The sequence below is a fragment of the Lissotriton helveticus genome, chromosome 4_1 (genome assembly GCF_964261635.1).
Source record: "Lissotriton helveticus chromosome 4_1, aLisHel1.1, whole genome shotgun sequence".
Lineage (NCBI taxonomy): Eukaryota > Metazoa > Chordata > Amphibia > Caudata > Salamandridae > Lissotriton > Lissotriton helveticus.
In genome coordinates this window covers 2,059,721,442-2,059,793,530 of record NC_136063.1, presented here as the reverse complement: position 1 = coordinate 2,059,793,530, position 72,089 = coordinate 2,059,721,442, and positions in this window count along the sequence as shown.

Sequence of the window (72,089 nt, the reverse complement as noted above, 5' to 3'; positions counted from 1 at the left end):
TGGATTTGAGGATTTTTTAATTGGATATTTTACAGTAAGTGGTTGTTGTGTCTGTTTGATTGGTGGCATTGCAGTTGTTGCAACTACAATTTAATTTTGGTAACTATCATTCCCTTTTTTTTAACAAATGTTGTGGGTAGAAGTAGTCAGTAGTAGGCCAGAGCTAGTCATTGCGTCATGAGTGTGTGCATGATGAAGCAACTGTTCCTTTGGTGTTTTTTTAATGTATTTAATTTTCAAGCATGATTTAGGGCCTGTATGGCATTGGATTGAGTTGGGGAATGTGTTTTTTGGGGTGGACTTTCTGTTGTTGGGCCTGGCCTTGTGGCTGGTGGCCATTTTGAAGCCTAGGCCTGCAAGCTTGTCTGGCCGTGTCTGCCAACAGGACTGCTTTCATCCAGTAGGCTCAGAGCTGGTAGCCACAGCTTTATTAATCAACTGTTTCTGTGTTTGGTCTGTTGAATTTAGACATCATTTAGGGCAAAGATGGCACTGGATTGAGGTGGGAAGTGTATTTTTTAGGGTTGGGCTTTCTGATGTTGTTGGGCCTGGCCATGTGGCTGGAGACCATTTTGATTCCTAGGCCTGCAAGCTTGTCTGGCTTTCTCTGCCAACAAGCCTGCTTTCATCCAGTAGGTTCAGAGCAGGTAGCCACAGCTTTATTAATCAAGTGTTTCTGTGTGTGGTCTGTTGAATTTATTTTAGAAATCATTTAGGGCATGGATGGCACTGGATTGAGGTGGGAAGTATGTTATTTGGGGTGGGCTTTCTGATGTTGTTGGGCCTGGCCATGTGGCTGGTGGCCATTTTGAAGCCTAGGCCTGCAAGCTTGTCTGGCCTTGTCTGCCAACAGGCCTGCTTTCATCCAGTAGGCTCAGAGCAGGTAGCCACAGCTTTATTAATCAAGTGTTTCTGTGTGTGGTCTGTTGAATTTATTTTGTTGGGAGTTAGTAGTGTCCTGCTTTTGTCATATAGGCCTGCATGGTTTTCCTATTGGCTTACTGCTTCCATCCATCCACCCCCTTTGCCAGCAGCAGCTCCATGAATGATATGATGCTCTAATAATTTAATGGCAAATAGGGTTCACCCCACTTCCATTACATTTTTAATTTGGTGGTTCTTATTCTCTTTCCTATCCTTCCTGAGAGTGTAGTGTGTGTATACACAGTAGTATAACATAGCCCTTGTTGACAAAGTCTCAGAAATGGCTAGACTATATCTTTTGTACAGTAGTAAGTAACTTAACCACACAACAACAAATGCAACATTTCACTGATGTTCTTCTCCTGGTTATTTGCTTTTAGGTGCGCACAAAGCCAGAAGAGGAGGTGTCATCATCATCACCGGTTGTACTGCCAGCCAGACAGAAGTCCTGCTGCGCATCACGTCCACGTGTGAACACAACTTGTTGCGCATGTGCGTCCTGCCTGACATCTGAAGAAGATGGCCCCAAAGAAAGGTGCCAGGTCCAGTACCAACAAAGTTGCTGATGAGAAGACGGAACTGAAAAAGGAAGTGCTATTAACCACGCCTGGTGTGCCGGCCAATGTTTTTTTTGGGAGCAAAAATGTTACGCCTGCAGCAGCGTTGTCTGGGAACCAAGCTGGGAGCAGCACCTCCGCACCAGCGGTCCAACCCCACCAACCTAGGCCCAAGCCATTGAGTGTTGCAGAGGCAGCCAGTCTACTAACGAGCAGCGATGTTGAAATGTCATCATCGCAAAGTAGTACACAATTAACGCAGGCAACTCAGCAGATAAGTATGCAGCCGCAACAACAACAACAACAACAGCAGCAGCAGCAGAACAACAGCAGCAGCAGCCGCAAAAACAACAGGAGCAGCAGTCACAAGAACAACAGCAGCAGCAGCCGCAAGAAAAACAACAGCAGCAGCCGCAAGAACAACAGCAGCAGCCGCAAGAACAACAACAACAACAGCAGCCGCGAGAACAGCCCACAATAGTAGTTGTTGCTCCTGACGTAGGGGCATTTAGGGAATATCGAACTTCCTGCAGACAAAGTGGAGCAAACCATTGTTTCGGAAGATCTATTGTCTTCCAGACCACCAGCAAGGAAAAGGAGGCTTAGTCCATCATCTTCTTCTTCAAGCCCTGCTTCTGATGACCGTGATGCCACTTGGCAGCCACCAGCTCAGTCTGAGAGTGATGCACTCCACAAGATAATGCTTTTGAAAAGGAAGGGTGATGTTGATGAAGACGACGAGCCAGTCATCACGCACATCACTCCCATCCCGAAGGGGATGGAGACCAACATTTTCACCCTATCCAGAAAGGCTGCTACTGAGCGGGATGTAGCATGGATACCACCAACGCAGGTTACACCAGCATGACCTCCAGCTGCCATATTTTCCAAGGCCCGGCAGGGACCTACATCCAGCTCAACCATCTCAAAAGGTAGTAGTAGTAAAAGTCACAGTGTAACTGCACAGAGCCACATTCCAAGCACACCCTCCAGTTCATCTGGTATTGAAAGTGGCACATCCAGCAGTGCCAGAAAGTTCTCCTCCCCAGTTTGGGACTTCTTTTCTGTTAGCACCAAGGTGGAGAACATTGCAATATGCTCAATTTGTCACTCAGGTGTTCGGCGCGGTAAGCTTGGTACAAACTATGGTACCGGAGGCCAAGCAAGTTATCTCAGAATACACCACACTATTGTGTGGGAGAATCATCTACTTAAGTTAAAAGAAAGTAGAAAAACTCAACCCATTGAAGTTGGTCAGGAAGAATCAGGAGACGATATTATTGTGGTGGAAGGTGGAGCGGAAGGTATTCCTAGCCCTGTCCCCAGTAGTGTAGTGGTACGGACCACATCCTCCTCAGTAACATCTGAGTGGCACCACAGTATGAGCAATACTCACAGTCAGGCTGAGACACCAAGGCGTCCGAGTACCGCAATGAGACAAACTGCGTCGTTGAGCCTGAGTGGGTTAATGAAAACAACAGTACCACAAAGGAAAGTAAACCAGCCTACCATTGAGAGCATGCTTAGGTTGGAGGGGCAGTTCCAACGCAACTACCCAACGGCACTGTTGTACAATGCACAGCTCGCTAAAATGTTAGCCCTGGACCTTCTCCCTTTTTCATTTGTGGAAGGGGTGGGTTTCCTTGAATTTGTGTCAGCCATCTGCCGTAAATGGAAGGTTCCCAACCATTCCTATTTCGCAAGAATTGCTGTTCCGGCACTACATCATGATGTGCTGGAATTGGTTGGATAAGCTTTGCAGCAGAGTGCTGTTCACAATATCCACCTGACTACAGACATGTGGACCAGTTGCCAAGCCACAGATTACGTGTGCATCACTGCACACTGGGTCTCTTTTGTGGGGGTTAGAGATAAGCTATCTGAACGAGGTGATGTTGACACAGCTGAGATTTTTAAAGCTACTTGGAGACATGCAACTATAGCCATGTTCGCCATGGAGAAATTTCATACTGCTGTAAACATTTTGCAAGAGTTTCGCAGCAAGGTTTCTGAATGGCTGCGCCCAAGAGGGCTTACTATTGGTTTTGTTGCCACAGATAATGGCAGTAATGTACTTAATGCCATGGATCTTGGTTCCTATTTCAGGGTTCCGTGTTTGGCGCACTGCATAAACATTATAGTTCAAGACTTTCTTAAAAAAGAACCCATTGTCAGCAACTTAGTGAGCATCTGCCAAAGAATATGCACTCATTTTAGCCATTCTTTTAAAGCTCGGAAGCAGGTGAGGATCATTCAACGTGAATATAGGATGCCAGTCAAAGCACTCATCCAGGAGGTGGCAACACGTTGGAACTCAACGTATTACATGCTTGATCGTCTGTTTGAGCAGTACAGGCCACTCAATGAATATATCATGCAAAGAGGGGATGCTACTTGGAAAAGGCATGCCCTTTCAGATGGAGCAATGGGGCCTAGTTAAATTCCTGACTGAGATGCTTCATCCTTTTGAGGTGTTCACACGTGAAGTCAGCAAGGACGACTGTAAAATAGGCCAAGCTATCCCATTATTGCAAGTGCTAGAGCATCAGCTGAAGCAGGTGTCTGAATCACACAAAGGTGTAGAGGACAAAAATGAAGCCTTTGACTCGGTGGGGAGCTTAGCCCGTCACTTAGCTGAAAATACAAAGATAGAAAATAAAATTTGTCCCAAGAACATTACATTTCTGCCACAATTCTGGATCCATGGACAAAATTGGGACTGAAGACATTCTTTCCTTTTTCAGAGATTCATGTTGCTCGCTACAAAACTTGGATCGCTGAGGCAGCGAGTAAGTTGGAAAATGAACAGCTGTTAATTAAAAGCCCGGAAGATCAACCCACAACAAGTACTGCAGAGGGGCATGCAGCATCAAGTGCAACTTTGGAGGCTGAGGGCAGTGCGTTTGGATCACAACACTCACCATCACTATCGACAACAGCAACAATAACTGGATCATCATTAGGCCCAGTAGAATCGTTAGACGATTGGTATTTAAAATTAGGCATTGATAAGCGCAGTGCTGATGCACAGATTAAAGAGCCCAAAAGGTTAGCAGCAGCACCCCTGAACATTGAGCGGATGGTCCAGGCCTATCTGGACAACCCAACAGAGGTGTACGTTGATCAAAACCCATTGCAGTATTGGTATAGGAAAAGGTCTGAATGGCCACTGCTCAGCAGGCTGGCAATAAGCTATCTGGCTTGCCCAGTCGCAAGTGTCTCTTCCGAACGGGTTTTCAGTGCTGCTGGTTCCATTGTAACAGCAAGAAGGACCAGTCTCTCGCCAAAAAACGTGGAGAGGTTAACAATGATCAAAATGAATCAGCACTTCATACCACCAAATTGCACAATACATGAAGCAAGGGAGGAAGATGAGGAGGACAGCGGAAGTAGTGTGTCACATCATGATTACCTATTACTGGCTGAACCCCCAGAGTTTGAGGACAAGCTATACTTCCCTGACAATTAGACTTGCACTTACTGTCTTCCTCCCTTTTTTTCCTTTGTTTTGTGTGTCTGTTGTTCCAGTTATAAACTTGAGAATCACAACAAATCCATTCCATTACCACCGTCTTCTACTCTACTTATATCAATATACAACTTTCAGGTGTCTGCATTTGACAGTACAGCCCTCTGAAATCAGCTCCTCCGCTCCATCATCATTATGAATCTCCCGCCTAAATCCATTGCCCTTATGATGATTAGATGATGGAAAATAGAAGAAAAAATAAAAACGTTCCTAGTCCCACCAAAAGAAGTGGAACATGATGACTACTAAAGCTATCCTCCTTTCAGAGCCGAGAGAGACTGCCCATGGAAATGAGATGGAACAGGTAATGATGATTGATGCCATGCTTTGGACGCAGAGTCGCAGACTGAGTGATTTTGTTGTTGTTTGTTGTGCATGAAGTTATGTCATTGTGCACTAATCATCTTTTTACAGTACACACTAAACGTAACTCAAGGTGAATTTTCCCCTTCTTGCAAATAAGAAATGTGTACTTCTACTGCATTTTGATACATTGCTTTTGATTGAATACAGGAAGGGGACTCAATCTGCGCACTCAGTATGACAACAGCATCGTCCATGCTGATGATGGCGAAAAAGACGGCCCGTTAACTAGATGAGAAGGAACAGGTAATGAAAATGAATGGCATACATTGGACACCTGACTCTGAGGGATTGGTGTTTTTGTTGTTTGTTTGTTGTGCACGAAGTGAAGTCAAAGTGTACTAGTAGTCTTACTGTACACACTAAAGAGTGACTCAAGTCAATAATAGTTCTACTCTTGTTGTGCAATAACAACATTTTACTTCTACTGCAGGCTGACCTTCACAGTCAGTCAGTACACGTTTCAGAGATGGTTGATGGAATAGTAACAAGCCAGTAGGACGTTTCATGCGTGACATAAAAGCCTAAAGGTAAATGAGCCAACAACAACCACAGCAGACCCAAATGTCTGTGTATAAGTGGAGTCGAGTTTAGCGGGTGGGATGACTGCGGCGCTTTTAATTTAATTACTTAAATTGTAAAATGCTATGTTTGGAATGGATATGTGCTTTGCCTTTGTTCAACTCTTTAAAAAAAAATACTCTAAACGGAGGATGTCCTAAGCAACGTGCCGTCAGGCCTGTCACTGTAGGCCTGCTCTGTCCTGATGTTGTTGAAGGTCAATGCTGGAAACAGACTAGAGTAGAAATGATGCATATATGCCGCCTCAGAAAGTATTCTTGTGTTGCACTATGACGACACCATAACTTGTGCATTTGTTTCAACTTTGTTTATCAATATCCCCTTTGTGTTTCCATCTACAATTACAGGACGGGCCTTGCCCTATACTTGGGAAAACATTACAATGCACACTTACCTTACCAATAAATCTAAAAAAAAATCCAGGCGGGCAGTGGCAACTGGTGAGTGGCGACACCCAAGATTGATGGACGAGTGGACCAATATGAATGCCGAGAAACAAATCCCGTCCACAATTTAGACCAGGATAACACAGTAACAGTATCAACTTTCACCTTCTTTTAAATAATTTGATTAATTTTTTTGTCTACAATGTTTACAACAGTGTGTTCTTCTTGTTGTTGTTATTCATTAGGTTTGCTCTCTGTTTATGATTCATCCCTACCAATATTTAAAAATTCGATTTGCTATCTGTAAAAGTATTAAGCCCGGAACAACTGAACAAGAAGTGTATGTAAACCAGGTCTCCTTATCAATCATCATCATGCATGCATTTCCTTTTTCTCCCTTAACATATTGATATGGATATGGATAGTCTTCAAAGATTGTTGTTTGTTTGTCCATGCGTACTGTTTTTCACTGTCAAACCTTCCCCCAAATTCCCTTCCCGTCCATTTAACAAACCCTAATCCTCTTCCCCCAGGCTGTGTGACTTATTGAGGTGTGACTTAATTAAATGGACACCAATAATTAATCACACGCTTGCTGGGGCGGATGTGGTGAAAGCAACATTTACTTCAATTTCAAGGCAGAGCGATGATCTTCTTCTGCTTGCCCACCCATGAGTAGTATATTTTAGAGGTGATTTTTATTTACCAAAGGAACATATACCTCAGCATTGATTGGATTTGTTGGCATTCCTCATACACAGCACTAACTGTTACACTGGAGGCCCAAACAAGTGACTCGACACAACTATAGTTTTTGAAACTCTGTCTAGTAGGCTATCCCCACCACCATTAGGTTTTGTTGTAAAATATTTAGCATATTATTGTTGCTCGGTAAGTTTTGTACTGTAGTTCATTCTACTACTCCTCGAACAGTCTCTCAAAGGCGACTGACTGTCTCATTTTCTTTTTTTGCAAATGCTGTTGCCCTGCCAGTGTCTACTACTACTACTACCACCACCCCCCCAATCATGGCATGTTAACCCTTTCGATGCTGATGACGGAGCGGTTCCGTCATCAGCATCGGTTGGGCTGTGCTGATGACGGAACCGCTCCGTCATCAGTACAGCCCTGGGGCATCGATCATGGTCATTTTAGCAGGGGTGGCAGCGGAAGACTTTCCGCTGCCACCCCCTGGCCCCCCCACGCTTCCTGGTGATGTCAGCGTGCACAGCGCGCCCCGAAGTCATCAGGAAGCGCTGGACGCGCTGGAATCCATTTCATTCCAGCGCGTCCAGGAGAAAGAGGTGAGTTTGGGCCTCCAGTGGCGCTGGGGGGCCGTTTTTCGGTGCCTTGAGGCATTGGGGGGGAGGAAACTGTGTTTCCTCTCCCCTGATGTCGCAATGCAGGGCATTCCTGGTGCACGATCATGCACAGCGTCGCGATCGTGCACCAGGAATGCCCCACTAGACACCAGGGATTGCGTGCGTGTGTTTGTGTATGTGCTGGAAGCGACCCCTTGGGCAAGGGTCACTTCCATTTTGGGGCCAAATTATTTTTCAGCCTTTTCTGCCCCCCCTGGGGCAGATCGGCCGTTTTTTTGGCCGATCTGCACCCAGGGGGGGCAGAAAAGCCCACTAGACACCAGGGATTTGTTTATAATTGTAAAGGAAGCGACCCCTTGGGGAAGGGTTGCTTCCTAGTGGCCCTTTTTTTATTTTTAGACTTTTCTGCCCCCCCCTGGGGGCAGATCAGCCATTTTTTGGGCCGCATCTGGATCCAGGGGGGCAGAAAAGCCCACTAGACACCAGGGATTGAATTATATTTATAAAGGAAGCGACCCCTTGGGCAAGGGTCGCTTCCTTAGGGGGATACATTATTTTTCAGACTTTTCTGCCCCCCCCCGTGGGGCAGATCGGGCGTTTTTTTGGCCGATCTGCACCCAGGGGGTGGGGGGGGCAGAAAAGCACACTAGACACCAGGGATTTGTTTATAATTTTAAAGGAAGCGACCCCTTGGGGAAGGGTCGCTTCCTAGTGTCCCATAATTTTTTTTAGACTTGTCTGCCCCCCTGAGGGCAGATCAGCCATTTTTTGGGCCACGTCTGGACCCAGGGGGGGGGCAGAAAAGCCCACTAGACACCAGGGATTTGTTTATATTTATAAAGGAAGCGACCCCTTGGGGAAGGGTCGCTTTCTAGTAGCCCATAATTTTTTTTAGACTTGTCTGCCCCCCTGGGGGCAGATCAGCCGTTTTTTGGGCCGCATCTGGACCTAGGGGGGGCAGAAAAGCTCACTAGACACCAGGGATTTTATTATATTTATAAAGGAAGCGACCCCTTGGGCAAGGGTCGCTTCCAGGGGGCATTATAAATATTGTAGACTGTTCTGCCCCCCTTGGGGGCAGATCGGCTGTTTTTTTTACCGTTTCCGGACCCAGGGGGGGATAGAAAGCCCACTAGACTCCAGGTTTTTTTTTTAAAGGGAGCGACCCCTTGGCCAAGGGTTGCTTCCTTGGGCCCATTTGTTTTCAAAAGTATGTTCTGCCGTGTCTTTATTTGGCGTATCTGCCCTCCCGTGGGGTTGCTTCCAAGGGGCCCAGGTTTATAATGATTTATAATCTTCCCCCCTTGGGGACAGACACCCCATTTGTGACATACCCTGTGACATAGCCTGTTGTAATGTGTGTTGTTTTTGTTTCTTCTAATGTGTATTGTTTTTTTTCTCTTTAGATTGTTGCAGTGTGCGGTTCCATTACTCATGGTTCTGTTGTTCTGCTGTTTCTGTAGTTGCATGTGTTTGGTAAGAGACCTCTTTTTTGTTCAATTGTAATGTAATTGTTTATTTTGCAAAGTGTGTAGTAATACGAGTATGTTTCGTTTCTGTTTTTTGTGATTGTAAAACATATTTTGCATTTGTTTTTGATGTGTCCTTCTGTAGATGTAAGTTTTTTTTCTTCTTTCTAGTGGGATATCGTTGCCTATTTGCTGTGTCTTTGCAGAGTAGGTGCTGGTGAGTGTAGTTGTGTCTTGTAAGTGAATTGTATATTTTTTCTAAATATAGATTTTTGTGAAAAAGGCTTACATTTTTTATCTTACTTTGCACAGTGTTGGGGTTGTTGAGTTGTTTGTGCAGACTCCTTTATTTGTAAGGATAATGGCTAGCCGCCGGATTACTGCTCAACAAGTTGATGGAATGCTTTTTGATTCTTCCTCTGACCATGGTCCAGAGACTGACTCTGATTCTGAGCCAGAGGTGGGAGGTGAAGATTCAGGTAGTGAGTTTTCTCTACACATGGCTTCATCTGATGATGAAGACACTCTGAGTGCTGATGAAGGTACTTTTGGTGTGGATGATGTGCCTGTGGTTGCGGAGGACATTGCTGTGCCTGTGGTTGCGGAGGACATTGCTGTGCCAATAGTGCGGCAAGAGTCATCTGGGCTGCAGCCTGGGGCTGCTAGACTTCTAGTTGGTGTAGTGAGACAAGAGGCAGCTGGGCGGCAGCCTGCGGCTGCAAGACTTGACGTTGAAAGTTCTGACCTCTGGGTTGCACCAGGCATGGTGCAGCCGGCATTGCCTGAATTTACTGGTGTTTCAGGGTGTAGGGTGAACACTGAAAACTTTTTGCCTATTGATTTTTTCAAGTTGTTTATGGATGATGTGTTTTTGGCAGAGATTATAGAGCAGCCTAATTTGTATGCTGAACATTTTTTGAGGGTGAACAGTGCCAGCCTTAAGCCCCACGCTAGAGCTACCCGGTGGACTCCCACAAATTTGGATGAGATGAAAAAGTTTTTGGGTTTAACTTTTTTGATGGGCTTGCTTAGGAAACCATCAATGTCTTCATATTGGTCTACTAGTCCCTTGATGGCAAGAGCTATATTTCCGGCAGTCATGAGTCGTGATAGGTATTTGCTTCTGCTTCGGATGATGCATTTTGTTGACAATAGTTCTGCTTTGGCATGAGATCACCCTGATTGTGACCGTCTTTTCAAGATTCGGCCTGTCATTGATCATTTTGTTGATCGATTTCCTGAGATATTTTATCCTGGGAAAGAAAGTGGATGAGTCTTTGCTGTTGTTCAAGGGCCGCTTGGTTTTTCGGCAATACATTCCTAGTAAGAGGGCACTCTATGGAATTAAGCTTTATATGCTGTGTGACAGTGAGACTGGATATGTCTCTAATTTCAGGGTGTACACTGGTAGGGAATCCAGGATTAACCCCCCTGGTTGTCCGTTGACTTTTGGAGTGACTGAGAACTTGGTCGTGGATTTTTTAACAAAGGCCATCATTTTTATGTTGGTAACTTCTACACTGGTGTGCGGTTGTTCAGGTAATTGGCCAAAGTGGACACTGTTGCTTGTGGCACAATCCGCTCAAACCGTAAAGGTTTCCCAAAAGAACTTGTTTGTCGAAAGCTTGCTCGGGGACAGTGCAGTGCATTGCGTTGTGAGGAGCTTCTAGCTGTGAAGTTTTCAGACAGGAGAGATGTTTACATGTTGACTACAATACATGATGAAAGCACTGAACCGGTGACTGTTTGGGGTTAGGTTGCAGAAGTGCGCAAACCTGTGTGCATAATGCACTACAATAAGTACATGGGTGGTGTTGACAGAGTAGATCAGAGGTTGGAACTGTATGCTGCTCTTTGTAAGGCTTACATTTGGTACAAGAAGTTGGCTATCCATCTTTTCCACTTGGCAACCTTTAATGCTTTTGTTGTGTTCCAGAAATCTTGTCCCCAGTCAAAGATGACTTTTGTAAAGTTTCAGGAGTCTGTAATAGGCAGCCTGGTTTTAGTGGAACAGGCAAGTGTTCCTAGAGTTGGAGTGGTGGAGGATGTTGCCAGATTGAAAGATCATCACTTTCCTGATACAATTCCTCCTACAACCTCAAAAGACTTTCCCAGTCGGAGATGTAGAGTCTGTTGGCGAAGAGGTTTGCGGAAGGAGGTTCGTATGTACTGCCCCGACTGCCCTTCAAACCCCGGGCTGTGTGTACCTGCTTGTTTTAGATTGTACCACACGCAAAAGATTTTTGGGGAGTATCAATGAGTGGTAAAGTGAACTGGTTGGTCTTTATTATTTAAAACTTATTGTTCAGTTTCAAAGTTTGCATTTGTGTAGTCTTTTTAGATTTAGTTGTTGAGTTAGTAGATTTGTATCAATTTGCAATTTGTTTTTATTTTTAATTAGTATGATGTTGGTTTGCGTGTAGTGTCCATTGTCTGACGGTGTGCATGGTTTAGCGCTTGGCTGCCGGTGTCTGTGGACTGGTGCTTGTCTGGCGGTGTCTGTGGACTGGTGCTTGGCTGGCAGTGTGTGTGGAGTGGCGCTTGGCTGGTGGTGTGCGTGGAGTGATACTTGGCTGCCTGTGCACGGAGTGGTGCTTGGCTGGCGGTGTGTGTGTGGAGTTGCGCTTGGCTGGTGGTGTGTGTTGAGTGGCGCTTGGCTGGTGGTGTGTGTGGAGTGGTGCTTGGCTGGTGGTGTGCATGGAGTGGTACTTGGCTGTCTGTGCACGGAGTGGTGCTTGGCTGGCGGTGTGCGTGGAGTGGTGCTTGGCTGGTGGTGTGTGTGGAGTGGTACTTGGCTGTCGGTGTGCGCTGAGTGGTGTTTGGTTGGCGGTGTGCATGGTCTGGTGCTTGGATGGTGGTGTGCGTGGAGTGGCGCTTGGCTGGCGGTTAGTGTGGAGTGGCGCTTGGCTTGCGGTGTGCGTGGAGTGGTGCTTGGCTGGTGGTGTGTGTGGAGGGATTGGTGTCACTACAACGCGGTTTTTTACAACGCATTCCGTTACATCGGAATTTTTACAACGCAGGATCCATTACATCGGATGCCATTACAACGCATGGCATTACATAGCAGATGCTATTACAACGCATGGCATTACATCGTAAGTATAGGTAAGTATATCTTTTTAAAAAAAATGTAATTAAGTTAATTTAATTAATTTAATGTAATTAATTTAATTAAAATACATTTTAAAATAGTAATTAATTTAATTTAATAAATTTAAATCTATTTATTTAATTTAATTTTAATAACAATTGTAATTAATTTTAATTAATTAATATAATGAAATTAATTTAATTTAAATATTTTTAAACATTATAATTAAAATAAATTTATAAAAATATTTTATTTAATTTAATTAATTTTATTAAAAAATGTAATTACTATAATATAATTAATTTAATTTAATAAATATATTTTAATTAATGTATAAATGGTAAATATAATTTAATTAGCCCTAAGCACAAACCCAACCCTGAACCCTAAAACACCCCTGTATCCCAAAACCCAAACCCTACCCTGAAACCTAAAAACACCCCTGTACCCCAAAACCCAAACCCTACCCTGAAACCTAAAAACACCCCTGTATCCCAAAACCCAAACCCTACCCTGAAACCTAAAAACACCCCTGTACCCCAAAACCCAAACCCTACCCTGAAACCTAAAAACACCCCTGTATCCCAAAACCCAAACCCTACCCTGAAACCTAAAAACACCCCTGTACCCCAAAACCCAAACCCTACCCTGAAACCTAAAAACACCCCTGTATCCCAAAACCCAAACCCTACCCTGAAACCTAAAAACACCCCTGTACCCCAAAACCCAAACCCTACCCTGAAACCTAAAACACCCCTGTACCCCAAAACCCAAACCCTACCCTGAAACCTAAAAACACCCCTGTACCCCAAAACCCAAACCCTACCCTGAAACCTAAAAACACCCCTGTACCCCAAAACCCAAACCCTACCCTGAAACCTAAAAACACCCCTGTACCCCAAAACCCAAACCCTACCCTGAAACCTAAAAACACGCCTGTATCCCAAAACCCAAACCCTACCCTGAAACCTAAAAACACCCCTGTACACCTGTACTTATTTTAAAAATTACTTTAATTAATATAATAAATAATAAATTAATAATATTAAAAAACATAAATAAATATATTTAATTATAATTAATATTAATAAAATTAAAAAAAATTAAATACTTACCTATACTTACGATGTAATGCCATGCGTTGTAATAGCATCCGCTATATAATGCCATGCGTTGTAATGGCATCCGATGTAATGGATCCTGCGTTGTAAAAGTTCCGTTGTAAAAGCCTCCCGTTGTAAAAGTTGCGATGTAACGGTGCATTACCGTGTGGAGTGGTACTTGGCTGTCGGTGTGCGCTGAGTGGTGTTTGGCTGGCGGTGTGCATGGTCTGGTGCTTGGATGGTGGTGTGTGTGGAGTGGCGCTTGGCTGGTGGTGTGCGTGGAGTGGTACTTGGCTGTCTGTGCACGGAGTGGTGCTTGGCTGGCGGTGTGTGTGGAGTTGCGCTTGGCTGGTGGTGTGGCACTTGGCTGGTGGTGTGTGTGGAGTGGCGCTTGGCTGGCGGTGTGCATGGTCTGGTGCTTGGATGGCGGTGTGGGTGGACTGGCGCTCGGCTGGCGGTGTGTGAGTATTTACTTTCTGTTGGTCAGTACACACACCGCTAGTTGAGTGACACTCCACGCAGTCCATCATTTTGTGTAGTTGCAGTGTCAGAAATGTGGGCGTGTGAAAGTGATGGACCCTTGAATGGCGCTGTCTGCTGGTGTGAGTGTTGTAATGTGATGGGTCCGCGGCTGGCGGTGTGAATGTTTTGTATGTGTGACACGTACGAAAGGTGTATGAATGGCCTGTAAAGAAGTTGGTGCCTTGACGTGGCTTTACAGCTCACGAGCTGTGAGTCAGTGGTTCAGTTTATCATACTTTCAATTACACGCAGTGTATTTCATTTTTGTGAAATTACTTGCGAATACAATTGTATGTACTGAATCATCACTCACCCTCGTGCCAAATCCAACCAGTATGTGTGTGTGTTTGTTGATTAGATGGCTGTGCAGTAATATTTGTCTTTTTTCTCTTTCTGAAATAGGGTGTACCTTGTCCCTTATTGTGAATGTTGTAATGTGTTGCTTTCCTTCCGGATGGTGTCAATTGTCTGGTGTGTATCAGGTATGAAAGGTGCGTGAAGGGCCTGTAAAACGGTTGGTGCCTTGTCGTGGCTTTACAGCTCACAAGTTGCGAGTCACTGGTTCCGTTTTTATGCATTTATTTATTGACAGAGCATTTCATTTTGTTGAAATATCTTGGTAATACATTTTATGTACTGAACCATCACTCGCCCTCGTGCCAAATCCAACCTGTATGTGTGTGTTTTTGAGGAATAGATAGCCGTGCTTGAATGTTTGACTTTTGAGTAACTCTGTTAAGGTGTACATTATAGTTATAAATAACTTACTAAATTTAGATATTATTGTTAAACCTTTGGAGTATATGGTCACGTCTTTCTGGTAAATTCCAATGTTTTTTTTTTATCCACAATTTCCTGCAACCTTGAAATTGTCTGTCACAATTTCCATGCAATATTGTCCCAAGTATCGCACGCTCTCAAATTAAAAACTTAATTCATTCAAAACTTTGGTTTTGCAAGGGGGTTCCCATGAGTTTTTGGCCCGGGACTCGGCAGCCATCTTTGGAAACTACCAAACACAAACAGTTCTGGAAACTAGACACCCGGGGGAGTCCAGGGAGGTATGGCATGCGTGGGACCTCCAATGTTTTCCTACCCAGAAATCCCTGCAAACCTTAAATTTAGGTTAAAAAACCGACTTTTCCATACATTTTTCGGTGGGATCTCCCTGCCGGCACAAATGTCCTACCACCCAGCGTTCCCCTTGTTCTCCCGAGTAAAATGATACCTCACTTGTGTGGGTGGGCCAAAGGCCTGTGACTAAGGTGGGGTGCTTAATATGTCAAACCTAAATACTAAATTTTTTAAAAATTCATTTTTAGCCTGTTCTGCTTTGGGGCACCCACACAAGTGAGGTATCATTCTACTCGGAAGAACAAGAGGAAAGCTGGGTGGTAGGACATTTTTACCGGCATGGAGATCCCACGCAAAAAAGTTTGGAAAAGTGTTTTTTTACCTAATTTTAAAGGTTTGCAAGGAATTCTGGGTTGGAAAACATTGGGGGACCCACGCATGACATACCTCCCTGGACTCCCCCAGGTGTCTTGTTTTCAGAACTGTTTAGGTTTGGTAGTTTCCAAAGATGGCCGCCGATCCCCGGGCCAAAAACTCAGGTGCCCCCGCAAAAATTAAGGTAGTTTTGCTATAGGGTATTTTAAATTCTCCATCGTACGATTTGGACCTTTTCCTGTTGCAGCCACTATGCCTACCCATGCAAGTGAGGTACCATTTTTATCGGAAGACCTGGGGAAACGCTGGGTGGGTGGAAATGTGTTGATCCATGCAGATTCAAGAACTTTCCACCACAGAAATGTGAGGAAAATGTGTTTTTTTTGTCAACTTCTTAGCTTTGCAAGGGATTCTGGGTAACAGAACCTGGTGGTAGGCAGTTGAGTCACCCCATCCTGAATTCCCCTGGGTGTCTAGTTTTCAAAAATGTATAGGTTTGCTAGGTTTCCCTAGGTGCCGGCAGAGCTAGGGTTCAAAAACAAAAGGTAGTCTTTTTGTCCAAAAAGGGCACGATTTCACTGCGAAATTGAGGTGCGACCACGTTGCGTTTTGCGCTGTTTCCTGTCGCAGGCACTAGGCTGACCCAGGCAATTGAGTTGCCATTTTCTTTAGGAGACCCGGGAAAACGCTGGGTGGGTGGAAATTTGTTGATCCACGCAGATTCCAGAACTTTCCACCACAGAAATGTGAGGAAAATGCGTTCTTTTTGTCAATTTCTTAACTTTGCAAGGGATTCTGGGTAACAGAACCTGGTGGTAGGCAGTCGAGCTACCCCATCCTGAATTCCCCTGGGTGTCTAGTTTTTAAAAATGTATAGGTTTGCTAGGTTTCCCTTGGTGCCGCAGAGCTAGGGTTCAAAAACAAAAGGTAGTCTCTTTGCCCAAAAAGGGCACGGTTTCACTGTGAAATTGAGGTGCGACCACGTTGCGTTTTGTGCTGGTTCCTGTTGCAGGCACTAGGCAGACCCAGGCAAGTGAGGTACCATTTTTTTTAGGAGACCCGGGGAAACGCTGGGTGGGTGGAAATTTGTTGATCCACGCACATTCCAGAACTTTCCAGCACAGAAATGTGAGGAAAATGCATTTTTTGTCAATTTCTTAGATTTGCAAGGGATTCTGGGTAACAGAACCTGGTGATAGGCAGTCGAGTCACCCCATCCTGATTTCCCCTCGGTATCTAGTTTTCAAAAATGTATAGGTTTGCTAGGTTTCCCTAGGTGCCAGCAGAGCTAGGGTTCAAAAACAAAAGGTAGTCTCTTTGCCCAAAACGGGTACGATTTCACTGCGAAATTGAGGTGCGAGCATGTTGCGTTTTGCGCTGTTTCCTGTCGCAGGCACTAGGCAGACCCAGGCAAGTGAGGTACAATTTTTTTCGGGAGACCCGGGTGAACGCTGAGTGCATGGAAATTTGTTGATCCACGCAGATTCCAGAACTCTCCACCACAGAAATGTGAGGAAAATGCGTTCTTTTTGTCAATTTCTTAACTTTGAAAGGGATTCTGGGTAACAGAACCTGGTGGTAGGCAGTCTAGTCACCCCATCCTGAATTCCCCTGGGTGTCTAGTGTTCAAAAATGTATAGGTTTTCTAGGTTTCCCTAGATGCCGGTAGAGCTAGGGTACAAAAACTACAGATAGGCACTTTGCCATAAAAGGCTCAATTTTTAACTGCAAAATTGAGGTGTGACTACGTTGCATTTTGCGCCGTTTCCTGTCGCAGGCACAAGGCCGACCCACACAAGTGAGGTACCGTTTTTATCGGGAGACATAGGGTAATTAAGGTTTGTAAATCAACTGTTATTACCAATTGAGTTTTCATGCTTTTCTCCCTTCCAAATGAAAGACATTGTGTAAAAAAAAAATCTTTTTAAAAAATGACCAATAATTCTCATGCTAGTATGAGTATTCCCAATTTTGAAAATGTGCAATTACATACTGTTTCTAAACTCTATAATTTATACCCAATTCAGAAATACATAGGTGTCTTTCATACAGATTTTTACATGTATACATTTTCCAAGAAAAAGTGCTCTATACCCAGTAAATAAAAAAATACCATTGCAAGTTACTGCTCAGTTTTTGCATCTGGGTTCGTCGGGTTCTTGGTGAAACTACAAGTCCTATATATCCCCACAACCAGGAAGGTCTAACAAATGTAACGGTATATTGCTTTCCAAGAGCTGTCAAAATTACAAGAAGTTATAGGTGAAAACGTAGAGACAAAAGGCTGTTTCTTTCAACAAATTTTCAATTATTCCAATATTTAACTGTTACTTTCTATAAAGAAACCTTCATGGATTTAGACAAATGACCCTTTTCTGAATTCAGAATTTTGTCTACTTTTCGAAAATGTATAGATTTCCAGGAACCATTATTGCTTTCAAACTCATTTCTACCATTGACTGGAAGGAGGTGGAAAGCTCTAAAAATAGCAAAAATAGGCTATGTCCCAGAAAAATGCCAAAACTGTGTGAAAAATGTTGGTTCTCTGATAAAAGACTGTCATTCCCTAAAAGCTGAGAAAATGGATATTTCAGCCCCACAAACCCTTTTTTGATAACATTTGCAGGGAAAAACCCAGAGGCTTTCATTTGCAGCCCGTATTTCCCATTTTTCTGAAGTAAACAAAAATGTCACTATATTTTGGTTAATTTCTGGGACCCCTCCAAGGGAATCCACAAACCCTGGGCACCTTTAGAATCCACATAATGTTGTAAGAAAAGGACACAAATTTGGCGTGGATATCTTATGTGGTCAAAAAGTTACAGGGGCCTAAGCGCGCACTACCCCAAATCGCCAAAAAAAGGCTTAGCACAGGAGGGGAAAAGGCCTAGCAGCGAAGGGGTTAAAATAGAAAAAGGAAAACATTTTCACCATGCAGCCATCGCTGTGCCTAAGTTAAACATCTAGCAAAGGTAAGAGAATTTTGGGGGAGGCATAATTAATAATGGACATGTTTTCAATGAATTTACACACCCCTTTGAGTCCAGATAACGAATGCATAGACTAGAAGAGAAAGACAAAGTACTGGTAGGACAACTCAATCAGTGAGGGGTGTCCCATCTATCTGTTTGTGTCTTACACAGTCAGCCAATTATTGAAATCAAACACTGGCTATGGGAGGACCTGCACCATCAAGGAAACAGTGTGATGTAAAAGAGTAACCCCACCTACAAAACATTAGCAACATTGCATATATAGTATAAATATAGATTTAATTTCCCCTAACAAAAATAAACTATGTAAAACAGAAACCCACAAAAGCTGACCCAACCCCCTCCCTAACCTCAACCAATGTCCGTAAGAAAGAAACTGATGTCCAAAAAGTCCAAAAATCCCAAACGCCCAATTCCCACCCACCCAAACAAGAATTAAAAAAGGGGCAAAACTAAGACAGGGACTGGTGGCGGGATTGGAGGACGACACGCATTTGCTCCTCTAAACGATGGACACGGCGCTTGAGGGTGCGGCAGCAGGAGCACCAGAGATGGTGTTGCGGCTAGGGCGGCGGGCGGCGGGCGGCTGCCAGACGGTGGCTCCGTACCGCTGGAGGGTGGTGGCTGGGGCCCAGGGCACTGGAGGAGGCTTCAAGTGTTGCAGCAGTCTCCTCCTCGTTCTCCGCAAAGACCACCAGCCGCCCGTATTCCCGCTGTATTGCCTCCAGTTTCCGGCGCCGTGCCTTGGCGGCCAACTCCTTCCTATCAACCTTGGAAGGAGTAGCTGTATATCAAAAAGGAACAAGACAATTTGTAAAATATACTCTTAGAAAAACAGTAAGACAAGTTATAGATTTACACATAGTGGCATGGTAGCACTATAAAGCACAGTAAGTACATAACATTTATTAAATCTCGCCCGTTCTTCCTTCCACCCGTCATTCACTTTTTAGTTGAACACCAGGTGATCTGATCTTGCTTTTAGTCTTCTCCATAAAATTTTCAAAGCGGAGTTGAAATCACAGATAGATGAGGCCATTGGTTACTCAATACTCCCGCCCCTATGCCAATTAAACTGTGTCTTCTTCACTCTTCAAACGTTCACAACAACTCTTACTTACTTAGGTCATCGGATCATCCTCACGCTAAAAAGGAACCACCTGCCATAAGGGCGGGGGTCCCGTGGGGACAATTAGGATGTGCCCGCCACAGTGGCGGGCGCATCCCATATTTTTAGCATAGTGGTGGGCGGTGCCGAAAGCACCACCTGCCGCAATGCGAAAAATACACGTTGTGCTTTTCTAAGCACAACGTGACAGGACCGAGCGGAGCCTGCCATGTTGTGCTTTGAAAGGTAGTGGGTACCATGTCTCCTCTCTACAATCTCCTCTTTTTCAATGTAAGTCAAAGGGGAAAATCAATACCTCAGTTTTATTTCAAACACTCCCTCTTACCAAGTTCAAAATGTTAGCAAGTATGGTACATCGAATCATGGAAGGCAAGAAGAATTGGGGTAGGGACATGGACTCGGGTAACAGAGGACAGGAGGGACATGGAGAGGTGCACCAAACTGACCCTACATGGCAGGCATCATGGTTTGCAGCTGCAGAATACACCACACAGGTCATGCAGGACAGGAGTGCAGCACAACAATCCATAGAAAGCAATAGGGAGGGGACAAGACCATGCACATGGACAACAGAGAATAGAGGGGAAAGAGGCAGTGGTAGCTAGCTGACCATAATGAACAGACAGGAGAGAAAACTGCAGCATAGCGTACAATAAAGGGTAGGAGGGACGGAGGGACGGATCAGGGGCATTACAATGGAACAGGCAAGCCAGGAGGGTGGGAATAGGGGGAATAGGGTAGGAATAGGGGTCTGCACATGGAAACTGGAAGGGCTGGGGGCAAGGGGGCAGGGCAAGGGCAGCAAGATGACCATGGAGGTCAGGCAGGATGGGCACTAGAAACAAGACACACCATGGAGAGCAACAGTGAGACTATAATGGCAGACACACAGCCAATAGAGGGAAGGTGGGAGGGGGTCAAGGGCAGCTAGCTGACCACACAGGGAAAATTGGAGGGGCCGTGACAGCACAGAAGACCATACATGGCAAGCGGAAGGGTTAGTGGCAGCACAATGGCTATGATGAACAAGAAGGAGGGTGCAGAGGCATACACAAAGGACCATGGAGGATAGAAGGGAGGGTCAGGACCTGGGTACAGACAAGAGAGTTCCGGGGAAGGGGCCTCACAACAGACCACACACAGATATCAGAGGGCAGGGGGAAGGAGAATAGGGGCAGCAAGCTAAGCACAGAGGCTAAGCAGGAGGTCAATGATGGGGCATAGAATTGGGCAATGGAGGGCAGCAGGAGTGGACTGGTACATCATGCTAAATGGAGGGCAGTGGCAGCACATCAGACCATGCATGGCAGGAGGAAGGAGGCTATTCTATGGATTCAGACAACAGAGGATAGGGAGGAGGTGGACGGGGCCACAAGCTAACTGTTCAGAGAAGGCCGGAAGGCCAGTGGCAGAACAACGGCCACACAGGGCTGTAATAAGGGAGCAGGGACATGGACTTGGACTATGGATGGCTAGGAAGAGGAAAAAAACAAGAAGGGTTTGGCTAAAGCGCAGTAAGATCGCGCCACAATATCAATAAACAAAACAGGTTGCCAGTACTGCACAATTATTTCCACTTCAATTCAAGGAACAATGAACAAAACTATTGACCTTGCAAAACCACTTTTTCCGTTCTTGAACTTTTTCAAATTTATTCAATATTCACTTTTTCAATTTTAGTGACTTTATGATAGAAATCTTCAACATTACAAATTGAAATATACAAAATCACTGTCAATTTTTTTTATTATTGGAGCTCCATTTAGAATTGAACTGCTCATTCACTCTCTAAAATCTGAACTACATTCACAACATACATACTGTGACAGAATCATACATTTGTTACGCTAGTCCATACATCCATCAATACAACGAAACCACATACATACAGAAGTGCCCACCCTGGGGTAACCTAAAAAACCTTTTTTCTGGTGAAAACACTTTTTAATTCAATATTATATACACAGCAAAACCGAATTTATAAGGCAAGGCCATCAACCAAATCAAGCATAATCCTTAATTTAACAACTGACTACAATCAGATTGGCCTAAGCTCAACAAAGGAGGGAAGGCAGAAGCAGCAAGCTTGGGTGGGGGCAGCACAATGCCAGGCCCTGCTTCAAACTTCCCACCATCCATTGTGATATGCATCTTACTGAACGTTAAAATAAACCTAGAAATTTGCTGAAAAAAGCAAAGATTACAGGGACGGTATAGTTAGACTCAGATTTCCCTCAGAAACAACCAGTGAAATTCAGCAGTTATAGTTACCTGAGCTAACTATAACTTACCCCCCTGCAATGTACTGCTAATGACCTCAGACATTACATCATTCATGACATGTTCAGTTACATCACTCATGACATCACTCATGACATCTCAAATGAGCTGTGAATGGAATGGAACTATAATCGCTAGAACTTTATTTAGGGATATTGTGTGTATATCAACACCCCTTTTTTTCTTTTCTTTCGTGTAAGAACCATTATAATACACAACATGCCCAGATTATTATGGCCGATAGCCTTTCACTTTAAAGTAAGGTGTAGTCCATTGTTTATGTTGATGTTTGAAATTCTAAGTATGTTTATTATGAATAAGTCATGTTGACGGACATACGGGTATGACGGTCACGGGACAAGATATGCTGGAATGACATTGTGTGCATATTAACACTTGTTTTCTTTTCTTTATTGTATTGTAAATTCCTGAATTTTCACATTGTGACCAGGCCAGTATGGCCACCAGCTTTTTGGATTAAAGTAATATGTTTGTCTTTTGTTAATGTTGGCAACTGGAGGCATTTGTACATTGAAATAAGGATGCTACAATGACGTCTTGTATCGTTATCAAGGTTCGGATGAGCTGAAACGTGTGGATCACGTCCTTTGCAGATTAAATACTTCCAAACTTCAACCTTAGTGTTGATTCCTTCCTTGTGAGAGTGAGAAGAGATTATATACATATATATAAAATTCACTGAAAAAAACACAAGTTTCAGGGACATTAAAGTTAGAAATTAGCATTAACAAAACCTCAGAAATTCACTGAAAAAACCACAGGTTTCATGGACGTCATAGTTAGTTGGACATTTCACTCGTACAAAACAAGCGAAATTCAGCCGTTATAGTTAGTTGTGCAAACTATATCTCGCGCCCTGAAATGCACTGCTGATGACGTCAAATATTACATCACTCATGACATGGTCAGTGACATCACTGATGATATCTCAAATTACATTACTGATGACATCATCCATGTGATCATCTGATGCACCTCGTCACATCCTAAAATACAGACTGCCATTCTTGAAACCTTAGACACACCAATACAAGTACAGCTACAATATTCTGTGCACTATGCATGCAGACCTCTAATCAGCTATATAGCATTGATACAGTCTTTTAAATACTCAGTTGTACCTATGCAGTCTAGGAATCCTTCTGTCTTTCCCATGCACTTGTCCTTTCACCCATCCAGCACTATATACGTATCCTATCATTCGGCCAATACCTAAGAACTTATAAATTTAGCATGCTCTCTCTTTGCAGCACTGAAATTACTCCAGTTATTAGTCATATACTTAAGGAATGGCCTAGCCACTAAATCAAGTACAGGTACAATGCTTTGTACACTTTGCATGCAGATCTCTAACAAGCTACATACTATTAATACGCTCTTCTAAATACCCAGTTAATACAGAGGTAGTGTTGGAATCCTTCTGTCTGTGCCATGTATTTCTCCAATCACCCATCCAGCACTATCTACGTACTCCGCAAATACCGAACCACTTATAAATGCAACATGTACTCTCTTTGCAGCACTGAAATTATTCTAGTTACTAGTCATGTACCTAAGGAATGGCCAAGCCAGAAAAACTAGTACAGCTACAATATTCTGTGCACTATGCATGCAGACCTCTAATCAGCTACATAGCATTGGTACAGTCTTTTAAATACTCAGTTAGTACCTATACAGTCTAGTAGTCCTTCTGTCTGTCCCATACAGATCTCCATTCATCCATCCAGCAATATCTACATATCCTATCACTACACCAATAGCTACGCACTGAAATTACTCCAGTTATTAGTCATATACTTAAATAATTGCCTAACCACTAATACAAGTGCAGGTACAATATTTTGTACACTATGCATGCAGACTTTTAACCAGCTACATACTATTGATGCACTCTTCTAAATACCCAGTTAGTACCTATGCAGTCTAGGAATCCTTCTGTCTGTTCCATGCATTTCTCCATTCACCCATCTAGCACTATCTACGTATCCTATCACTCCACCAGTACCTAAGCACTTATAAATTCACTATACACTAAGTTTGTAAGGCTGTAATTATTCTAGTTACCAGTCATGAACTTATGAAGTGGCCTAGCTACTAACACAAGTAGAGCTATAATATGTTGTGCACTATCCAAGCAGACCTCTAACTAGCTACATACTATTGATACACTCTTCTAAATGCCCAGTTAGTACTCATGCAGTGTAGGAATAGTCCAGTCTGTCCCATGCACTTCTTTAATCACTCATCTACCACTATCTACTTATCCTATCACTCCACCAATACATAAGCACTTATACATTAAGTGTTCACTCTGTTTGCAGCACTGTCACCATTCCAGTTACTAGTGGTATTCTTATAAAATGACCTAGGCACCAACGCAGGTACACATACAATATTATGTGCATAATCCCTACAAATCTCTAAGCAGATACGTACTATTGGTCCACTCCATTAAATACTGAAGTAGTAACGATGCAGCGTAGGATACCTCCTGTCAGTCTCACACAAATCTTCAATCACCCATCCAGCACTATGTTCTTATTGTATCAGTCTGCCAATACCTAAGCACTTATGGTGCAGATTCACAAGCACCCTGCACCACCAGTACGTCACTTTTTGTAACATAGTGATGGCGCCAGGCTCTCCTTCATATTTACAAGGAGAGGAAAAGCCACCAAGCATGGTTTTTCCTCTCCTTGTAAATACAACCCCTTCATACACAGAACTTTGCGTTGAAGAGGTGTTCCATAGGTGTAGCTGTGGGTGTTCCCATGCAACACCCATGGAACATATCACATCTCCAGATTTATGAGAAATGTGTGTGAATGCTGTGCCATCCTAGAGTTGGTGTAGCTATGCGCAACGAGGAGAATTGTTTTCATTTCTCCTAATTTTTTCCTCTTTCAATGCATGCTGCATTCCACAGCATACATTGAAAGAGGAAAATGCCTTTACTGATTGCTTTTGTGCAGGAAGGTGTCCCATGGTGCAAGGATGTCTGTGTCACCGCATGGCTGCAGTTTGTGCAGCATTGCAGAGGGAAGCAAAGAGTTGCAACATATTCATGTGTCACATCCCTTTGCTTCGGAAGTGCCACAGTGCAGTGAAGCTAAAGAGCTTGCAGTGTCACGCTGCAGTACTTCCTCATAAATCTTCACCTATAAATTCACCATACACTACTAATGCATTCTTTCAGTCAATCATGCTGATACATATATTCAACCAAACTTTCACACATTACCTTGCAATTATAGTTCTTTCTTTAACCAGATAAGGTAGTTCTCATAGGAACTTTTTTTTCTTTTGTATTTTTTTTAATGTTCTTTGAACAATTTTGTATTTGTCTTGGTGTTTTTTTAAAAAAGAAGAACGAATAAAACAGGAAACTTTTGGAATTACTTATTATTCCAAAAACTAAAAAAATTAAAATTAACAATGATGGTTGCGTTGTGCAGCACAAACTGCATCCACCGACTGCTCACCGAACCATATAAGTTTCTTACACTTTACGCAGTGTTGCTCGAGAAAGGCGAATTCTGGACTAATGTCCATTGCAGGTGTTCCTGAGGATGCTCCAGACGTACTTGCCACAGCAGGTGAGGGGTTCAAAACAGCTTGCTCATTTCCTCCCAAGCAAGTTTGAGAGGATGTGTGGCCGGAGATGCTAGTACATAGAAGTAGTGCCACAAGAGTATTTTTTTCAGTGCCTCTTGTCAGGACTCGGTCACAAATTTTGCATGTCACCTTTTTCGCATTTACTTTCTTCTCTCCAGGTGAAAAAGTGAAGAATTTCCACATGACAGATTACGACTACTGTTACGTGGTGCCTCCTGCAAGAATTCTTCTTCAGAAGATACTTCCTCCGGCTGCTGCTGCTGTCTAGATGCAATTTGTTTGATATTTTTGAAAAATACCAAATAAAAAAAGCAAAAAGGGTTCTTGTAGGAAAAGACATATCTCTCTAAAGATTGTCCAGCAAGAATGATTAAATGGGTATGGTCCTTCAATAGTTACAGTGGGAAATGTTATGAACCAATGAAATCTTTTTTTTTAGGTCATATGGGATCTGCGCACTCTGCGCTCACGAAGCACGCACCTGACACGACTTCACAAAAATATATTTAAAAATAATATACGTTTATTATAAGTACAGCTATATTACTTTTATGAATATCTTAGATAATATCTTGCCCTTATTTGTATATTAAAGACACATACATATCATTTTAGAACATAACATTTTTTTTGCGGGAGTCGCGCACCCAGCGCGCCCCAGCACATATATGATGTCGCGCAGGACCCGCCACCGCATACCAATCGAGCACATCACATAATATTAAATGTATATGATGTAACTGAAAAACACACAGCCGTCGCACACCGTACGTGGATCCTTCACAACTTTTCTAAAATGGCGGCTAGAATCCGCGCACCCACCGTCATGTGTACGTTTGGGTGCGCGACTCCAAAAAGAATTTGGAAAAAAAAGAAAATAATATAACTATATTAAAATAAAAAAATAAAACAAAAAAATTAAACAATATTTTAGTTTGAATTAAAAAAAAATTGTTTTTGCAATTTTCGAAAAAATATATACTGTTATTTAAAGAAGAAAATATTTATAAATAAATAGTAAAAAACGGTAGACAATTAGTACAAAAAAACAGGTATAACTACTATTACTCTTAAAAATTAGCATTTAAAAAAGCATTGAAATTCACTGAAGAAACCACAGGTTTCAGAGACGTTATAGTTAGAAATTAGCATTTAAAAAAACTTAAAAATTCACAGAAAATACCATAGGTTTCAGGGGTGTTATAGTTAGCTGGACATTTCACTCATACAAAACCATAGAAATTCCTCTGTTATAGTTAGTTGTGCTAACTATAACTCGTGCACCCGCAATGCACTGCTGATGATGTCACACTCTCCACCTCTGATTCTGTTAAATCCCTAGGCATCAGTATCGACCAGAATCTAAATCTCATCCCCCACATTAAAAATGCATCTAAAAGTGCGCTTTTCACCCTTCTCCACCTCAAGAAACTTAAACCATTTATTCCAGCGGACGATTTCAAACTTGTTTTCCAATCGCTTGTCCTTTCCAGAATTGACTATGGCAACGCCACATTGGCTGGCACCCCTAAAATCCATCTTGCATTAATTCTGTCCTCAATCTAGCTGCGAGACTCATCTCTGATTGTAAAAAATTTGATCACATCTCCCCGTCCTCAAAAATCTCAATTGGCTCCCAATAGAAGGAAGATCCACCTACAAGATTGCCTGCATCACTCACAAAGCTCTTCACCAAAACACCCCTTCTTACCTTACAACAAAACTACACAAAGCAGGCTGCTCCAGGTCCCTGAGGAGCACAAACTCCCTTGTCTTGATCCCACCCAGACTCAAATGTCAAAAGACCCAATCCCGTGCTTTCTCTGGTAACGCTCCTAAAATTTGGAACTCTCTCCCTAAGGATCTTCGCTGCAACCCCTCTTACCCTCTCTTCAAAAAGGAACTCAAAGTACTTCTTCTCAACAAGTATTGGGGTATCTAATGTTACGGACTCTGAACATGTTCACTCCTTTCTCTTCCCTTGTCCACTCCTCTTCCCACCCCCTCTCAATCCCTTCATTTTCTCACTCCCCCTCTCATCACCCCCCTCTCTCTCCTAACTTTTGATATTCATTTTCCACTTAATTTCATCTCTCTGTTTATTTGCCCTCTTAGCCCTGTTGAATGCATTATCATACTGTAACTCTTATTCGCTTAATTGTTAATTTTATCTCATTATGTTCACCATCGCTTTGATACTCTTGGGTCCAGTAGCGCTATATAAAACCTTTGAAAATAAAAAAGTAAATAAATAAAAAATAAATAAATATATATGAACAAGGGCTCTCGGGCCTGAAACACGTCATTGCTGAAACTATTTGGGTCTAATAAAACCATCTCGCCAGGTCCCTGTGGTCCATCTCCTTCTTCGCCAGTCCTTGGAGGGAGGTTGGAGTACACGTTCTGTTGAATATATATATAAGTATATATTACGTACTGGCGGTCGCCAGTAGGTAGTTATAGTTAGAACCTATTATCCATAGGGAAATCCGCAACATTCTATTCCCAATAACGATTGACAAATCTTCGTGAAATTTTCAGACCATTTGGCCAGCTCTGGTCTGCTCCTATCCTGAATGTTTCACGATGAGTCATCAAGCGGGGGCCGAGGAAAAGGGGGGCCCCATAACACATTTTCCCCATGCAATTTCCCATAGGATCTATAACTGCAGCTACAGCCCGAACTGCTGAACGGAATTACACCAAATTTGCCAAAGAGGTAGTCCTTGGTTAAGACTCGTGCCTTTTGCTTATTTGATGTAAATCCGTTCAGTAGTCGTTGAGAAAATGACAGTTAAAAGCATTTATATATCAATGGGCGTGGTGGATCCGCATACCCATCCGCCTAGACTAAGCGCAGCCTAAGCGCACCCTGCTGTGCATGAGCTGTATTTTAATTGGCTGTCAACACTCCAAATCAGGAAGTAATGGCAGCCGTCTTGTGCCTCGGTAGAACCGAGGCACAAGAAACCCCCCAAAAATGTCGCAAAACACGAAAAGGGGGCAGGGTAGGCACACCCTGACCCCCTAGGCCTGCTCAGGGGGTCCCACAAGGACCCCCAAGGCCAAAAGAAAATGTTTTTTTTTTTAAATCGTCGGATGCGTGTAGGTTCTGCGCATCCCGCTGCTGAAAAAAGAACCCGAAGAGTGGGCTCCCACACTTTAAAGGTTATTAGCACTGGGGGACCAAATCCTGGGGGCATTTAAAAAAAATTGTGTTGGGGTCCCAATCCCTCTCACACTGCCCCGGGAACCTCCACCTCCGGGGCTTGCAAACATTAATTGGTGGGTACTGAGGCCCCCCAGTCCCGGGGACCGCCACCCCCTGGGGCTCTAATTTAATATATGTGGGGGGCTCACGGGGTCCCCCCGCAGCCCTGGGGACCACCAGCCCCGGGGCTTGTTTAGAATGGGTGGGGGTTCTCAGGCCCACCCAGCCCCAGGGACCGCCACCACCCAGGGCTTCAAAACTGAGGGGGGCTCTGACGCCCCTGAGGACCACCAGCCCGGGGGCCACCACCCTCGGGGCTTCCTCAAAGTGTGGGAGGAGCCGCGCTGCCCCCCTCCTGGAGCCCAAGATGGCCCTGGGGACCGCCACTCCCCAGGGCCAGCTCCTGCAGTGTCCCGGTGTGCCCACCCCCCGGGACACTGCTGCTTGCAATGACAGGGCCGGAGCCTCGCGGCTCCCACCCTGTCACTGCAAACTGCTTTCCTATTTGGAAGAGAGAGCAGGAAACCAAATAGGAAAGCAGATTGCTTTTCCACAGGGGGAGCAGCATGTTAGCTGCTCCCCATGTGGAAAAGCAATGCCGGCTCCTGCAGGACGCGGGGAGCCGGCTGGGACCGTGGGGAGGGACCCCCCCATGGCCCCTAACAAAGAGGGTCAGTCCCGGGGGATGGGGTCCCCGGGGCTAGTAGTGGTCCGGGAGGGGGGCCACACGACCCCCTCCCAAAAAAAACATTTAAAAAAAGAAATGGCCCCGGGGGATCGGGTCCCCGGGGCCAAAACTGCCCATATGAGGGGGGCAAGGCAGCCCCCCTCTAAAATAAGAATTTTTAAAAAAGGGCCATACCCCGGGCAAATTTTGGCCTCGAGAGGGGGGCCACGCAACCCCCTTCCTGATTTCTTTTTTTATTTAAAAATTGGGGGCAGGCCCTGGGGGATGGGGTCCCCAGGGCCAATAAATTAGAAAAAGAAAGGGGGCTATCTTTAAAAATAAAATTTAAAAAAACCAGGATCAGGATGGATGCCATGCACCCTCCTTGCACCACTCTCCAAACACTCCTCCTGGTGCGTTTGCAGAAGGGGAACACATTCCCACCAGGAACCTCCAGTAGGCAGTGGCACCAGGGGTCTGCGTTGCAGAGAGGTGTTCTGAGGCCACACCCCTTTTTATACCTCTATGCAACGCAGCTCCGTGGCACTTACTGGAGGTACCTGTGGCGTGTTTTAAGTTGGGGAATTAATTCTGGCCCACCAGGTATCTCCAGTAAGCGCCACAGAGCTGTGTTGCAGAGTGTTGTAAAAAGGGGCGTGGCCTCTGAATAGCTCTGAGCAACACAGGTCCCTGGCGCATACCAGAGGTACCTGGTGGGCTAGTTGGCCCCCAGGGGACCGCAGGATTGAAGAGGAATTAATTCCGATTTACTCACCTGTTAGCAGGAGAGAACCCAGTGCTGCATCTTTTAGCCCAGCACTGTTTAGCCCAACACTGACCCTGAAAAGTAATTCTAAGCATACTTACCAGTAACGTATATTTCCTTCCATAGGAATCCATTGCGTGGTTTTCATCAGAAAAGTTTCTGTCGATTTTTGAAACGTACAAATATTCCTCTAAAATCAGCCGAACTACGAAGTCTGATTTACTCACCTGTTATCAGGAGAGAATCCAGTGCCGCATCTTTTAGCCCAGCACTGACCCTGAAAAGTAATTCTAAGCGTACTTACCAATAACTTGTATTTCCTTTGATAGGAATTCATTGTGTGGTTTTCAGCAGAAAGTTTCTAAGTGTCGATTTTTTAAACGTACAAATATTCCTCTAAAATCAACCGAACTACGAATTCCGATTTACTCACCTGTATCAGGAGAGAGCCAAGTGCTGCATCTTTTAGCCCAGCACTGTTTAGCCCAGCACTGACCCTGAAAAGTAATTCTAAGCATACTTACCAGTAACTTGCATTTCCTTCCAGAGGAATCGATTGTGTGGTTTTCATCAGAAAAGTTTCTGTCGACTTTTGAAACGTACAAATATTCCTATAAAATCAGCAGAACTACGAATTCCGATTTACTCACTTGTTATCAGGAGGGACCTCAGTGCTGCTTCTTTGAGCCCAGTAATGATCCTGAAAAGTAATTCTAACCGTACTTACCAGTAACTTGTATTTCCTTCCATATGAATCCATTGTGTGGTTTTCACCAGAAAAGTTTCTAAGTGTCTATTTTCACAAACTAAAAATAATCCTTAAAAATTTCCTGTATGACTTAAAAATGCATACTTTTGACTGTTTACAGGAAATGCATCCGTTCTGGATCCAGGATCCACCACTGAGTAAGAAAAGTAACGTTAACACTACTTATCTGATAAGTGAATTACCTCCCATAGGATAACATTGGTGATTCTATGTGAAGTGTCAACTTTTAAAATACAATATTATTCCTTAAAAATCACTACTGCAACTAAAATGTTTTTACTCAACTGTTTACAGGAGATGTCCCAGGACTGAATCTAGGATCCAGACCTGTGGGAAGAAGAGTAATCCACAAAATAACTAATTGCATTTAACTAGAAATTCACATTGATCTCAATGTTGCATTGTGTCTGAAATTGTGTTGCTCATTACAACAGCTGTAACTACTGTACTTAAAAGTCTATTGCCTATTTGCAAAGTATTTCAACTAAAGTAATTAATTTGTAATGTAACGTATATTGTAATTATAATGTAATTTGAAAAATAAAATATCTAAAAATAAATTGTTTAAAAAAATGTAGTAAATCAGTATAAAAAAAATAAAAACAACAATTAATACATTTAAAAATAGCATTTAAAAACCTTTAAAATTCACTGAAAAAACATAGATTTCAGACATGTTGTAGTTAGGAATTTGCATTTAAAAAACCTTTGAAATTCACTGAAAAAAACATAGGTTTCAGACATGTTGTAGTTAGTAATTTGCATTTAAAAAACCTTTGAAATTCACTGAAAAAACCATAGGTTTAAGGGGTGTTATAGTTAGCAGGACATTTCATGCGTACAAAACCATTGAAAATCCTCCGTTATTGTTAGTTCTACTAAATATAACTCGCGTGCCCGCAATCCACTGCTGATGATGTCACATGTTACAACATTCATGACATGGTCAGTGACATCACTGATGACATCATCCACGTGATAATCTGATACAACTCATCATACACTAGTATAACCTTTCAACACTCAATATAATATATGGAGTACCATATTTGAAACCATTGACACACCAATACAAGTTTCTAAAAACCCACTCAGTGATTCCTACATCTACACACACATCTAAACACTTGTGTGACAGGCTCTTAAATCACTCATGGAGGATGATGACATTGTCATTCGTCCTGCGGACAAGGGAGGCAATGTCGTCATTCTCGATGGGAGGAAGCTGAGAGGCAATTAACTGATAGTCTTTATTATGAAAATGTCAACTTTGACTGGTACAACCTCAGCATTATCATTATCTGGGAACTTCTCATAGATTGGCGTGACAGGGGTATTTTAACTTGGGAAGAGTTTTGTTATCTCAAATGTGATTATCCGGTACTCCCGGTGCTTTACCTTCTCCCAAAGGTCCACAAAAATGGCACTAGACCACCAGGCAGACCCATTGTTTCATCGAGGGGCAGTGTGTCAGAACGAGTGTCTAAGTATATTGACCATTTCCTTAGAGATTGTGTCATGACTTTAAACAGCTATGTTAGAGACACCAAAGATTTTTTGACCAAAATAGATACTCTCATATGGGACAAGAGTTTGTTGCTTGTAACTCTGGATGTTCAGAGTTTATACACTATCATAGACCACAAACAGGGCTTGACAGCATGCAACAAATATCTTGCATTCCTCCACATCAGATTTAAAGAACACACCCGCATGCCCATGGCCATGATGGAGAATTGTCTTGACAACAATATCTTTTTATTCAATGGGAAACTATACCGACAGGTGTACGGCTCAGCTATGGGGTCATGTTTTTCTCCCAGCTTCGCCAATCTGTCTATGGGGAGCTGGGAGGAGGACATACGTGCTGATCCCATGTTCCAACAGGATTTTGAGGAAGTTTCGATGTGGCTTCGGTACATCGATGATTTGTTCATTGTGTGGAAGGGGTCAGCAGAAGAGGCTGATCATTTTATCAGAAAACTCAACAACAATGATCGTAATATTGTTCTTAGTGGCACCATGAGCAACTCTGAGATTGAATATCTTGATGTCAAAGTTGAAATAAAGAACAACAGAGTCCAGACATCATTACATCGGAAGGTCACGGGCGGCAACAGCATATTGCATGCCCTCAGTAGCCACCTGGACAACCGCATATGGTCCTTACCACACGGGGAACTACTGAGGGCCAAACGCAATTGCAATACACCATTAGCTTACCATTAGTTTGAGAGTAAAATCATTATGGAAAGGTTTAGGGAACGGGGTTACCCCAATTGGGTACTCAAAACTGCCCTTACCAGAGCCAATGCTATTGAAAGGAAACAGACTCTTCTGGATCCCAGTAGAGACACAGAGGAGGTCGGAGAGACCACTAGATTGGTCATCACTTACAGCTCAGATGCCCAGGCAATTAGAAAGATCAACGTAAAAAACTGGGACATTCTTAAAGCAGACAACGTCATTGGAAAAAATCTTCCAGAAAGACCCAACATCACATACAGACGTAGTTACAACATTAGGGACATGCAGGTCCACAGTGATGTCAAGTCATACCCTCCATCCAACATGCATGGTCTCGAGGGATTTTTTCCTTGTGCCCAAAGCCAAAGTCACAAACAGGTTCCATATAATGGCGTGGCAAAAAATATATCGCAATTTCTGACAAGCAGTACCACATTTGTTGTATATGCCATTGTGTGCGCGTGCAACGAGTGGTACATTGGGAGCACTACGTGCATGGCCAAAAAACGGATATTGGAACACACCCGTGCCATCACCAATTTTGATCCCAAGTATCATGTTGCACGGCATTTCAGAGAGAGTCATTTCTCTAACACCAAAGATTTGAGTTACATTATTTTGGAGCAAGTTGTCAAGAAACCCAGGGGGGGCAAGAGGGTTTTGACTTTGAGACAAAGGGAATCTAAACTTATAATTGATTTCCAAACTGAGGCACCGGGGGGTCTCAATCAGGAAGAAGAACTGTCAGTCCATTTGAAAGAATATATTTGTGACCAACTGTGCAGCACTGCAGACGCGTTGTTCTGATTCCCTCTTTGTTAGACATGTTTCAACTGTTAGCACAATATTTACCTCATGCCCTGTTTTTCATTGCAATGTTATCACAGTTGACTGTAGTTTTTTATTATGAATAGTTCAGTCCTTAATTTTAATCGTTTTAATATCTTTTTCTTTCAGGAAAGAAAATAGGGGCCCATTTCATTTGCACCTTTTGATCACAGGCGCGTTACCCTCTTCTTCTCCTGCACAGTTCACGAGCACCAGGATATTTTTGCACTCATTTTTACCTCCTCACTTTTTGGGTATTGTATGGTTGTCCGGACTTTATAGCATAGTGATTTATTGATGCTGCTACATGAGTGCACATGTCATTACTACACCTGGCATGTTTAATCTGTCACAATTCTATCTGCCATATTAGGCACAGTACTCACTATAACTCGGCAGACGTCACATATAATACCAATTTTGTTATTTTCGTATCATACTATGTCTGACATACAAAGAGTATATCACGATTTGATTAAGTTAGGCACTTGCCATTAATGATTCATACAGTTTGACGATTTATCAGGTTCATCGTCACAATCGGTTACAGTCCAGTCACCACACAATTTATAGCATTTGTAACTTTATTGGTGATTTGTATGACAAAGTTTACTCCTGATGCGGGCAGCCTCACTGGGTGATCGAGAGGTTTCGCAAGAGGCACCAACGTGATCTGTCGGTACCGGATTTCAAAAGCATTTATGTTATTTTATTTATGAATCATGGGGAAGATCACCATTCCGTGTTACAATCTTTCCATGCTGCTAAAACTGAGTATTACACATATTAGTATTCAACACATGTTTGTACGCTTGCCATCAGTGTTTATTTTTGCTGTTTATTTTCGCTGTTTATGTTCACTGTATTTAGCTTTGACATTAAAACAAGCACAAGAAATGTGACATAACTGATTCCAATGTGTTATTTCAATACTTACATGTTTTTATACCATGGCTGCATCTTTCTCGGGAAACTACATGTTAGTCCCATTTTACTTTCCATGTTATGTCCGGACATTGAGAACTACAAATGTTTAATGTTTTTTAAGCATATGATTATCACAATAAATAATAGTGAAATGTCAGAAAAAGAAGAAAAAAATGGCGTCAAGCATGTGCGCCCCATTTTTTTTATTGGTAGGGTCACGTGTGTAGTGACGTATGTGTGGATGGGTGTGGTGTGGGTGTATACCAGCCATGAGGGAGTGTGTGTGTGTGCCGTTCTGACAACTAGACCTGGATGTAAGAAATCACTACAATGGAAATCTGGACCATGTAGCGTTCTTGTGTTTTCCTGGTAGAGTAAGGGGAGTGTACTGGACTGACGTATGCCAATGCTGCGCAAAGCTTTGAACGATGACTCTGGAGCTATAGGCGTGGTTCAGTGTTCGAGGCTTGGAGTCGCGTCCACATCCTGTTATTGTGGAGTAATGACATCATCTATGCGTGCCTGAAAATGTACTGTAAATACGGTGCTCATGTTAATTGTTGATATAGTTTTGGGTCGACCGCGCTATATAAATTTGTTTAAAAAAAAAAGGAAGAAATAGCACACACTTATAAATTGACTATACAGTTTCTTTGCAGTGTTGTAATGATCCACTTTGTACATTCATATTTGTAGAATGACCGAGAGAAACTATATAATCGAAGTTTTTGTTATAGGCAGAGGTAAGATGGTTGCATACGCTGTTTACAGCACAATATATTGTGGTAGGGTGCAGGAGCAGCATTTTGCAATGATAATAAGTACACATACGCAGATATAGTTGAAGTGGGTACGGGCACGTGTGCTCAACTCCATTTTATTACGTTGCTGTTGGTAACAAGTAGAATAGTAATCATGATATCGTAAACAGATATTCAATCATAAACGGTTTATAACTTCTGTTGTACAAAGGTAGGAGCACTGTATGTGGAATAATACACAGAAGATTCTATCATAAAGGGTTCATGTGTTGTGGTGCACTAAGGTAGGATCGGTTTGTGTGCAGCCTGCGATGATGCGTGGTTCAGGCAGAGCGCACTGGTAAGAATGTCTTTTAGCAACTGAATTTTGCCTAATAAGGCCATGTGGCAATTATTTATGATGCACTGAGTTAGTGGTACGTATGGTGCTCAGCGTGTTGCCTACTTGACTGCAACATTTTTAATCACAATTGAAATAAAAGATGAAACATGTATGGGATAAATTGTTGAAATATGTATGTTTCAGGGACATTATAGTTCAAGTTGTGACCTGTGGTGTCCACAGTGTAGACTACCATTGAGTGTGCCTTTGCACTTACAGCGTGAATGTTGATTTTCAACTAAACCTAAGACTGATATCAAATAAGTTTTTGAAGGAAGGCTACTAAAGGGATATTGTGTAGGTTTGAGGGACATTGTACTTTGTTTGGTACTGCACTCTATAAATAATGAATGAAGAGTCAGTTGAATTCTGCTTGATTGTCATGTGGCGATGAATGAGGGTAATGTTTTTTGACTACTGAATTTTGCCTTAATAAACCCTTGTGGCGATTATTTATGGTGTACTGAGTTAGTGGTACATCTGGTGTTTAGCGTGTGCTCACCATGTGATGATGCGTGGTCTGAACGGGCTGCACTCAAAGCATTGACTGTTGCATACTGGACTTTATGTACTTTCGGGGGGAAAAAAAGTACCATCGATGGTTATCAATCCTTCAGCAACAAAATAACAAAATGATCAGAATCAGATGATTCTTCCAATGGTGTAGCTGTTGTTGTCTCCCAAAAATAAATTCAGGTTTCCAATGAAGAAAAGTGAGGTTCAAATTGTGATCTGTGCTGTCTGCAGTGTAGATTGCCATTAAGTGTGTCTTTGCCCTTGCAGCGTGAATTTTATTATTCAACTAAATCTATAACTGATATAAAATAAGTTTTTGAAGGAAGCATATTTAAGGGATATTGTATAGGTTTGATAGGTGTTATACTTAGTTTGGTATTGTACTCTGCAAATAATAAATCAATAGTCTATTTAATTGTGAGTTCTGATGACAGCAGTGTAGGCAGGAGGCAGCGGTTAGTAAGAGCCCACTGCCATGTGGTGTTTTGTAGAGCTGCACAGTATTGATAATTTAGCGTGTGTGCAATCAGCAATGATAAGTGGTACCCAAAGTTAGTGACACCTGAAGCAACAATGTTAATAAAATCAAGTTTTCTTATAAGTACTTTTTGTCCTTTTACGGGACTAAGTTGCAGTTGATCTCTAAAAACTATGATATGTTTTTCTTTAAATAAGACATCTGAGTCAATAAGGGCTATAGTATAGATTCAAAGCTGAATTTAAGTTTGAACCCTGCTGTCCGCAATGTAGATCGAAGGCATTAGTCAGCAGAGATATCGACAAATGATTTTTGTCACTTATTTTAACAAAAACAGAACACATACTGTAGAATTGTCTCTGAATTAAATAAATCAAGGTTGAATTCCCTACTGTCCGTAGAGTACATGCAAAGCTGAATTTGAGTTGTGAACCCTGCTGTCCGCACTGTAGATGGAAAGCAGTAGTCAGCACAGATATCGACAAATGATTATTATCACTTATCTTAACAAAATTTAAATACATACAGTACAATTGTCTGTGCCTTAAATACATCAAGGCTGAATTTCTTACTGTCCATGGTGCAGATGCAAAGGGGAATTCAAGTTGTGAAACCTTGCTGTGTGCAGTGTAGATCGAAGGCAGTAGTTGACACAGACATTGAGGAATCCTTTTTTTGTCGCATACTTTAACAAAATCTGAGGACACAGTACAATTGTCTCTGCCTTAAATAAATCGAGACTGAATTCAATGTTGTCTGTAGTGCTGATGCGCCACTGGTATCAAGTTGTAAACTCTATTGACCGCACTGTAGAGCGAAGGCAGTAGTCAGCACAGATATCGACTAGGGTTGGGCTTAGTGTGCGTAGTGGGGCTACGCGAAGCTCCGCGAATTGGGGAGGAAACTACGCCTACCCACATACTTCGCGTAGCCCGACTATGCGCCACCCGCCTCCCTCTAGCCCTCTTCTACATGCGCATTTCTTGTGAGAAATGTGCGGGTGCCCACGCATGCGCATTTGTCTGGAAGAAGTCGGCGCGACAGCAAGAAGAGGGAGCCCCGGGACGCCACATGTCAGGTAAGTCCTTTTTAGTTACATTTAATCTGTTTAACATTAAATTGGCAATGTAGAAGAGGGCAGGAAGGAAGCGGGTGGCGGGCAACTTCGCTCCTCCATGGAGTGTGCGTAGTGGTGCCTACTACGCCTGCTTTGCAAATCGCGAAGTAGGCAACACTACGCACACTCCGTGGACGGAGCGGAGCACTGCGTCCAGGGTTAATAACAATGAAGAATTTTTATCACTTATTTTAACAAAGTCTGAGGACATAGAGTAGAATTGTCTCTGCCTTACATAAATCAAGGCTAACTTCAATGCTGTCCGTAGTGTAGATCCAAATCTGAATTCAATTTGTGAACCCTGCTGTCCGCAGTGTTGATCAAAGGCATTAGTCGATACAGACATAGGTCTGCAGTGCTGTGGCGCTGAGTTCGCAATGGGCCTGTATCGAGGAGGCATGTGGTCATGGCAGCAGCCACGTGGCAGGGTGAGGACCTTTGCTGTGGCGGAGTCTCTTGTCTTTGCAGAAGGCAACAACGCCCAAGGCATAGGCTAATTATTTATAGTCTTATGCTGACGTTGCGTATGTTGGACAAGCCTACTCCGCTTCTGCTTCAAGGGGGGGAGACAACACAGCTACATGACCAAAATATTCCCCAGTTTCTGAGATAATATGGTTGCGTCCACTATGCAGTACACTACACGTATCAATAGTATATCTACAGACAGAAAAGTTTTTGGTTTGTATAGTGAGTTGTGTATAGCTTATTACCGGTAGTGTTAGCATTGTGTACATTATTGTTGATGTGCTAGTTCCCTCCCTTATACATAGTTGGTTGCCACATCTCTGAACATTGAGCTAGTGTGCCTTTGAGGGGATATATTATTGTGGGAAGGTACGTTGTCCTGTTTTGCACTGTCTCTGAGGTAGTAGAGGGGGAGGGTTCAGGAGGGGTGGTTGTACTGGTGGTGGCGCTGGGTATTGTGATTTTGTTGGGTGTTGGAAGTGTATAATTAGTACCTCTATCACATATTCCTCTTTAACTATGGGTGTGAGCTTGATGTAATTCACGCAGTACATAGTCAACGTCCTTACACTAGTTAAATGTTGATGTTAATTTGTTAGTGGTAAGTGGAACTATTGCCTATGTTTTTAGGTAGCGTTGCAGATTTGGCATCTTGTTGAAAATATGGGGTAGTGGTGAACATTATAATTAGGAATTATCATTTAAAAAACCTTTGAAATTCACTGGAAAAAACCATAGGTTTCAAGCAGGTTATAGTTACAAATCATCCTTTAAAAAACCTTAGAAATTCATTGAAAAAAACATAGGTTTCAGGGGTGTTATAGTTAGCTGGACATTCCACTCATACAAAACCATTGAAATTCCTGGTCAAAATATTCATATACTTATAAAATATTTTTTTATGTTTTTCTTTTTTTTAATTATATTTTTTAACAATTGCCAATTACATAACTTATTTTAAATAAATATCAATACAAACATGTATGTAATATGTATATTTATAGATATATATATTTTACAGAGTATCGCGTACTAAACAAGAATCCCTGTAAATTGCCAAGCATTAGATCTGGATTGGCGTACGAAACGTGTTTCCAGCGTGATTTTTCATATGTATATTTTTCGTAGAGGTACACAATAATAATATCAAGTTCAAGGTAAGAGGTTTGTTAAAATAGTTAATAAATTTGTGTATCAATAAATTAAATGTATTAAAATGTTTTTAATAGTAATTTCTTTGTATGTGCACGTACATTGCAACTTCCAGACTCGTCTACGGTTCGCAACTCCAGCGTAATTTTTCACATTTATATATTATATATATATATATATATATATATATATTCACTGAAAAAACCATAGGTTTCAGGAGTTATATAGTTAGGAATTAGCTTTTAAAAAACCTTTGAAATTCACTCAAAAAACTATAAGTTTTAGTGGTGTTATAGTTAGCTGGACATTTTACTCATTCAAAACCATTGAAATTGCTCCTATATAGTTAGTTGTACTAACTATATTTCGTGCACCCGCAATCCACTGCTGATGATGTCACATATTAGATCATTCATGACATGGTCAGTGACATCACTGATGACATCTCAAATGTATGACAAAAGTATGGCACACCTGAAGTCATCTTGATTGGAATAAAGTGGTAGCACTTAATACATTTAATTTGAAAAGGAACAAAATGAGGGGTTTCATTTTGCCATAGAAATTAATTTTATATATATATATATATAGGCAAGAACCTCCCAACAACCAGAAGAAGAAGAGAGCAGGGGCCCAAGGGGTAGTTCAGGAAACAGCTTTATTTAAAAGCAATTCTTCTAGAATGGCGGATGCATTTCGGCAAGGGTGTTGCCTTCCTCAGCGCCTAGAAAGAATGTACGGGGATTGGGGTGGGAGCCGTTGTGATGTAGTGTCCAGCCGCACACCTGATAGGGTGACATCTGACTCCGCCCCGCAGCTCACCTACGACTGGAGGCCTGCCTTGTGGACTACAGGACCCAGCATGCCTTGTAGTGGCGAGGTGACTGCAGCGGGAGCAGATGGATGTTAGTGCGGTTTCATGGATTTCCAAGCTGCCAATCCCCAATGTGTCCCGGAGTTTGCAGGTAAAACAAGTTGCCTCCTTGCGCCCCCTGAACCGCATCAACCCCCAGAATACCGGAAATCCAAATTGCGGGGGTAAGTCCAGAAATCCAGCTTTGCTCAGCGTACAGCACTGTGGCTGCAACACCGCTGATTTTTCTTTCCGATGGCTGGAGGCGGACCCGGGTAGGTATCAGTAACCTGATATGTTCCAATCCACCGAAGCAGCAGCCAGCAGAACCCGGGCCAACTTGACGATGCGGGGACCCCTGTAGCGCGATCCTGGCATGCGCGCACAACATAGGCAAGAACCTCCCAACAACCAGAAGAAGAAGAGAGCAGGGGCCCAAGGGGGAGTTCAGGAAACAGCTTTATTTAAAAGCAATTCTTCTAGAATGGCGGATGCATTTCGGCAAGGGTGTTGCCTTCCTCAGCGTCTAGAAAGAATGTACGGGGATGGGGGTGGGAGCCGTTGTGATGTAGTGTCCAGCCGCACACCTGATAGGGTGACATCTGACTCCGCCCCGCAGCTCACCTACGACTGGAGGCCTGCCTTGTGGACTACAGGACCCAGCATGCCTTGTAGTGGCGAGGTGACTGCAGCGGGAGCAGATGGATGTTAGTGCGGTTTCATGGATTTCCAAGCTGCCAATCCCCAATGTGTCCCGGAGTTTGCAGGTAAAACAAGTTGCCTCCTTGTGCCCCCTGAACCGCATCAACCCCCAGAATACCGGAAATCCAAATTGCGGGGGTAAGTCCAGAAATCCAGCTTTGCCCAGCGTACAGCACTGTGGCTGCAACACCGCTGATTTTTCTTTCCGATGACTGGAGGCGGACCCGGGTAGGTATCAGTAACCTGATATGTTCCAATCCACCGAAGCAGCAGCCAGCAGAACCCGGGCCAACTTGACGATGCGGGGACCCCTGTAGCGCGATCCTGGCATGCGCGCACAACATAGGCAAGAACCTCCCAACAACCAGAAGAAGAAGAGAGCAGGGGCCCAAGGGGGAGTTCAGGAAACAGCTTTATTTAAAAGCAATTCTTCTAGAATGGCGGATGCATTTCGGCAAGGGTGTTGCCTTCCTCAGCGCCTAGAAAGAATGTACGGGGATGGGGGTGGGAGCCGTTGTGATGTAGTGTCCAGCCGCACACCTGATAGGGTGACATCTGACTCCGTCCCGCAGCTCACCTACGACTGGAGGCCTGCCTTGTGGACTACAGGACCCAGCATGCCTTGTAGTGGCGAGGTGACTGCAGCGGGAGCAGATGGATGTTAGTGCGGTTTCATGGATTTCCAAGCTGCCAATCCCCAATGTGTCCCGGAGTTTGCAGGTAAAACAAGTTGCCTCCTTGCGCCCCCTGAACCGCATCAACCCCCAGAATACCGGAAATCCAAATTGCGGGGGTAAGTCCAGAAATCCAGCTTTGCCCAGCGTACAGCACTGTGGCTGCAACACCGCTGATTTTTCTTTCCGATGACTGGAGGCGGACCCGGGTAGGTATCAGTAACCTGATATGTTCCAATCCACCGAAGCAGCAGCCAGCAGAACCCGGGCCAACTTGACGATGCGGGGACCCCTGTAGCGCGATCCTGGCATGCGCGCACAACATAGGCAAGAACCTCCCAACAACCAGAAGAAGAAGAGAGCAGGGGCCCAAGGGGGAGTTCAGGAAACAGCTTTATTTAAAAGCAATTCTTCTAGAATGGCGGATGCATTTCGGCAAGGGTGTTGCCTTCCTCAGCGCCTAGAAAGAATGTACGGGGATGGGGGTGGGAGCCGTTGTGATGTAGTGTCCAGCCGCACACCTGATAGGGTGACATCTGACTCCGCCCCGCAGCTCACCTACGACTGGAGGCCTGCCTTGTGGACTACAGGACCCAGCATGCCTTGTAGTGGCGAGGTGACTGCAGCGGGAGCAGATGGATGTTAGTGCGGTTTCATGGATTTCCAAGCTGCCAATCCCCAATGTGTCCCGGAGTTTGCAGGTAAAACAAGTTGCCTCCTTGCGCCCCCTGAACCGCATCAACCCCCAGAATACCGGAAATCCAAATTGCGGGGGTAAGTCCAGAAATCCAGCTTTGCCCAGCGTACAGCACTGTGGCTGCAACACCGCTGATTTTTCTTTCCGATGACTGGAGGCGGACCCGGGTAGGGTATATATATATATTACCTACTGGCGGTCGCCAGTAGGTATATATAGTTAGGATTTTTTCTCTATGGGATTTTTGAAAATTCTATGTCTAATAACTTTGGCGTTTGTGGACGGAATTGGCTGAAATTTTCAGGAAAATGGAACATTTTGTTTCTGAGCAGCAACTGAAAATTTGGGGGGGGGGGGTTTGTCAAGGGGGGGCTGAGAAAAAAGGGGGGTCCCAAAACGTGTTTTTCCCATGTTAATTTCCATAGGGCGGTTGGCCTCACTTTTAGCCCGAACGGCTGAATGGATTTCCACGAAACTTGGCAAAATTGTAGATATTGTTTGCCCGATGTGCCTTTGCTAGGTCTCAAGATATGTGCTCCTGTGAATTTTGAGTAAATTAGGTTTAAAAAAAGATATATATCTAGAGCCGCGCCCCGGTGCGCGTACCTGGGAGCGCTCTGGGCGCGCCACGCGACTTGCGCACGGCAAGCTGATTGGTTCTCGGGTGTCTGTAAACATTCGAAACAGTCCGCTGCGGACGCCATCTTGTGTCTCGGTAGGATTGAGACACAAGAGGTGGCAAAAATCAAAGGGGGAAATGAGCAAAAGGGGGCAGGGTACACCCCCCTCACCCCCTAGTTTTGATGTGGGGGCCATAAAAGGGTCCCGCGGGTAAAAAAAAAAAAAAAAAAATTCGATTTTCACAGGGGGAGCGCCAGGTACGCGCACCGGGGAGCGTACGGGGGAGCGTACCATGGAGATAAAAAATGACACTTTTAAAAAAAAATATAGCATTTTTTTATAAATTGGAGGTAGTTCTGAAAAGAACTTTTTTTTGTTTTTGTTGTTTTATATTTTTTTTAGACTTTTTAAAACGATTTTATATTTTTTTGGGATTTTTGTCAGGGGAAAAACAAAAACAGGGATTCCAAAACTGCTCAACAGGAGCAAAAAAATGTGAAAATTTAGGGACTGGCAGGGCAGCGGTGTTGCTGTTTCTTTATGGCAATGAGTTCAACACTCTGCTCCCCATAGCAGAGCAGTTCGTCACACTCCGTGCACAGAAATTTGATGCCTGCAAACACCGGCTGAATGTTAGGGACCATTCTTCCACGGGGTGGTCCCGAAGGTGTTGCTCCACCAGTGGAGGTGCTGCCGCCATCTGTGGGTAAATTCCGTGCCAGCTCTCTGACACTCTCCCTGGCAAAGTTGTTAGGGTATATAACAAAAAGGGGAACCAAGAAGGACAATGTTTTACGGGGTCCAGTGTACGTGTCCGAGAGACTAGCCACAAAGTAATGTACAAAGTTCCCCAGGTGGGGTGGAGAGAGGGTAGAGTATGTCGCAAACGAGCTGGTAACAACCCCAGAGAGGCACTGTTGGAGTCCAGCCCTAAAGAAGCTGATAACGTGATCACTTGTGTGACTTGCTTCACTAAACACTCCAGCCACATCAAGAAAATCATCAATAGAAATTGGCACATCCTGAACTCGAGTGATCTTGACATTCCACCACCTCGTTTTGCATTTAAACGAACGGCTAATCTAAAAGATTCTCTCATACATACACGACCGAAAAAACAGAACAGTAAGAGCCAAAGTACATTATGGGGTCAACCCCCAGTGACAGGGCACTTCCCGTGTGGTGGTTGCGTGGTTTGCCCACAAACACTCTCCATCAAGGAGATCACACTCACAGAGACTTTCAAGTGGCAACTACGCAAGCACACAAATTGCAACAGCACTAAGTGCATTTACCTCATCACTTGCCCCTGCAGTAAACATTACTTGGGGATGACTATGAGACCAGTCAAACTCCGCATCATGGAACACAAAAGCAACATCAGGTGTCTGAAAACCCATACCAGGCTCTATGAGCACTACACCCAGCATGGTCATCAGGCAGACAACATAAGATGGGTAGTCTTGGAGTCCAATCCCCATATTTCACAGCAAGCATTGTTCAAGATTGAACAAAGATGGGTACATCGCCTTTGGCTTGATGTCATTGGCCTTAATGATTCTGTGCCATGGTCGGCACTGTCACGATAAAACCCATTCCCATGGCTCACTGCTTGATACTCTATCTGTGCCTGTTTACCTACACATATTGGTCAGTCGTAAACAGCGGACTGTTGTATGCCCACCTCTAATATGGCAGCTACGTTTCTGTTTGTATTTCCATCCGCATGTCATACAAGACTGAACCCTGTCCATACCATATCACCATTATAGCGGACCGTTTTGATTTGTACCCCTAAAATGGCCGCCACGTTGTACCTGCATCAACTCGACCGAACCTGTTTCAGTGGTTGTAAGCTTTACACTACGACGCATGCGTGACTACCTGCTGAGGCTCCGCCCCCATGCGGACTCGGCGAGATTTGAGCTACTTATACTCCACACGAACACCGGGTCCTTGACCAGCTGCTCTGTCCTGATCAGACGGTGGGGGTAGGTGTTAGCGGCTCTGACCGCACGCCATCCGGGTAAGTGCTTCGATCTGCTTGAAACAGTCTCCCCTTAGGCCGTGGATGGTCTGGCGGACGTTGTGGGAGTATTACCTACACGCCCATTTTGCCTGACGCCTCCAATTGGACGCGAGTGTGGCTTCGTCCCCGGTGGCCTCGATGGGTGTATGGTCCGTCGTTTGGGTGGTTTCTGACTTTTGCGCCCGTTGGGTTTGCGGGGTCGGATTTCGCCTATTCGGGGTCCGTGTACTCGTCTTGACTGCGGGGTTGTTTCCAGCTCTCTTGACCGACTTGGGCGATGAGAGGCGCCCCATTGGCCGTTCAGGTGGATTCCCTCCTCATGGGCTTGTTCCTTCCTACGAGTCCTAACTCCCGTGATGCTGTTTTTCCATTATGGTAAGGCACGCACGGCTGCCTGTCATCAACACTGTCTCCCTCTTCCCCTAGGTTCCTGACCTATATGTGCATGTCCCACTGGAGCAGACTGCGGGGCATCTCACGATCTCCCTTAGGGTAAGATCGTTAATGGTGTGCCCCCTCCATCACGACTTATGTGTTCCTTAGCTGTTCATCACCAAATTAGTTCATGCATGATAAACTATTGTTGTCTCCAATGAGTAGGCACTTACTAATATCAATGCAGATTTCTAATTTGTAAACGTTTATTTTGTATTCTCCATTCACGAGTATGTCATTTAAGTGAGTTATGTGTGTGGCCTTACAATTTCACAGAACATACAAACCTTCACTACGTGTTGTTGTGTATTTTCCTTAGGTCACCCGTACTCAGCAGGACTCTTTTGCCTGCCCCTTTTTGACCTCATGGCATAAGGTTGTATGATTATTTTTACCATTTTTCACTGTGTAGTACGTCCCACTTAGGTCCTGATGAATTGCCCTCAGGGCATGAAACATGTTGACCAGACCAGGGGGTTGTAGGTATCTTGCACAACACTACCTGTAGCAACTATCTCCCCTCCCACCATTTTAACCAAGGGCGTCAGCCACGCCAATAAAGTTCCTTGTGGACTGACCCACCTTTTTTAAGTTTCATCACATTTCTTACGACTACACCCTTTTTCTTCCCCGCACACCCGCATGCACCATATGGCAGGGATTAAAGATCTCCGTTAAAGAGCCCCTTTATGGGTGCCCGCTGAACATTGCAGCGCCAGTTCAGCGAGGAGCAAACCCATATGATGAAGCATGACATCTAGCTTGCTAGGTGTGTGAGGGTTTTAGTCCCAACTAGGGTATCCCCCTCTTTGGCTTTCTTCTATCTTTCTCTGTACACGCTTCATATTGACATACTCTACCCTCTCTCCACCCCACCTGTGGAACTTTGTACATTACTTTGTGGCTAAAGTTGTTAGGGTGTCTTCTTTTCACATGCCTGATTAAATTAGCATTTCCAAAACTATATTTTTTCAGAGGATTGCCTCTGGATAAAGTACTACCACATATTTTGCAGGTTACTTTTGGAGCGTTGACTTTTTTTTGTCCTTCAGGGATGTCATAGAATTTCCAGATGAAATGTTTTTTTTTCTACTGCTGAGGAGGGTCCTCATCTAAATATCCGTCGGAATCACTGCTGGATGACTCTCTTGCAGCCATTGCTGTAGATCAGAAAAGTAGGAGATGAACACAGTACACAGAACAGCTCTTGCTCTCTCCAAGTACAAAGCAATAGTGAGAGAAATGGGTGGGTTTCACACAATTTGGAAAAAAAAAGTTATGAACCAATGAAAAGTGTTATTTTAAAGTCACATGGTTTGACGCGCTTACGCTACGCGCCCCGGGGCGCGTCCCGGGGCGTGTTTCATAAGCGCATCAGGGCGTTTACGTTGCGCGATCGTATGCGCTTCCGGGTGCGCTTACGCGGTGCGTCATAAGACGCATCTCGCGGCTACGCGATACGCGCTTATGACGCAAGGCGTGGCGGCTACGCAATACGTCACGATGTTGTTTTTGTTCGCGGCAATAGCGCTATCGGGACGCTCATCAGTACGCGCCCCGGGGCGCGCCGCAAGATTGCGCTTACCCGTGCGTTCACTGGTCCGCGCACCGGGAGCGCACCAAAAAGAATTAAAAAAAATGGACATAATTATGCAATGTAAAATTCGATTTAAAATTTATTATTTTTAAAAACTATAAAAATTTGCTATTGAAAAACCTATGAAATTCACTGAAAAAACCATAGGTTATAGACCATATATAGTTAGGAATTAGCATTTACAAAACCTTGAAAATTCACTGAAAAAACCATAGGTTATAGACCATATATAGTTAGGAATTAGCATTTACAAAACCTTATTTTACTCACACAAAACCATTGAAATTCCATATATAGTTAGTTGCACTAACTATATATCGCGCACCCGCAATCCACTGCTGATGATGTCACATATTACATCATTCATGACATGGTCAGTGACATCACTGATGACATCACTCATGACATCTCATTTGACATTACTGATCACATCACTGATAACATCATTCATGTGATGATACGATGAACCTCTTCAGACTCTAATATAACCTTAGATGCACTCAGTGTAAACAGACACTCACAGACTGTCACTCATCCATGGAGTTACTCACACACCTAGTCAGTCATGCAAAGAATCAATCACACCTCCATTTCATCAACTATATAGTTATACACACCTTACTTATTGAAACATATAATAACACATATTTACTCTGTTATACAATCCCTGATACAAGTTCACAATGATCCATACAGCCACTCACACATTCACTGGCTCTTATGCACAGTTATTTATATATGTCAACTCTCACATGTACTGTGTTTTACATATGTACTTACTTTGACATGTAGCACTGAGATATCCATTCACTCACCAATACACTCATGCACACAGTCAACCGCCCATACAGGCGCGAAGCGCAGCTTCCCGGAAGCGATCCGGGACGCGGCCCAAAGCGCGTAACGTAAACACAACAGGTCATGTGACTTGTTAATAACACTTTTCATTGGTTCATTTCTCTCTTGGTTTCATAATGATGTAAGACTAGGTCATGTGACTTAAAAGTAACACTTTTCATTGGTTTAGAACTATTGTTTTTCCCAAATGATGAAAACCCCTCCTTCTTTCCTCACTCTGACTTTCATCTTTGTGAGAGGAAGACCTTTTGTGATCACTGAGCAATGGCTTCATTAGTAGCTTCAGCTGGTGCTTCCCCACCACCTCCACCACCTCCAAGGAAGAGAGGACCACCTGCGGAAGTTATCATTCAGCAAGAGGAGGAAGAAGAGGAAGAAGAGGAAGAGCAGGAAGAGAGGCAGTTTTTGCGTGAGGAGCCCAGGAGGTCTCATGTCAAAGAAAATTATATTTGGCAATTTTTTAAATATCCCCGGGGCCAAAAAAAAGTCAATGCCCGGTACGTAACTTGCCTTATATGTAAAGAAAGTCTGTCCAGAGGGACAGATAAAAAATATAGTTACGGGAATTATACAATGCATCGCCATATGCAGAGGTGGCACCCTATCAACTACAGTGCTGCGCAGTTACGTGACCAGCAAGATAATCCCCCTTCTATGGCCAGAAGATCAGTTGTACAGGAAGTGACGGGACCAGAGGCGAGGGAGATGGTCCCAAATATACAGATGAGGTTCGGGGAAGTGAAACAAGTGTGCGTGCGTTGTAACCAATTCATTTGCTACAGAGAAAGTAGCATCACTCTGATCAACAGAGCTATCGACAATCATGATTGTACGAAACGCCCCAGAGAATAAATTCTTTTTTTTTTGTTGCTCCTGTTGAGCCCTTTATAATGAATATAAAACCATTCAAAAAATACAAAAAAGGAAAAAAAATTCAGAAAAATAATAAAAAAAATATAAAACAACAAAAACAATAAAAAAAAAGTTCTTATCAGAACTACCTCCCCTTTATAAAAAAATTGGTAGAATATTTAGCACTCTGCCAACCTCTATTTCTTTTGGTTCGCTTCCCGGTTCGCTCGCCGGTACGCGAACCGGGAGCGAACCAACATTTTTTTTTTTTTAAAAAGATGAGTAAGTATAAGGGAAGGAAACAGAGAGTAATGTTAAAAGAAAGACAGCTATAGGGACTAAACCAAAGATACTGTTTAATAGATCTATTTACCGAAGAAAAGATGGAAGAGGGTATAATTGAGAAAAACAAAATAGATAAGGAAGTGAAAGAAAAAAAGGAGAGTAGAGAATGTGACTGAATGATTAAATTAAGATTAAAACATTGGAATAACAGAGAGAAAAAACACAATGCAGAAAAGAAGAAGTAACAGAAAAGGAATGATTGAAACAGCAAAGAAATGTAAATAACATAGGGGCATATTATCAACATAGGCGATAAAAGTTTTGCTGCTTTTATCGGCAGAAATCTGACGCTAAAGACGCTTTTGCAGCAGTTTTCTGCCGATAATGACTGCTTTTATCGGCAAAAAACTGGTGCTAAAGCCGCTTTTGCGGAAGAAAACTGCCGCTAAAGCTACTTTTGCGGCAGTTTTCTGCTGATAAAAGCAGCGATAATTTTATTGCCTGTGTTGATAATATGCCCCTTAGTGTGCTTGAACTACAGAGAGAAAGCATAATGAACAAGTAGTGAAAGAGTGATCAGTCAGAGACAGTGAGAGTAATAGAGACGGAGTGAGTGAACAAGAGTGAGGAAGTATGAGAAGAGAGGGACTGAGAAAAATAGTGGAAGGAGTAGAGTAAGTAAGTAATAGAGAAAGGAATGAGGAAAGTAGCAAAGGCAGGAAAGTGAGGGTTAAAGAAATGAAGTAGTGAAACTAATAGAAGTTAAATGTGATAGAAATGTAATGAAAAGAGTACAAAACATTTACCTTATAATTGTCGTTAACTTAGTCACTTGTTATTTTTATACTTTCAATCTGTGAAAGAGAGAACAAACATTTGAAAAATATTAAAACATGTATTTAAAAATTAGAAAAGACAAGGGAAAAGATTGAAGGACAAACAGTTTTTCAACAACTTTGACACTTACAGAAGCCTCTGCATCTCCATGCCCCTACACAGTCCTAAAAATATACATTTTAAACTAACAGTATCTTGATGCAGATGAAGTGAGGCCTATCTTGCAACATGGTGCATCTTTTGCACTGCTGCTGTCTCACAAAAGTGATGCAACGGCAGCGCAAAAGAGGTGCACAGCCATCATAAAACTGTCCCTAACATTTTAAATGATTGTTTCAGGATGACAATAAGGTGTGTCCTATCCAGAGGTTTGTTTGAGGTGAGGCCTACTCAGGGTTGCAGATGACATTTAGGCTTGTTGAATAGTACAGAGGAGATAATACATGTCCATGTCTACGAATGAAGTGAGTCATGTCCACTTCACTCTTGAACAAAGGCCAGACCTCCTCTGTTTCCTTGGACAGGCTTAAACTTGATCTGCACAATGTGATGTGTAATGTTAGGAAACACAGGTGATGTAATTGAAAAACGTGCAATTTCTTTTGCTCATTTCACAATCACATCAATTGTGTTTCCTTTGCTTAGGTATCTCATTGTGCAGATGTAGTCCAGCATATGAAAGAGTACCCAGAAGTGCAGCACTGCATGCAACAACTTTGACACTTACTGAAGCCTCAGCTTCTGCATGCCCCCTACACAGTCCTAATTATATACATTTTAAACTGACGGTATCTTGCTGGAGATGAACTGAGGCCTATCTTGCAACATGGTGCTTCTTTTACACTGCTGCTGCGTCACAAAAGTGACGGAACAGCGACGCAAAAGAGGCGTATGGCCATCATAAATCTGCACTTAACATTTTAAATGATTGTTTCTAGATGCTGATAAGGTGTGGCCTATCCAGAGATTTGTTTCAGGTAAGTCCTACTCAGGGTTGCAGATGAAATTTAGGCTTGTTGAAGAGTATAGAGGAGATAATACATGTGCAGGCCTACCAACGGAGTGAGTCATGTCCACTGCACTCTTGAACAAATGTGAGACCTCCTCTGTCTCCTGGAACAGGCCTAAACCTCATCTACACAATGTGATGTGTAATGTTAGGAAACACAGGTAATTTAATTGAAAAACGTGCATTTTTTTTTGCTCATTCCACAGTCACATCACCTGTGTTTCCTTTGCTTAGGTATCTCATTGTTTAGATGTAGTCTATCATATGAAAGACTACGTAGAATGTGAGCACTGTATGCAACAACTTTGGCACTTACAGAAGCCTCAGCTTCTCCATGCCTCCTACACAGTTCTAAATGTATATCATAAATTCAAAAAGTACAGAATTAATTATACATGTTAAATGGTTTATTTTTGCTGTTCTCAGAATTTATCAAATTTCACTAAAAATAGTGACTTGAAGGTATTCATCATATAACAGCGGGGAAAAAAAAACACAATCAAAATGATTGTGTTTAAAAAACCCATATAACATAACCAATCAGAAATCAGAACTCCTGAAAAGTAACTTACTTTCCATGACGTCGAAGGATATCCTATGAACAGCTTACACTCTGTTGTGCTGCTATTATTTTCAGCCCGCCACTTTCTGAAAGAAAAGCTCCATCGTTTTGAAAAATATGTTACATACAATAAATGACTTCTCGCTCTCTACCGCACGTTTCCACAAGGCCAAATCGTGTAAGAGCCATTTATAACTCTTGGAATTCTTCTAAGCAAATCCCGTCATTTTGTATTTCCGCAACTTTCAGAAAGAAAACGTTCAAGATCACTTTCACAATCCTGTACTAGTAATATCTCACCCTTCTTGCTCACTCATGTTCCACATTTCCTATGACACTGATACTGCTTACTATGAAGCAGACTTACACTACCTCTATGACTACTACAATTATTTAATTCTCTACATCACTTTTAATCACAAAGCAATTTAAAACAGTAGATAAAATTATATCAACCCCTAGAATCATTATAGGCCAGTTACCTACCCTAAATTCTCTTTTCTGAAAACAGAAAGTAAGAATATTTTTAAATAAAAAGGCAACATTGTATCGTAGTCAAATAGGAATCATTTACGAAACAGCAGCTTTTTTTACATTTTCAATAAGCTGTGTAATAAGCGGATCTTGTCAAAGGACCATCATGTCATATAATAGCTGCAGTTAAAAATGTTCTTCCTAAAATAAACGACTATGTAGCCACAACATTTGTAATTAAAGTTGAAGACTTACTTTCATCAGGTTTATATAGTTGGAATTTTAAAATGACATTATAACCAAAAGTTTGGTCAAATAATCTAGACAGCATTGCAGACTTACATTACCTCTACTCCATGTTTTTATTGGCTGCTTGAATTAGCTTATAAAAAGAAACAGTTTTTCTGAACTCATTCAAAGTGCAGTTATTTTTCCATGACGTCAAGTGTTATGGTAAGAACACCGTTTGTTTTGGGAAATACTCTGTTGTCCTTTAACTAATCTGTGCCCACCACTTTCTGTAAGAAAACCTTCTTTTTTTCCAGGAACTATTTAAAACTCAAAAATAACTTTTGACTCTGTACTACACTTATCCTCAAGGCCAAATTGTGTAGGAGCCATTAGAACCTCTTGAATTTCCTCAGAGCACATCCCGAGATTCTTTCCCTAAAATTTTGGTTTTAAAAACACCAGGTAAGAATTTTTAAGGTCAAAAGGCAATTTTATTTTGAAAGTTAAAACAGAATCATTGCAGAATGACCAGCCATTTCTAGACTTTAAATAAGCTGTGTAATGTCCTGATGTTATTGAAGGATCGTCATGATATATAATTGCTGCAGTTATAAAAGTCCTTTCTGATATTGACAACTGTGAAGCCACAACATTTTTAATCAAAGTTGTCAATTTTGTTCCATCAGGCCTACATCGTTGGAACATTAAAATGACATACTGGCCATATGTTCGTATAAATAATGTTGACAACATTTCAGACTTACATTGGCTACACTCCATGTTGTGATCAGCTGCTTTTACTAGCTTACTAAAGGACACTGATTTACTGTCTGGCAAAGTTAAATATATACATTTTTCTGAGTCTACACTAGTAGTACTTGATACCATATAGTTCTCGCAGTCATGCTGCCATTGATAAGAAAGCCCAACCAGGTGATCTACATCTACACCTTCATCATGCAATACATCAAGCATATACATTAAAAACTCCTGACAATCTTGCTGAATATTTTGAGAGAATTGTGTTTGACCTGAACATCTATCTAACAGATTTCGAATTTCAGACACACTTTCTATTTTTGTTCTATCAGTGCTACATTTCTCTAACACAGAATTCAACAAACTGCAAAATCTCTGATCCGAATTGACCACAATCTCTTGTTTTAAAGTTTCTAGAGAAAACAAAACATTAACCACTACATTACCATAGCAGTTGACACCAGAACTGTTTTCAAATTGAAAACCAACAACATCTTCAACAAAATCCTTTTCCTTTCTGCTTATAATTTCTGGTTCATCGACTTTTCGTCTTTTTGCTACAACCTCCCTACTATTGGTCACATTTCTTCATTTCCGGCCTACCACACGTTTCTCAAACAAAGGATATTGAGGCAAATGTGGCGCATACTCTCTTCTTAACCTATTGTATTCCTTAACACAGTCTAGATCCGCACAAATGTTTGTGACATCACACTCAATCAAGTACAATCCCGATAAAGTTCTGACTCGTGACAATGCCACATATGCCATACCCTCCTTGAACACAGAACTGCCAATATTCACCAATGCACTGTCTACACTCAAACCTTGCGATTTATGGATTGTCACCGCATATGCCAAGCAAACAGGAAACTGCTTACGGCGAACATATAAGTATTTCACAAGCAAAAACCTAGCAGAGCAACGACCAATTAGCTGTACTTCCTCAATGCCATCAAATTTAATTTTTAAAAATTCAATTTCATCCCTATTTCTGTATTTCACAAAATCAACAACATTACCCATTGATCCATTTACCAGACCTCTTTCAACATGTAAATTCCTTCTTAAAATTATACGGCAATTTAAGCACACATTCAGAGTCTTTTCAAAACCCGCAGTTTTAGATATACTCTTTTCTAATGAATCCAATTTTGATTTCAAATTCTCAGACAAAATAATTGTTGATCCCATATGCTCTACTCTGTCAATAGCTTCCAGTTTCACAATATCTTGGTTTTCTAAATACAACATTTTGTTGTTGAAGATGGCACATTCTGCAAGAGTTGGCATCAAACATATTCCAGATTTTTTCTCAGTAATTTTCTGAAAAATATTCTCAGGCACAACGTCTTGTTCTGGATACACATTTGACAGTAATCGTGCATGTAAAGCTTCTTTCCCATGCTCGGTCACTTTTCCGATTCTAACATCTTGTAGAATATTCTTGTAATCTTCATCCTTCGCCTGACGCATATTTTCATGCAGTTCAGCATAATTGAAGTTTAACCATATATTAACGTTGCCAATGCTCCCTAGGCACTTCCTGGTATCTTCATGCGTGAGCATTTTGAACACAGGTTGTCCTTTCACTGGTGTCAGCTGCAGAAGATCACCGAAAACAATGATGAGTTTGCCACCAAATAACACATCATACTCTGTTTTGAGAACTTCTTGCATTCTCAAATGCACAAAGGCAAGCATGACATTGTAAACCATGCTTACTTCGTCAATGATAAGAAGTTTCATTTTCTTCAAGACTCTTTAAACTTCACAACAAGCATCTCCAGATAACTTGTGGTATTGTAATTTGTTATCATGCTCCACTGGCAGCATCAGTAGACGATGCAAAGTAATACCTTTAATGTTATGAGCTGCCAGTCCAGTTGGAGTGGTGACAACACAAGACAGCGATGACTCAGTCCTTTTCTGCAAATAACATGAAATTGCTTTAATGAGGAAACTTTTTCCAGTTCCCGCTTCTCCACTCACGTACAGTCGGACAGGTTTCAACGACGTACATGAGCACTCCTTCTTCTCATGACTTAATCCATGATCAATTTGGTTGGTAACTTCGTCATATATTTTCCTCTGCTCAACGTTAAGTTGTCTTTCCAAGTCTTCTAAGTTAACCGCATCCTCCTGAGCATGTGCCATGGCTCTTTCCACTTTAATCATGGCAGTGGCAGCTTCATTTTCGATAACTGGTCCTCCTAGTGGATCCTGTCTCAATGAAACAGAACTCTGACTGTCCTGAGAACTGTCTCTAGCCATCTCGGCTGCAATCGTTGCTTCCTGCTCAATTTCCGCATTCAACATTTCTAGATATTTGAGAAAAACAGGACATTCTATGGTCTCCTTGGCGGCATTGAAAGAGTCTTCGTAACAGAGGAAATCTCCAAGCAGTTCCTCTTCTGCACGCCAAGGCTTGAAAAGTTGCAAAAGTGCTAAATAGAAAAACTCTTTTTTTTTCAGGAGATTCGCCACTCAATTTTCGATGGTTTACCAAGTGGCATTTTCTTTGCTTGACGAGACATCCCTCACTTCCAATTACAGCATACACTCCTTTATCAATATCTTCTTTGATGTCCCTCTTGAATATGTAATTTTGTAGAACCTCATACAGACAAACATTCTCGAGGTGTCTGCTTCTATTTGGATAATATGTATCCAACATGTTGGTCTTCAAAATATCAGTACTGTTTGGCTCCTTTTCCGCCAAATACTCAATTTCCCGCACAGGTTTCAGAACTCGATTACGCGTTGCAGCAAGACCAAGACTCGCCCAAACGATACTCCTGGATTTGGCATAGAGACTTGCTGAAGACAACCGGTCAGAACATTCGTAAGCTCCGATTTCTCGATGTGACAACATCTTCAGACTGAAACTGTACAACTTCTTACTGAGGCTCTTTTCATGGGAAATGTCCTCCCACATATCCTTCAATTCTGTCTTTTCTTTTTTGGTGATGTAAGATGTCACATACCGAGCCACAGCCATACAGTTATCAGCCACGAACTGTATATCCATGTTAGCATTCCACATGGACAAAATCACTGGGTTGTAGTCGTTGATATACTTGGACTCTTCGTTCCTTTTCAAATTGTATGTGTTTTTAGGTGATTTCTTCATCACATTATGTCGCAGCGAAGACATCAAACTGTTCACTCTTCCTTTAGAAATCACCGGTCGTGGAAAGGCGAAACGACATTTGGTGTAGAACTTGTCCTTGTTTCTGAATTTACGACGACAGTACTTTCCGCAACGATGGCTTTGGAAGCGTAGAACTTGTTCTCTTAGGCTTTTGTCCTCCTTTGCGTTTGGAACAGCACATGTAGAATACTGTTCTATGAAACTCATCACTAAGTCTTCTGGATCTGTTCCAAATGTAGGTGCATCCTTGATCCACAGCAGCATATGTATATGAGGAGCACCTCTTGCTTGGTACTCCTTTCTCCAGAAGAAATCCAACACCTCTCCAAGAGGTGGATTTCTCTTGTTCATGATGAAAGACATCATAGCTTCAAATCTATGATTGAAGTACCTGCATACATTCACTGGATCCAAAGAGCACAGTTCTCCGGGTGTCTTGAATTCGATATTTTCAATGTTTCCATTTGCCTCTCGTAGAAATTCAAGTAAGTCTTCCCAGCCATACTCGGCACAGCTGAGAGTGAGGAACCATGTGGGAGTTCCTAAGTTCCTCAGCATACATTTTAAATCACCATGACGACGGTACCAGTACTCATTAGTACCACGCTGACACGCCATGAGATTAATCAGGTGAGAATCCAAAATACTGTCTTGCACATTGACTTTATCCATAAAGTCACTTGCCGAGATGTTTTGCATCTGTATACCACTTTTCAAGATGTGTTTCACTGCATATGACAGTCCAGACAGATCGCTTTCAAACAGGAGATGAAACAAATAGGGAATGCATTGTCGAAACCTAGGATCTTCTGCATACAATCGTAAAGTCCGGTATTCAGAAGCAGGAATTTGATGAGGTCGCTCATCATATCTTCCTCCTTGACCTGTTGGAAATAGCTGTGGGAAACACCGAGCTTCCAAACTTTCCTCCCAAACACAAATGGGACTCCCTTTGGCTTGTTTCATTTGAAACAACTCAATAGCATTCCCCATGACTTCCTTGGAATGCAAAGGATGAACACTATAATGTTCATATATTTCTTCACTTTTAGAGGGTTCTACTTTCTCAATTTGACCAGCACACAAATCGCTATCCTCTTTCTTCACTTACTTCCTCTTCTGCAACATATACATTCTTATTGGTTTTTTTCAAATACAATGTTGCCTTTTTGACTTTCCTAACATCCACTAAATCTTGCCATATTTTCTTACTCTTTGTCGGAACCCCATTAACTAAGATAAACAGAGGTTCCTCTTCCACTTTTTCTACTCCAATTGTATTAATGTTTTTCTTCAAATCTAGAGGCAAATAAACAACTCTTCCCTTTAATCCTCTCTGTAAATCTGATGGAGGCAATTTCCCTGTCTTTGGCTCCATTCTTACAATAGCCTGAAAGGGATGGATACTTTGAATCAAAATAGATTCATAAGTATTTAAATCCTTCAATTCAGAAGGAATCTCAACCAATTCCAGATTATTATGAACCGCTCTAGCAGGCATCTGGTTTTGATTTAATTTGTTACAACAATAAGTACACACACGTTGATCCAATCCCAAATCAAAACAATTTTCTACCATCAAGTATGTTGCAAAATCCTTCCATTCACTAATATTTTCCCTTTCACTTTTTGCATATAAATCCACTAACTTAGTCTGATTCTTATAATAAGTGCGTCGACAACACACACAAGTGAAATTAGGCCTCTCACTTGATTTCACCTGAAACGTGGCAATTTCCTTCTGAAAATTATCTGTACTGGAAACCTGTACACTATCTTCCACATTACCCTCTTCTTCTGGGTCAATTTCAACATTCTCCTCTTTACTTCCAAAGTAACAAAACTCAATTTCTTCACAAATATTCTTCACATCTATTTCAGAACCATGCAAAAGAGCAGTGCATAATTGTTTAAGCATAACTGCTGGACTCTTAGCATAATACAACATTCTAACTAATTTCCTCACTTTATTATGATGCACTGCTAGCATCCTGAAATGATGAAAAAGACTCTGGCATACTCGCCTGGAAAGACAAGCCAGTGAATGACCATGCAAACCTGTCACTTCTCTCACTCTGCAAGGATCTAATTCTTGCAACAACTTCACTTTCTGCTTCAAACTTTTCTTAATAAATGTCCGTACAAAATCACAAAGCAAATTGATGGAATCCTGTCGCACACTGCAAATACTACTACACTTCCAGGTGTACACAGGTCCCTTAGGACGTCTTCCTAAAACCTCATTACCTAACACCTCTTCTGCCTCTGTTGTCACAAGTTTTTCTTTTTCAACTGGACAACCATCTTTCACCTCATAAGCTCGACCACTGATGTCAACTGCATGCACCAAATCATTATCCTGGAAATAACTCTCCTCATTAAAAAATGCCTCACAACTTGAACTATGCATCCATTCTCCTGAAAAAACTTCACAAAAATTACTACGATTAACTGTTCTCTTCCATCTACTATTTCTTTTGAAATCATAAATTGCCTTGTTTAGCTTCCTAATTCTATTGATTATCAAAATAAATAACTTTCGCTTCATTTCAAATGCCTGATCAATAACTTTCTCCATTTTTTTTTCTCTTATAAAAAACCACTTTCTGCTGACCTTTCTTAATATTTTTTAACAAATTGCCAATTATCCTGTTGCGGAACATTCGTCTACGAATGTCCCTAAACTGGTTTTTCCTTCTACTACCATGCACAGAGTTATCTCCTGCTCTAGCAGTAACATTTTTGATTGGCCTTCCCTTTCCGTTTAAATTGCTTCTCTTTTTCTGGACTAAAACATTTTCTGTAGTACTACTTTTTGTTCTACAAATATTTCTTATGAATGATTTCTTTATCTTACCCGGACCTTTCTTGGTGACTTGACAAGTTTTTATTGTAGAGGTCTGCTGCAATATTTTTTGGAGCTGCTGTCTTTGATGTTTGGTAGCCTTTCGCCTTCTGTCCTTCGAAGGCATTCTTTAATTTTGAAATGATCTGCAGTTGAATCTGTGGTAAAATATAATAAAAAATGTTATTAACCACTATTAGCAAACAGTAAATCAATAACAGTCATCAAAAATTGCGATTCTCCTATTAACATGACCAGAGAATCTAGATTTCATTAAAGACACGGAGGCTAACATTATGCATTAATCCTTTTAATGCAGCTCACACAGCCGCTTACATCACAAAGACTTAGAGTAAGAACAAAGTGACATCACAGTATACATAAAAGGCGTGTGCCAGCAAAGATCAGCCTCTTTTAAATGCCTTGAACGACAGGTCGAACAGAGAGTACATCTTAAAACTTGAAGAAGATAATATTGAAACTTGGGAAATCCTTGGAGAAACTTGGAAAATCCTTGGAGAAAGTTGGAAAATCCTTAGAGATTCATCAATTGGAGTTGTCTGAAAGAAAATAAAGGAAGTCAAGAAAGGCATAAAGTAACCTTCAGAAGAAGCAACAAGAAAAGCATATGGTTAAAAGGTATGAATCATTGAAAACATTGTAAACCAAATCAATCCTCAATATCCCTCAAGGGAGGGACGGGAGGGATAATGTTAGCCTCCGTGTCTTTAATGAAATCTAGATTCTCTGGTCATGTTAATAGGAGAATCGCAATTTCATTACAAGACAGGAGGCTACATTATGCATGTTGGTAGCCCTGAAGAACAGCATCTGAGACGTGTTCTATGGGTTTGCAGTAATGATGTGCAAAGGTAGAAGCGTTAGACCAGTCTGCACAGTTTAGAATTACATTCAACTTACCACCGGACCAAAAGGATTTGCTGGACATAGCACTCCTTAGAGAGTGAGCTTGGAATTTAGAATTGTCGATACCAGCAAGGTCCATGGCCAGCTTAACCCATCTGGCAATGGAGCAAGATGAAATGGGTTTAAATGGTTTGACATAGGAAATAAGAAGCTGGTTCGCATCAGGTGGACGAAGGTCCTTCGTTCTTGAGTCATATTCTTTCATGCAATTAACAACACAAAGTGTTTTGCAGAAATCAAAACGAGGATAAAAAATGAAATCAGACATAGTCTTAGTTCTTCTATGAATTTCAAATTTAACACCAAACATGTCATAACATCTATAAGAAATATCCAAGGCTTTGACGTCGGATACCCTGCGACAAGAAATCAAACACAAAAGAGAGGCAAGTTTAATTGAAAGACATTTCCTATTAAGAAGGGAGTTATCAGGCCAGGAACAAAAGAGGTCAAGCAAAAGTTTAACATCCCAAACAGATTGATATTTGGGCCTAGGAGGTCTTTTAAGTTTGATACTTTTAAGAACTCTACAAATGATAGCATTTTTACCTACCATCTTTTGATTGACAAGAGAGTGTCCAGCTGAAATTGCAGACCTAAAACAGTTAATAGACCTATAGGAAAGGCACTGTCAAAAAGTTCCACCAGAAAATTGACTATATTGACGATAGGAGCTTCCACGGGATCCAAGTCCCTTTCCAAGCACCAACTAGACCATTTTTTCCAGATGTTATTATATCTGTAGTGTGTTCCAGGTGCCCAAGATTCTCCGAGGAGAGTGAGAGCCGAAGACGAAAGTCCAGACAATTGGTTAGATTGCCTGACACTTTCCAGGCAAGAAGGTTCAGGTTCCCCGAAAGAACCAGGTGGTGATCTTCTCCGTTTGCGTTTAGAAGGAGCCCCTGAGTAGCTGGAATCAGGAAGGGAATGTCGCAAGAAAGTTCCAGAGCAGTGGGGAACCATGCTTGAGACGGCCAGAAGGGGGTTATCAGGACCAAGGAGCATTGTTCCTGTCTCACCTTCTGCAGAACCCTTTGGATCATCGCAAAGGGGGGAAAGGCGTAGGGGCAGAGGGGAGCCCAAGGTTGGAGGAAAGCGTTCACAGCCAGAGCACCCGGGTCTGGCATCCAACTGAAGTACTGGGGAAGTTGAAAGGTCAAACGGCTTGCGAAAAGGTCCACATCGAAGGGACCCCAGAAGTGGAAAAGGGAATTGAAAACAGAGGTATTGAGTTTCCAATCGCTGAAGTCTAGAAGGAATCTCGAGTTCCAGTCTGCTGAAATATTGGATTTCCCTGGGAGGTATTCTGCCCTCAGAGAGATTTTGTGTTCTAAGCAGAACATCCAAAGTTTCTTGGCCAGGTCTGATAGGTCGGCAAACCTCGTGCCACCGAGACGGTTGATATAAGAGACTGCAGAAACGTTGTCCATTTTCAGGAGAACGGATCTGCCCTGGAGAGAGTGTCTGAAACTCATCAGAGCGTAGAGTCCAGCCGTCAGCTCTAGGAAATTTATATGGTGGGAAGATTCTGAGGGGGTCCAGACGCCACCGGTGTCCTGGTCGAGGAGACGTGCTCCCCAGCCGTGAAGGCTGGCGTCTGACTCTAGAATGAAATCCGGGGTTGAACCGGAGATAGCCCTTCCGTTCCAGGCATCCAAATTGTCCAGCCACCAAGAAAGTTCTAGTCTGGCTTGTTCGTCCAGACAAACATGGTCTCCGTACCAAAGGCCGGATCTGAGAGCATTGGCTTTCACTCTCTGAAGAGCACGGTAGTTCAGCGGACCTGGGAAGATAGCTTGGATCGAGGAAGAAAGGAGACCAAGAAGTCTGGCCAATTCTCGGAGGGAGAGAGACTGTTGTCTCAGAACAAATCTGATTTCCTTGCGGATTTTGGCAATTTTCTTTTTGGGGAGTAAGAGGAGACAGCTGGAGGTGTCCACGGTGAAGCCTAGGAACTCCAGAGATGTGGAGGGTGAAAGAATGGACTTTTCCCTGTTTATAATAAATCCGAGGTCCTCTATGAGATTCATGGAGGTCTGGAGATCTCTTAATAACTGGGAATGAGATTGGGACATGATGAGGATGTCGTCTAAGTAAATAATGAGACGGATACCTCTGGTTCTCAGGGTGGAGACAATCGTTCTCATGACCTTGGTGAAACACCAAGGGGCGGATGAAAGGCCGAAAGGAAGGGCCTGGAATTGAAAAAGGCGATTGTCCCAAATGAATTGGAGAAAGGGTTGATGTTCCACAGCCATGGGTATGGTGAAATAGGCATCCTTCAAGTCCAATTTGACTAACCAATCTCCTTGAAGGAGGAGATCCCTGAGAAGATGGATGCCCTCCATCTTGAAATGTCGATAAATGAGGTATTTGTTCACCTACCGAAGGTTTATTACTGGGCGCCAACCCTTGTCCTTCTTCTCGACTAAGAAGAGGGTGCTTACGAAGTTTTTCTGAGAGCAAGGTACCTCTATTATGGCGCCCTTCTTTAACATAGAAGAAACCTCTTCTTTGACAATTTCTAAGTGTTCTAGAGGAAGAACCAGAGGGTTCGGGGTGACAGATTGATATGGGATCTCTAGGAATTCTATCTTGGACCCTTGGACTGTTTCTAGAACCCAGGGGTCTTGTGTCAAGGACTCCCAGACGTGAAGGAAATGTTTGAGCCTGCCCCCGACCTTGGGAGGGGAAGAAGAAAGAGAAGCACTTACTTTGAGTGGTGTTGTTGGAGGCACCACGGGGGGGAAGCCTCTTCCTCGCGAACCTCTTCCTCTTGGCGGGTAATATTGCCTATTGTTGGAGGGGTAGAAGCCTCTGCCGGTAGATCCTCTTCCTCTTCCAGATGAGAAGGGCCGAAAGTTTCCGCGGCCGGAAGAGCGGCCCCTTCTTCTGGCCTGGCCAAAAAGGTTTGTAGGGAAAACTCTTTTCATGTTAATTTGGACTCTGTCCAGAGCGGTAAAGGTCGCAACATATTTACCGAGCGTCTTAATCATGTCTTCTCCAAAGAGGAGGCAATTGGGCTTGGAGGAAGGCTCTTTCTCTGCGAGATCGCCAAGTTTGGGGTTTATTCTATTAAGAACAGTCCTCCTTCTTTCGATGTTAAGCGAGGAGTTTGCGTTACCAAGGAGTACTATCGCTCTTTGGCTCCATCCCCTGATCAGGTTGGTATCGAGGGGAGTATTAGAGATGTGAGATTCCTCAGCTAGGTCGAGGATTCTAGTAAGGGGGCCTAAAAGGTCAAGGAGGCGATCCTGACAGGCTTTAAGAGCCCTTTCAAGGCCTTTCCTGGGGTCCTTGCCTAATTTGAATAAAAACTTAATAAGGTCAGGGTCTAGGTTAGGGGTTTGGCACACCTTGTCTTCTATGTAAGGTGTGGGGCATTCGGACCTCATAGTGTTGCGAGACTGTATCTCGAGAGAGTTTCTGAGCCATTTAGCCACAAACTTTGCGACATGGTCATGAGGATACCACCTTGAGCTGTTGGGGTGAGATATATTGGTTGGGGAGAACATTTCTCCACCTAGGGGGTCAAGGATCGCGTCCTTTGAAGAAGGTGAGGAATCTGCCTCTGAAAATGTGTTTAGATCCAAATCATCCAAGTCTCCCTCATCGAGGTCGAGCACGAATTCATCGTCTGGGACGTTGAAGAACTCGTCTTCATCGGAATTAGGATCCACACGAGCACTGTCAATATTTGTGCCGCTTGGGACACCTGTCACATTTGTGCCGCTAGGGACACCCAACCTGAGTGTGCCGCGAGGGGCAACCTTGCCTTTTGAGGCGCTAGGGCCTCCCAAACCTTGTGAGGTGCTTGGACCTCCAATGTCGTGCGAGGTATCGCGACCTCCATCAGTGCTTGGGCAGTGTTTGGACTTTTTCTGGGGTTTAGATCAGTCAAGGTCACGAGGAGTGTCATCGAATAAAAGAGATCTTTTATTGGATATGACCTCCTTCAAGGTATCCAACATACAGGTCCTCATTTCCCTTTGTAAAAAGGATTTAAATGCGTCGCTATTGTGATTAGGCGAGCTAGCCATAGCATCGTCAGATTCTAGGTCGGACATAGTAGGTGAATAAGGGTTAAACCAGATTAGGTAAGGAGGGAGGCTAGTAGGAGCGTATCCTTATTAAGGTATAATTAGATAAAAAACCCTTATAATAATAAAAGTCATTTTTTTTTTATATTAGGCTTTTAAATTGTATTTTTTTGAGGAATTGAGTTCAAAATTCGGTAATAAGTATAGCCAAAGGAATGCTTGTCCTACATAAATTCAGGCCTAGAATTAGATAATAGTGGAATAGGTAGAAGGAAGGCTTTATCCTAAGAGAGGGGGGTGTTTTTGCTAAGGTGTAGGCTTTCCGAGTTGAGGGAACAGCTGATCGGTCATTTGAAGCGCTCGACAGGGGCTTCGCAAGGCAACCGGCGTGCTCGAGCCACTCGGAGCGTCAGCGAGGAGAAATGGACCTTAGGAGGCATACCGCGGTGCGTCGCGGTTGCCAAGGTCCATTCCTTTACCAAGGACAACGGGCCGGTTTGGGGGTGTGATTTAGAAATTGGTCGAGGCACAATGAGACCGAGTGGGATCCAGGGAGAGCAAATTGGGTGGCGGAAGTGATGGCGATTTTGGAGCGGCTATAGAGGGCGGCAAAAACGGAAAAGGTGGGATCGGAGGTGCCGAGAATTCGCGCACAAAGCAATGGGGGGGGGGTAAATGGGTAAGCGCGGGGTAAACGCGACAACCATAGATTGGAAGTCGTTAGGGGGAGAGAAATGGGAGCATTTCGAGTAAAGAGATGTTAAACATGCTAAAATTACGAAAAATTCATAGGGACATTCAAATATAAGCATTGAAAAGCATGTAAGAAATCAAGGCAATTAAAGTATAAAGATAAATAGTGACATTCATAGTAGTATCAACAAGGTAAGAGTAGAGAGAACTTATCTGTTGTGAGCCGCATTTAAAAGAGGCTGATCTTTGCTGGCACACGCCTTTTATGTATACTATGATGTCACTTTGTTCTTACTCTAAGTCTTTGTGATGTAAGCGGCTGTGTGAGCTGCATTAAAAGGATTAATGCATAATGTAGCCTCCTGTCTTGTAATTAAATTTAACACACTACTTGTTATTTTTAGATAGAATAATTTTTAGTGCATTGGCAAATTTAGAAATCACAAATAGTAGCAAAGAAATGGAATGCTTCTACATTTTACCTGTGCTGTTTTATATGTGAATCTGATCTAATTTTATGAGCATATTTTACTATTTCATTAAAGACACTACAGATAACCTGTTTTTGAAGTTGTGTTTAATTTTAAATGAAACGGTTTACATTTTTACTTTTCATTTCAAGTACATTTTAAAAATAAATGTTTATAGTTCCATAGGCTCAAGCAGGTCAGCTTCCCACCCTATGTCATACAATTCTGACAAATCGTCATCCTCATCATGTTCTTCATCATCCTCAGGATTTAAATCATCCAAGGGATCTACTTCCACTGACGTTTCAATTACAAGTTCAATGATAAGGTCGAAATCAACTGATTGCTCATTATCACTCATGGTTGATGTTGTCGTTATCTTTAAAGAAAGAGAACAACAATGAGATGTTGCAGAGTAAGAGACAAATCTCAGAGATTATAATAGTGAAATTGTTTAACAAGAGTAACATTTTGCAGCTATTATTTAGCCATATCCAGCAATGCTGAGGAGGTGAGGCCTATGTCCAAGTTTTCAGTGAACAGGACTCATCTCTTCTTAACCTTGGATAAGCCTCACCGACTCTGTGTCCCCTGCTCATACTTAAATGTAAAGGGGCAGATTTATGTTAACTGGCGCATCCCCACGGATGCACCAGTTAATGTGCACCGCTGCTCTGCCACCCAGGGTGTGCCGCATTTACAATGTGGAGCACCATTGAGCAAAAACAGCACAGATGCGTCACGCATCTGTGCTGCAAAAGCAGCACATTGCAGGAATCACTTCGTAAGCGCGACATGTCTACTGCAATGCACAGGAGGAAGCCTCACATTGCATGGTGCATCACTCCTTATGCCTGTTTCAAACAGACGTAAGGATTTGATTCAGCAATGCTTTAAAGCTGACTCAGTGAAAATTCTCTAAATTTCACTGTGTTAGTTTTACAGGGCTTTCATGCAAATAAATGCATACCCTGCAACAAAACACCTATATGAAATCTGACGCAGGTTTCATGTGGCACAGGACTTTACAGCATGACACATCTGCCTAGATGCATCAAGTTGTAAATATGTCACCACATAGCAAATCTTTTGCACCGCCGTTGCATCACAAAAGTGACGCACAGCAGCGGAAAAGAGGCACACACCAATCATAAATCTGTCCCTAACATTTTAAATGATTGATTCAGGATGACGATAAGGTGTGGCCTATCCAGAGGTTTGTTTGAGGTGAGGCCTACTCAGGGTTGCAGATGAAATTTAGGTTTGTTGAAGAATACAGAGGAGATAATACATGTACAGGCCTACCAATGAAGTGAGTCATGTCCACTTCACTCTTGAACAAAGGCCAGACCTCTTCTGTGTCCGTGGACAGGCCTAAAGCTCATCTGCACAATGTCATTCGTAAAGTTAGAAAACACAGGTGATGTAATTGAAAAATGTGGAGTTTCTTTTCCTCATTTCACAATCACATCACCTGTGTTTCCTTTGGTTAGGTATCTCATAGTGCAGATGGAGTGTAGCATATGAAAGAGTACACAGAAGTTCAGCAGTGTATACAACAATTTTGACATTTACAGAAGATTCAGCATCTTATCTTGTTGGAGATGAAGTGAGGCCTGTCTTGCAACATGGTGCATCTTTTGCATCACTGCTGCATCGGTTTCATGTGGCACGGGACTTTACAGCATTACACATCTGCCTAGATGCATCAAGTTGTAAATATGTCACCACATAGCAAATCTTTTGCAACGCCGCTGCGTCACAAAAGTGACGCACAGTGACGCAAAAGAGGCATACACCTATTATAAATCTGTCACTAACATTTTAAATGATTGATTCAGGATGACGATAAGGTGTGGCCTATCCAGAGGTTTGTTTAAGGTGAGCCCTACTCAGGGTTGCAGATGAAATTTACGCTTGTTAAAGAGTACAGAGGAGATAATACATGTGAAGGCCTACCAATGAAGTAAGTCATGTCCACTTCACTCTTGAACAAAGGCCAGAACTCTTCTGTGTCCGTGGACAGGCCTAAAGCTCATCTGCACAATGTCATTCGTAAAGTTAGAAAACACAGGTGATGTAATTGAAAAATGTGGAGTTTCTTTTCCTCATTTCACAATCACATCACCTGTGTTTCCTTTGCTTAGGTATCTCATAGTGCAGATGGAGTCTAGCATATCAAAGAGTACACAGAAGTTCAGCAGTGTATACAACAATTTTGACATTTACAGAAGATTCAGCTTCTTATCTTGTTGGAGATGAAGTGAGGCCTGTCTTACAACATGGTGCATCTTTTGCATCACTGCTGCATCGGTTTCATGTGGCACGGAACTTTACAGCATGACACATCTGCCTAGATGCATCAAGTTGTAAATATGTCGCCACATAGCAAATCTTTTGCACCGCCGCTGCGTCACAAAAGTGACGCACAGTGACGCAAAAGAGGCATACATCTACCTTAAATCTGTCCCTAACATTTTAAATCATTGATTCAGGATGACGATAAGGTGTGGCCTATCCAGAGGTTTGTTTAAGGTGAGGCCTACTCAGGGTTGCAGATGAAATTTACGCTTGTTGAAAAGTACAGAGGAGATAATACATGTGAAGGCCTACCAATGAAGTAAGTAATGTCCACTTCACTCTTGAACAAAGGCCAGACCTCTTCTGTGTCCGTGGAGAGGCCTAAACCTCATCTGCACAATGTCATTCGTAAACGTAGGAAACACAGGTGATGTAATTGAAAAATGTGGAGATTCTTTTCCTCATTTCACAATCACATCACCTGTGTTTCCTTTGCTTAGGTATCTCATAGTGCAGATGGAGTCTAGCATATGTAAGACTACGCAGAAGGTGAGAACTGTATGGAACATGGCTATATAAGTCAAATAATCAAAATCTAAATTTGCCAAGCACACATGGGGGTGTATTTACAAGGACCTTCCACCACGGGGAAAGGTCTTAAATTAAAATGGGAAAAATAACATCAGAGAGACTCAAATGCCTTATAAATATGCCCCAAGCAACCTATGAAACTCTAGCACTACATATCCAGAAACCTAATTGATGTCAAAAAACGTTTTAAAACACATCATCTAAATCAATTATATACCTACATTCATCGGGAAGTGACTTAAAATGCCCTAAGACACATGAAAGCGTTTTTTAAGCCCTTGCTCCATTTTTGGATCACTTTTAACATGGCTATGTAAGTCAAATAATCAAGATCTAAATTTGCCAAGCACAGATGGGGGCGTATTTACAAGGACCTTGCACCACAGGGAAAGGTCTTAAATTAAAATGGGAAAAATAACATCAGAGAGACTCAAAGGCCTTATAAATATGCCCCAAGCAACCTATGAAGCTCTAGCAGTACATATCAAGAAACCTAATTGTTTTCAAAAATCGTTTTTAAACACATCATCTAAATCAATTATATACCTACATTCAAGGGGAAATGACTTAAAATGGCCTAAGACACATGAACGCGTTTTTTTTAAGGCCCTTGCAACATTTTTGGGTCACTTTTAACATGGCTACGTTAGTCAAAGAATTAAAATCTAAATTTGCCAAGCACAGATGGGGGCATATTTACAAGGACCTTGCACCACGGGGAAAGGTCTTAAATTAAAATGGGAAAAATTACATCAAAGGAACTCAAAAGCCTTGAAAATATGCCCCAAGCAACCTATGAAACTCTAGCAGTACATATCAAGAAACCTAATTGATTTCAAAAACGTTTTTAAACACATCTTGTAAAGCAATTATATTCATACATTCATGGGGAAGTGAGTTAAAATACCCTAAGACACATGAAAGCATTTTTGTAAGACCCTTGCACTTTTTTTGCGTCACTTTTAACATGGCTATGTAACACAAAGAAACAAAATCTATTTGTAAAACACTTGACACAAAGCAACATTTTAAATACACAACTTTCTTCATAATTTTCTCCCTAAACCATACTATTCTCTATCTAAATTAAATGAATCTTTTCTCACCTTAGCAAATACTTTATGAGTTTCAAAACAGTCTCAGAAACACACCAAATTGTCTTTAGCAGAGCAAAAGGTATGCACTCCAGAGTCTGCAGCTATAAAAAGCACAGAAAAGCTGTAATTCATCACACATATCTCTCATGTCACCCAATCAAAACTCTTCCCTCACTTTTATCAAATCAACACCCTTCCCCCCTCTGCCCTTTCTGCCTTTTTTGCATAGCAACCACCTCCTGAAAGACCTCTCATATTTGCAAGTTCACACAACAATGTTTCAATTGAACTCTGAACTCTCAGTACACCTGCATATCCAGTGCAATCTTTCATAAAATGATTTTTTTTACCATTCAAATTACATCTTTCAAAGAACTCATCCATGCACCCTAACTTTCATTTTTTTCATTTTAAACTCTTATTTTTTCAACTCCCATTTCATTGCCACACTTCATCTGACTGCAGCAGAACCTCCTCTCACCATGTTTTCTGTCTGGATTGTTGGACATAGTTATATCCACTGGGCTCAAAGGTTTGCTGATAACAGAAATTTACCTAACCTCAATTTACAAAATGTGGAAATCAAGTGGATTGCCCACAGAGGATTAAAATGTCACCAATTGATACCATTGGTGAAAACCTTTTTGCATTTGCCAAAACCTGACCTGTTAATTATGCACTGTGGAGGTAATGACTTGGGCACTTTGACTGGGGTAGGTCTGGAAATGCTTTTAAAGGACACCTTTGAGCAATTGATGGCACTTTTTCCTCAAACTGCCTTGGTATATTCAAATATATGCCAAAGACAGAAATGGAGGTGGTCAAACCAATTTTGTCCACGAATTGAGAAATCGAGGAAGCATGTAAATAAGTCTGTTTCAGCTTACATGAGAGACCATGGAATGGGCTCCATCTACAACAATAACTTGCGTTACTACATGCAAGATATCTACAGAGGAGATGGAGTTCACTTCTCAGATGAGGGGAACAGAATTTTCATCCTCAATTTAAGACTGTGCATTGGTACCTACTTGTAGGTACCTACATCAGCCACAGGACCCAAAAGCTCTTTTCAGAGCTACCCTACATCTGATCACTCACAATTATTATTTTACTCTCTTTTTTCACAAATTTTCACCAAAGTACGCTCCCCGGAGCGCTACCCGGTACGCGCACTGGACATTCAAAAAATGTTTTTTTTCTCGCACATATGGGCCTCCTCAGCCACCCTCAGAAAACCTAGGGGGTCAAGATACGTCTACCGTGCCCCCTTCTAACCATTCTGAACCTTATTTGCCCTCCATCTTGTATCTCAATTCTACCGAAACACAAAATGGTGGACTCCCGTAACGCTGCCGGTTCGCGTACCGGGGCGCTCACCGGGAAGCGCTCCATTAAAAAAGGTGGGAATGTCACCAAATATAGATTAACTCATACTACATACCAATCCCTACCATTTTCACAAATTTGGTTGGAATTCCATTTAGCCATTTAGCCTGTAGACCTCTCTAAATACCCTGAGGTAAATTACTTCACAAAACACATCTGAAGTGTTGGAATTGACAACCAATTAAAATGTTACTTTCATTTTCTACTTTTTTTACCTGACATTTGATTGGTTATGTACCTGAATATATATAAAAAAAGAAAGAAAAACACAGCCATTTTGACTACTACTTCCTGAACTACATTGCAAGATAATTTTCACTCACAACTTAAACTTGTTTTTAAAAGGTAAGATGTTATTTTATAAATTTGAAAACATTTTCAGATAGTTATATACTATCCCTCTGTAACAGTTAGACATTGAGAAAGGCTTGTTTATTATAATTATGGATTGATTTAGGTTTCTGTGGTATAATTATGAATTTACATAGGTTTTTTCACAGGCACTTTTTAATAGTACTACTTCATGCCTCAAAAGTACCTTTCTGAACTTAAACTCAACAGTGCCCTATCTCTACTGATATATTTATTTTTTATTCAAATTTCAGCACAAAAATGCAAGGAGAACAGAACGTTTCCTTTGAAATTGTCCTAGACATGAACAATGAGGAAATAATTGAACCCATTAACTTGGAATTCATGGATGAATCACGAGACCATGAACTTCTACAATGTGTAGAATCTGTGGATTGTTCGCTTCATTATGATGACGGTCAAATGTGGGAAGTTATGTTCACTCAACAAGAGGACATATCGGACAGTCAAATGTTAGACGTTCTATTAAATTTTGAAAAACAATCCGAAAAATAAAAATATATTTAATATCAATTTTTTTTTGAGTCTTTAATCAATTTTATATGTAATTCATAAACTAGTACCAAATTGATTATAATGTAAATTCATACTTATAGTATACTGTTCACAATTCCAAAAATACATTTATATTTAATAATCATTAATACTGCTACTTCAATAAAAAAAAAATAAAAAAAAAAGAACAATCAATAAACATACAATATTTCAAAATATCATAGTCTATCATTCTTTTTTCCTTATAGTACGCTCCCCGGACCGCTTCCCGGTGCGCGTACCGGGCGCTCCCCACGCAAAAAAACAATTTATTTTTTTTTGCCCCGCGGGGCCCTTTTAAAGCCTCCACATCAAACCTAGGGGGTCAGGGAGGATCTACTATGCCCCCTTATGGTCATTTCCCCCTTTGTTTGGCCTCCTCTTGTCTCTCGATCATACCGATAGACAAGATGGCGGCTGCTCCGGACTGTTTAGAATGTTGACAGACACCGGAGAGCCAATCAGCTTCGCTTCGCGAAGTTCCGTTACGCGTCAGGTACGCGAACCGGGGCGCTGCCCGGAGCGCGCTTACAGATATATATGTTTTTTTGAACTTTAATTTCTCAAAATCCACTGG